At 38.3% G+C, this 60948-nt stretch overlaps 1 protein-coding gene and 1 pseudogene across 1 annotated transcript in view; one reads left to right on the top strand and one right to left on the bottom strand.

Moving 5' to 3' along the window:
- The first annotated feature begins 265 nt into the window (after positions 1–265).
- On the top strand, positions 266–42417 carry LOC140236259 (uncharacterized; annotated as a pseudogene).
- A 16747-nt stretch (positions 42418–59164) lies between these two features.
- The window catches only part of LOC140236258 (uncharacterized), a 4323-nt gene continuing 2539 nt past the window's right edge, over positions 59165–60948 (bottom strand). The window contains exon 3 of the mRNA XM_072316220.1: positions 59165–59176. Within this exon, the coding sequence (XP_072172321.1) occupies positions 59165–59176 (12 nt within the window). The remainder of the gene's footprint in view (positions 59177–60948) is intronic.

Below are 60948 nucleotides of genomic sequence, written 5' to 3'. Positions count from 1 at the left end.
GATTGCAGTGAAGAGAAACAAGAGAAAATGCAAGAATTGAAAACTTTCTCGAAAATCTTTGGAGAAATGATCTCTTTCTTAAAAGAACACTTCGCATCAAAGACTTGTGGAAATCTTCAGAATCAGGATGTTGTTGAGCTACCGGGGGGCAGTATTGAAGAAAGCTCATGAGGCAATTCAAGACATAAGTGAGATTGCACTTAACGGTTTATTGGACAGGAATCTTTCATTCCCTGAAGAACAATTCAGAGATTGTCATGATGCCATGGAAACATGCTGCAGCGTGGGTGTTTTGACAACAGAAAAAGACGTCATTCCAAGGAAGCGTCGGCGCGATGTCAACTTTTTATCCGTGGTTTCATCAACGGTTTCGTTTCCCCACAAGTTGTTCCAAGAATATATCGCAGCGCTGTATATTGAAAATTTATTTGCCAATGATCGTCCCAAGTACTACAAGGTGAAAAGTGAATGTCTTAGTCGACGTCAGGAGTTCCGCTACCTACTCTACTTCACCTCAGCTTTAGAGAATGAACTCGGCCTTGATATCATCCAAGGCTTGATAGACTCTGCGCCCCATGTCGTGATGGATTATACACCTGAAGCTTCCCGAAAGGCGTATGATGATCGTCGATACCGTGACTTCTGCGTTGACGTTGCGTTTGAATGTCATACTGAAGAAGCCGCCAGAGCAGTGGGAAAACGATGGAAAGAGTACGAACTCTCATCACATGAGGCAGAATATGAACATACAAACTCTACGTTTGAACGTCATACCGAGGAGGGCGCTAGAGCAGTGGGAGAACGACGGAAAAAGTACGAACTCTCATCATATTCACCAGAACATACAAATGCAGGAGTCGCTTTCATGATGCGCTTTAACCAAGTGGTGAGTGATTAAGCTATGATATCGATTTGAACAGTGCTGAAAAACTAGTACATAATGACAACGCATGTCTGAGCGTGACTATACATCTTTGTGTGTATGTGGGTGCGCGCGCCCGTGTGTAATTAAATACAAACCCCTCAACTTGATATTTGCTATTATGGGTGTAAGATCTGGGCCCTGTTGCATAAAACCCCTACCGCCGGACTTACCGCTCCTTTCTAGCGGCGAATCTTCAAATTAGCGGTAAATTTTATAATCCTTGATGCTGATTGGCCGTGATGCCTAATTTTGACGGTAGTTACCATTGAAATTCAACGGTAAGTTTTATGCAAGGGGGCCCCTGGAGTCCTAAAGCGCCTAATTGTGGAAAAAATTTAATATAAAGTCCTTGATGTAATCGTAATGGAAAAAAGGTTTTCTCTCACAATGAAGTTGCAACAAAATTCGCTACATAATTAAAATATCGAAAAATTCTAAACCACCATGGGATTGCTGTTGATGACAAACTATGTGAATGTGTTTCACTGGCCTATTCGAAAAGTTTGACTTAGTCAACAATGATTAAGTCATTCCCTCTTCCAGCAAACAAATTTTGTTAATATTCTAAATTCCAGCCTATCTGCCCCTGTGCACTTTCAAGCACTTGCACGCACATTCAGCACCATCACACATCAGAGTTTATTTTCCCCTGCTATCTTCGCAGCAGAATTTGTATTATTACCAATTTACCTACCTATACCTTTTCCTCGGGCCGGCCATCTTCTCAAGAATGGCATACAATGGCGACCCTCTGCATTATCGCTTCTAATAAATATAATATTGCTATTGTAATCCCAGCTGCATAGACATGCATACTGTAATATCATTAATTTCCTTTTATATCGTTGTTTATGCAAGTCAAACGACTGTTTCAAATATGCTTTGTATGTTTCCCATGTTCATGATTATGCAATTTATGTATATATTGATTTGCAGAAAATAAAGTATCTACCAAACAATTAGGAAATAATTTCCACTTTTGTCATACGAAGCAACTATATATGATTTCGCTGGGGTAAAAGTACAACTTTTTCCAAAAATAAGAACGTTCCCTTACAAGTTACAGTTTTAAAACTGCTATTGGTTAAAATCTTTTTAAGTGTGATCATGACTTTACCAAAGACGCTTTATATCGAAGGGATATGCCATACTACCAACGTGATCTGCAGAGTACCAGACCGAGACAATACATTTACGGTTCACAGTATGAGTGTTGATGAAGTCACGTCAGTATCACTCCCCAGCTCTTTGTCACAATAAAACAAGTTGAATTATGTAAACATTCTTTCTTTCATTAGCTCTGATTAATGAAATTAAGACATGACTGATTTTATCAAACTTATATCAGTTGCTCTGAGTTTCCCACCTCCTAAACAACTGCATGTACATTTCCACCATCACCGTGTATTATTACCTTTCACTACCTGTCGATTAATGTTCCTTTCAATTAGCCATCATTGAATATTGACAGCGTGAAATGTGGAAGAACTGTGTCACGTGACTTGGCAGAGGGTATGTGTTTAAGGAGTGTACTCAGCGAAGTATCAATATATAACTCACGATTTCACACGGACTTCTACAACATCCTCGGCGCTGAGGCTTCAAACTGTCAGGTAAGAACTTAGCACCATAGTTCCCCGTATGTTATAATGTATAGACTATTGAAACTGATCGTGTGCGTTTTAAGTATTTCAAAGAGGCAATGCATACATTTCATGGTACTCCCATAACTTCCCCTTATCGTTATTATGCGTAGTAAGTCCAGCTGCCAGGGCGTCGTATGTTGAGTCTTCAATTTCCCCGAGGTCACCTGGACAGCAGTCTTGAACAAGATGCAGCATGCTTTGGTCAGGAAACTTACTTACATACACAATAACAAGAAACAACAAAATAAATAGGCTTCTAACCGGAGGGCCAAACCCCAAAAAGTCGGTTACTTAACGAGTGAGTTGCACTCTCTCTACAAACTAAGTAGACCATGCTTATTTTCAAGTTTTTATTGTAACAAACATTATTTAACTGGTCTACCTCAAAAAATTTGTTGCGAAAGCCTCCAAATCCAAGATGGCGTCCAAGATGGCCGCCATATTTACTGAATTTGTTATTTGAAAGATAGAATTTGATTAAAACATCAGACTTCAACAAATTTGATGTCATATGAAAGAGAATGACATTTTCTACAGGTTGAGACCATTTCTGTGGTTTATTGTGATAAATGGATTGAGATTTTAAGAAAAAAAAACACTCATTTTTTGATATTTTTCTGAAAAGAAAATCATGAAAATGCTTGATTCAGCATAAATCAAAGAAAGACTGAAGGATTATCTTGAAACGTTTCAAGAATTTTGTTTAACATATAATCAATATTCGGAGAAAATTAGGGGTCAGTACCATTTTCAGTCCAGGAGTAACAATGTCTCAAACTTGAAAACTCACTATGTAAAAATGGCCACTTTTAGTTGTGACAAGACCTTGTTGGTCGTAAAAAAGCCTGCGCGCGCCAAGACTACTACGCGCACCACTTGCACTGGCGCTTGTGCAGTGCCAGTGGTGCGTGTAGTAGTCTTGGCAAACGCAGACTTTTTCATTGACAAACAAGGGTTTGTGCCTGCAAACTAACTTTTCATACCAAGTGGTAGCTTAGGTGACGCTGATTGCTATTATTTCAAAGTAGATTGTTCTGAAGCAGATGAGATGAAGCAAAAATATCTTTCAAATAGAGGTAGAAGCTTGAAAAACTAAACTTGCTATAGAAAGTTTAAAACAAAATTTGGATCAATCACTCAAAAAATTCAAAATTGCAGGCCATCAAAGCTGACATAGTGTATTGCGCCAAAGTAAATGTATCATTTCGATTTTGATACAGTTTTGTCTGTTTTGCTGTCTATTTATATGTTTTTTATATGTTCTGAACATTTTAATGGTATCTCAAACCATCTTAGGTTTTTATGGAGACATTTTTCAGAATGCACCATGAATATTTCTCTAAAAAGTAAAAAAAAAAAATGAAATTAAAAATGTTTATGAAAACCATGCAGAAATTAACATCTTTCCCATAATATAATCAATATTTGGAGAAAATTAGGGGTCAGTATTGTATTTTGTTCAGGAGTTATAATGTCTAAAACTTGAAATCCAATTTTACATAATATACATTTGCACGCATCTGTTCCCAAAGACGTCACAGAGGGTCAAATCCAAGATCGTGCTTACTTTTCGAGTTCCACTCTCTCTATAAACAAGACCATACATAATATTACGTATACTAAGTAATGTTCCGTAAGCACACCTCAGTAGATTTGTTGCAAAAACCTCCAAAGTACAGATGCGGTCCAATAGGGCCGCCATTTTTATTGAATTTAACATTTCAAACATAACATTTGATAGAGACATTGGATTGCAACAAATTTGATGTAATTTGAAGGAGAGCAAAACTTCCTAAAAGTTGATACCACTTTAGCTGTGTATTGTGATACATGGGGGGGGGGGGGGTTCTTTGCTTCTCTTTTTTTCGGGGGGGGGGGGGAATACATATTTTTATATTGTTTTGAAAAAAGGAAGGAATGTAAAAATGCATGATATAATATTCATCAAAGAAGAACTGAAGAATTCTTTTGAAACCTGCGACTGAGATTGAGATTTACTGAGATTGAGACATAATTCATGTTTCTGGAATTATAGGCAATATCATACACTGTTGACAAGTTAACATCTAAAACTTGAAAAAAAATTACATTTATGCATTATAAATTTTGCATACAATGTGTTTACATGGTCACATGTAATATTGTTATGGTCTAGTGACTTGCAAGTACCTGCAAACTAACTTTTCATGCCAAGTGGTAGGTGACGCTGGTCGCTATTACTGTAGCATTTCATCATTGTAGATTGTTCTGAGGCAGATAAGATTGAACAGAAAGTATTTTCCAAAAAGAGATAGGAGCTTGGAATTTGCCCCAAATTTTGCCAATGTGTAATATTTAGCTATAAAAATAGTATCCACACAAAACTCAAGATGGCGGTAATTAATCGAGGTTGTCGTTCAAAGATCCAGGTCAAGGCATTATTTACCATTAGTGCGCGTAAAACAAAAACCCAGCTTTACTTAATTCCTCAAACTAGTTCTAAACTGTGAGTTAGGGATAGAACAACTAATGTACAAACTTAAATCAGTATGATTAATGCTAAATATTGTTAGATATACTAAATAGATCTGATAAGAATGTTTTTTTTTTATATACTAAATTGTTAACAGTTATCATGGTTATGGTTTCTTGAAAGAAATGGTGTTATCTCCGTATGTTTTAGGCTTTATTATATATATTTTTTTACATGGTAGAATGTTTTGTGATACAACTAACCTGCAAATATAAATAGAATGTGATATCTCTGCTAATGGTTAACAATACCTTTAGTGCGTTGAGTGAAAGTTAAATGTCAACTTATAATTTGATATATTTTTTTAATCTTCTTATATTGCTGTCTACTACATGTTTCTATACATCCCAACGATATTGTACTAGTGTAAACCATATTGAGGGTCTTTTTTTTTTGGGGGGGGGGGGTGCAGCTCATTCCAGTGTTTGGATAAGGCCCAATCTTTGATCAAAAAAGAAATGCTTCTGTATCAAAGATATGCTTTTTTACTTGTATGTTACTCTGCTGTTGTAGAAACGTGAATGTCCTTGAAAGCCCTTCTGATCCGAACCCCCCCCCCCAAAAAAAAAAAAAAAAAAAAAAAAAATTTAGGCTGATTTCATGTGGGTTATAGTGTCACAATTGATCTGAACTTATGCCATTGGTAGATGTTTTCCCATATTAGATATAAGGATCTCTCTAGAGTGGAAATGTTCATTTTCATTCATTCCATTTTGGAGTGACCTCGGGGATCACTCGAAGAGTTACCAGTGATCCCTATAAAGGCAGGGCTCGACACTAACGGTGGTCCGGTGGCCCAGGGCCACCAAAAACGCACGTCGGGCCACCAAAATATCAGCAATGAATTTGGTGGCCTGATCGGGCCACCGAAAAAGGTCGGATATTTGCCTTTGGACCACCAAAAATAAAAGTTAGTGTGGGGCTCTGCCTAAGGTCACTCTAAAATGAGTGAAAATGAACATTTTCACTCAAAAGTCACTCCATTTTCACCATTTTATGTTATTCACTCCTCACATCAAAAGTGAAAACTTCCACTCGATTTGTTTCTTTTTTCTTTTTCGGAGAGTAGAATATCACTGGTTTTAAAAATGTGTCCATAAAAACCTAAGACGGTTTAAGATAGCGCAACAGACAAAATTTTTATCAAAATCGAAATAATACATTTAATTTGGCTCAATACACTATGTCAACTTTGATGGCTGTCATCTTGATTTTTTTTTTTGAGCGGTTGATCTAAATTCTGTCTTAAACTATCAATAACAAGATTGATGCCAAGTTTCAAGCTACTACCTCTATTTGAATTTTTTTTTTTTTTTTGGCTTCATCTCATCTGCTTCAGAACAATCTACTTTGAAATAATAGCGATCAGTATCACCTGAGCTACCACTTGGTATGAAAAGTTAGTTTGCAGTCACAAACCCTTGTTTGTCAATGAAAAAGTCTGCATTTGCCAAGACTACTACACGCACCACTGGCACTGCTACAAGCGCCAGTGCAAGTGGTTCGTGTAGTAGTCTTGGCGCGCGCAGACTTGTTTATGACCAACAAGGTCTTGGTCACAACTAAAGTGGCCATTTTTACGTAGTGAGATTTCAAGTTTGAGACATTATAACTCCTGAACCGAAAATGGTACTGACCCCTAATTTTCTCCAAATATTGACTATATATCAAACAAAATTCTTGAAACGTTTCAAGATATTTCTTCAGTCTTTCTCTGATTTATGCTGAATCAAGCATTTTCATGATTTTCCTTTTTTCAGAAAATATCAAAAAATGAGTGTTTTTTCCTTAAAATCTCAATCCAGTTATCACAATAACCCAAAAAATGGTATCAACTTGTAGAAAATTGTATTCTCTTTCATATGCCATCACATTTGTTGAAATCTGATGTTTCTATCGAATTCTATCATTTAAATAACAAATTCAGTAAATATGGCGGCCATCTTGGACGCCATCTTGGATTTGGAGGCTTTCGCAACAATTTTTTTTCGAGGTAGACCAGTGGAATGTTGTTTGTTACAATAAAAACTTGAAAATAAGCATGGTCTACTTAGTTTGTAGAGAGAGTGCAACTTGACCTCTGTTTTTAGCTTTTGCCCCCCCCCCCCCCCGGTTATTCGGTCGAGAAATCACTGCTTCATTGTGGATAAAATAATAGCCTAAAAATGAAGGGAAAAAAAGAAAATGGTAAGTAATACATCAAGGAGGTACTAGCTCACGTGTTGCACCTCCTTGGCTACATTTGAAAATGTAATGTCGTATAGAGGTAATGATTATGTACACGTCTTGTGGAGCCGGGAAATGCGCAAATGCCGAGAAATGTGTGACCGTCTTGTCTGGAAATGTGCAAATCTTAAAATTGCTTTAACGGGAAATATGCCGGGTATGGTAAGTCCAGGCTGCCAAGCCACGCTAGGGCTTTTGTCGGGAAATGTGCGAACCACTCCCTTCACTGATTCTGTGTATGTATGGATCGAAGATAAACTCTGTATCAAAACTTCGCATGAGCCATTACCATTTTTTCTTTACAGTTATCTTGTCTAAGCAACCTCTTGTCCATAGCGGCCACCTGTCTACAACGACCATTTTTTTTTTTGGCATTTCCCTTGAGTGGCAGCTAAAGATGGATTTTACTGTACAGTAAAACCTGTGTTCGTGACCACCAGTCTGTAGCGACCACCTGCCATAACAAGCACTCAAAAACAATTCCCTCCAAAAGAAAAAAACATTATAAAGATCCTGTCTATTCTATAGCGGCCACCTGTCTACAACATATATTTTCCGTCTCCGTTGTCGTTATAGACAGGTTTTACTATAGGGCTGCAGTCAAATCTGTCTTAGCGACCATATGTCTATAGCGCCACCTGCCATTTTACGACCATCAAAAATAATTCCCTAATAGAGAAAGGCATGTTAAACAACGTATACAGCGGCCTCCTGTTTATAACGGCCACTTTTTGTTTCCCTTGGAGTGGCAGCTATAGACAGGTTTGACTGTATAGTTAGACCTTTCTTAACACCACCACCTGTCTATAGCGCCCACATGCCGTAAACGACCACTAAAATTAATTCCCTCCATTTTCAAGAAGTAGCTGAAACTGTGGAAATTCCGTCTTTTCCGCCCATCCCTGCATTCGCCATACCAAACTTGACATTCATTAATGTGCTAATCACTAAAGCGTTTTATTATTCCTATCACTCTGGTTCCATATAGAAGATGTTCTTTCTTTTCTTTTTTTTTACAATCTAAAACATTGAGGCCTACGCCCCTCCCCTCCACCGGGCTTGTTGGCCCTAAAAAAAAAAAACCCAAAACCAAACAAAAAACAAAAAACATACAAAAAAAACAAAACAAAGACAAAAACACGAAATGACATTCTATTACACTTGGGATGCTTTACCTGCTACGTTTGGTTAAAATCTGTCGTAAGAATTTACAGAGAAGTTTAATACGTTATAAACAAAAAATTGATTGATCACCCCATGCCCCCACCAGTCCTAATGCTCGGAATTCCTTAATATGACATTAAATTTGACTTTGATAAGAAACTATATTTATCAATTTCTTCATAGCACTAACGAACCTAACTCTTTCTTATTTGGCTATAGAGAAGAAGAATTTTTATAAAACCATTATAGTTTGGACGCCTCTCCCTCCCTTCCAACCCCTAAGAGAGTTGGGATAATTTAAACAAATTGAGATCCTACAATGTATCACCATAATGATGCTTCCAGCCAAGCTTGGTAGAAATCTTTCAAGGATTTTATCAAGAAAATATCAATGGTGATGGTTCTTGGGCAGTTTTCATATAGGGTTTATGTTCCATTTTATACCAAATATCGGTGAAGTAAATGATATGCACATTGTTATTTTCCCGGCAATGCATCGTGCAAATGGGAAATCATTTACTTCACGACGCTTGCTCATTTTCCAGCGTGACGTTTGCACATTTTCCGGTTCCACAAACTTACACTATGGCACTTATGGGTACATTATCACTATGGATGTACAAACCTACAGCTGTTTCCTTTATTTAGTTAAAACTTTGGGCCATGCCTACGAGCATCCATCAGGATCTAAAAAAAAAAAATAAATAACGAAAAATAATACACAGATTACTATCAAAAATGAGCAGATATCAGTATTGATAATATGAATTATTGTACAATATATACATCACAGACACTGGCGCATAATGCATTTTGGCATACGGAACAAACACAAATTCAGATAATAGTGAAGAAAATTACACATACCTATTATGATGAGCTCTATGGGCTACGTAGCAATTCCATAGCGTGTGGTTGGTTTTGCTGAGTGGGTGTTGTTTGTATAAAGAGCGTGTGTGGATAAGGGGTGTCAGTGTTTGGATGTGTGTGTATGGGGGGGGGGGGAGGGGGCAGAGCGTTTAGAATAACAATATCATTGGAATATTCATCGATACTTCTCAATTATTAGTGAATATACAGCACAGATGATAACACAAGCAATATACATTAATGGAATTTATAATACATAAACAACTCATTTTTGCCAATAATTGTTGGGAGGGGAGCGGGCGTCAACCACAAATGTCAAAATCTGATTAACCACACATGTCATAACACGTCGACCACAAAATAATGTCAAAATTTCCCAATTTTCCTGCAAATGTCATAGCGCGTCGCAGGGGAGGATCCAGGAATTCCGTAAAGGGGAGGCGCCTTTACAAAATTTAAGCCTAGCGCACCCCCTCCCCCTCCCACACACACACACACACACACACACACACACGAAGGGGAGATTTTACATTTTTATTAGTGAAATCCAAGAAGATTACAAATATTCTGAAGTGTACAAAATATCACTGGAGGGATGAAGAAGGGTCATTTAAATGTAAGAACAATAAATAATTTGAAAGCTTTTGAAAGAATGTTAGAGTATGTGTTACACTGTGGATTTCATAACTATGTTTGAGCTAATTAGTCTGAACTTACTTGTACGAGAACTTGTTTGTGTCACCCTCTTTCGTAGCGTTTGTATTTAGTGGTAAAATCTATGTTCCTTTTTTTTTGTTCTTAGTATTTTGTTTCTGTATGTTGTAATGCACTTCATTATGTTATGCTTGTTGTTGTTGGAATTTTTTGGTTGTTATTTTGTGATTGATTAGTTAACTGTTGTATGGTTTTGTTGTTGCTGTAACACTATATTCACGGCCTCTCTGAAAAAAAAAAAAAAACAGCATCACCTGGCTGATCGAGGGCATTTTATCCCGTGATTAAATTAAATAAAACAAACAAACAAACAAATGCAGCATTAATGGATATTATGTACGCAAAAAGAAGGCCTCATGTAGTCTGGATTGAGAAATGAGAGAGAAACACACACTTGTCCTTTTTTAAGTAGACAAAGGGATATCCATAATATGTCGCTATTATAATCTAAAGGTTTTTATGTTACCATGTAGAGATTCTCTTAAAAGTATAAGTCTCTATGGCGAAATAAATGACAACATGCCAAGTCGACTTCAAGATGCACATACATGCATTTCACGTGTAGGTCTGTCATGGCAATATAATTATCATTCTACCAAATTAAACATGAACCTCTATCGAAGCTTTCTGGTGAGGAACAGGTAACATAGATATAGACATAGACATAGACATAGATATAGTGCACTGTACAAGGTTGTACAAGAGTGTACAATTGGAGCCACGGATTCTGACACGTAGGTAATTACTGTGAAGCGTTTGGGCACCATTATAAGGAGAAACGACTCCAGGAAAGACAAAACTAAAATATATCTCAGCAGTAGGAGGAGAATGTGAGGTATTAATATGCTCTCTTCCTTGGATACACCTGTTTATCAGTTGGAGAATTTCTGCTATTTTGAAAGGAAACAGATTATTTTTGAATGCTGACAACTTTTGATAGTATCTGCCCACAAACTTAGAACCAGATGGAGTAGTCATAGAAGAGGAAGATAGAAAGTTACTAAGATTATCGTAATTTTGTGCTTCTCCACCAAATTTCAACAGTTTAGATTTGAATGTAAATGACGTGGTGTTCTAGTTCAAACGAAATTGTCAACGTCAATACTACAATGTTTTATATCTATTTTTCGACGAGCATTCAACTTCTCTTTAAAGCACAGCGTCATATCATTTATCCACTTCGGTCTATTCCATTTTATTTTCACGGGGTAATTAACCCCTTCAGCGAAAGAACTGATTAACAATGTGACTCCACATTATAGTACACACAATACATGCAAACTGCACCAGAATATGTAAGAACAAGTTGATTAAAGAGAAATGTTGTTTGTAGAACTCATCAGATATCAACTTCAACCTCTGAGATCCTGGCTCTAATGTATAGAATTATCATATTCAAATTAGAATGATTTCAAAAGCTGGACTGACTTTCAATTTTCTCCTGTAAAATCCATAATAATTCAATTTAATATGGAAACACAAACCTTCGCTTCAAGTCCGTTCGAATTCATTTTGTTCTTCAAATAGGGACACAGCATTTCTTGTAATGTTCAAAATCAAAGGACAGCAACAATTTCTGTACTTTATTTTGCATTTCATTACGTCGAATTCCCCCTTTGTATTGTATGATTCTCTTTTATTTTTTCCGATTTGTCTTTGCTCCTTAACATTATGGATATGTCACCTACGGAATGGTCAGCAGTTATCTTATATGATAGTTCCCTCTTTTTACGCCTCCGCCATGAAGTGTCACCGGAGGCATTGTGTTTTGGGGTTGTCCGTCCGTTCGTCCTTCCGTCCGTAATCAATTTGTGATTTGTGATGCTCACATTTATTTTTACATTTTGAACATCATCCCTTGGTAGCTTTTGGACAGTCCAGTGTCCACACCTACTTACGCTGCTGAAATCAATCCAGCAATATAACGTATAGACCTGTATTTTTCCAAGAGTGTCTCGACTTAGCAGCAATTTTCCTGGTAGTCAAATGCTCCAGCATACCTAGCTCTGTGCTCATTCAAAATATTCATGTAATCTCCTCAAGCTGCCACCACAGCTGTGTATTAATAAATGTGTGTTCATGTAATTATGTTCCATCGATGACGTTTGATGGTAAAGTCCCATTTCAAGGTTCCTGAATTCAGCTTGCAATATTATTTTGTTCAGGAAAATAAAGAGTCACGCATACAGGCAGACATAGGCCTATACACACACACACACACACACACACACACGCACACATACACACAGAATAAGAATTAAGGAAAACCAATGCCAAACTGCTGTATTTGTAAGACTGTTTAAATGCTTGCTTATTCATGAATTTGCAGAAAATTTGGTGAAATTTTGACATTCAGATGATAGAAAAACCCCACAAAAATATACAGGTAAAAGTAGATACGATACACAACGTTATTTAAGTAAAGTAAGTGATTAATGCACAAAGGCAAGACAATCATAAACCATATTGCTTCACCAAAAAGTTGTCCCAAAGTACAGACGTGTGCAGTGTGGAGGACTCAGAAAACCAATGTCAATACCTATGATAATGATTTGTCATAATTTTAGTTGAAACTCATTACGATTAGACGATCGTGCTATGCAAGCAAACTCGTTCTTTATATTGTAACGGCGACCTATATTTGTCGATGATGGGCAGAATATAATTCCAATTCTGTAAATGTCCCAAAGTAAAGTCCCGCTATATGTTGAAGTTCATTGTCGAAGGATGCCGAGGGACACATAGAAATTACAGTTGTCAGGCAGAAGTCACGGTTAAAGAAGTTTATTGTGGAGAATCACTCGAACACATTTACAACGGTGGATTTTGAGGATGTCTCGCCAGGCATGAGGGATGCGATGCGGTGAAAGACTTAGACTAATTAATACGGAAAGCTAACAAGACTGAAGACCGTTTCTGGACTGGTTGACTCTTTATCTCTCTCGTAGGTAGGTTACTCTCTCGCTGTTCAAACACGGGTTTCACTCTTAGCGGACACACTCTCCTCTAGGTTAATTCTCTCGAGATAAGCGCAAAGTCTGTCTTATATACCGCTGTCAAACAAGCTCCTCTTGTTCGAGAGAGATAGAGAGGACCAGTCATGAAAGTCACGAGAAAGACGTTTATCGCGCTGCGGAGAATATAGGAGAAGGGCGTCTTTGAGCGCATAGATGAAGAGCTGAAAGTCATAGGCAAGGAGAGGATACAAGGACAGGAGAAAGTCAAGATAGGAAGCAAGCACAAAGGGCTGAAGGACAGTGAAAGTCAGAGGGACAGGGAGCAAGCTGAAAAAGGCTGAAGGACAGTGAGTGGCAAGGGCGAAGGGTAAGGGCAGGGACTCTGAAAGTCAGGGCAAGGTTGGACTGCGGAGAGCAAGGCAAGAGTTCTGAAAGACAAGGCAAAGTTAAGTGAGAAGGGACAAAGCGAAAGTACTGAAGGTGAAAGCAAAGTCAGAGCGAGGGAGGCACAGAATGACATGTGAAAGTCAGAAGAACAAAGAAGATGGCCAAAGAGAGTACTCCGCTGTATGCAAAGCAATTGGGATTGGGCTTGCTAACTAGTAATTTGCAATAGCGCTAGCGAGACATCCTTTACATAGACTTGTACAATAATCATGAAAACAATGAAAAACAAGTAATGCTATATACATAATATTACATCAAACATCTTAACCAAAATGCGTGACACTATCCTCCCCCTACGGAAAGATATCGCTGTCCCCAGCGATGAAAACAGGGGTGAAGAGAAAATTGAAAGAAAGAACACCAGAAGAGAAGGGAGAGAAAAGAGTAGAAAGGGAAAGCAATCTAGCAGAGAAAACATTTAAAAGTAGGAAAAATATTATACTGAGATCTACAAAGGAATATACAACATAAAGTATGTATATACATGTATAGGCGACGCACACCAAAAAGTAGGATAAAGAAAGAGTTCCTAAAAGTTAACCTCCATAGTAACAAGCGCAATGATGCAAAAGGATAAAAAACAACAGTATAATAATCCAGTAACAGGAAAAGAAAAGATAGAGATACTGAAGGAGAGAGAGGAGAGGACAAGGTGGCAGAAAAGAGATGAGAAAGGGAAAGAGAAACAGAGAGAGACAGAGAGAGATGGCTTGTTTGCCACGAAAGGCTTTACGTTATGTACAAAACTGGCAAGTGCGAGTTTGACAAACGAGGCGAAGATAAGCATGATAACATTGTATACGCACAGTTAATCTCGATCAACAAGGCATGGAAAACAAAATTCGAAGGAAGCGCATAGAGGTTAGAAGATATATACACTGAGAGGGAGAAGCCCTTTTCAAAATGAAAAAAAAAGAAATGGACATGATTGTATCAAAAATAGTTGTTGCAGGCATAACGAAATTAAGATAAGCAGAGATACAGAATACAACCCTACTATAGTAAATGCATAAAGAAAGTGAGTTCAGCTTGCGGAGGGGCACAGAAAAAGCTGAGGTAGGATGTAACAAATTACAAAAGAAAAAAAAAAAACGAGTTTGACAACAGGCATTATAATAATGACATGATAATACGATGATAGTTGATGTTGTTTTCCAGAAGTCAAACCTGCGCTTACATCATGGCAAAGAAAAAAAAATATTAATGTAAGTGCACACTCTGCACCATTTTGCAAAAGTTAAATATCAGCCGGAGAAGAAAGACATAGAATCCGAAATAATAAAAACGTAACGGCTATATACATAATTACATAATTGTGAAGAAAATGATAGGAGACGAAAAGAACAGTGCAATTCCAGGGAGAGAAAGAGAGAGAAAGGGGAGAGGAGGGTAATAAAAGAAACAGAAAACGGGAGAGAACAGTAGAAAACAGACAGAAAGGCATTAACAGGAATGTAATATACTTATGAACAAAAAATAGAAAAACCTAAGACAACATAAATACATGGAGAAAAATGTGGTACGAAGATAAATATGCAAGGAGCTTTCACGGTTCCATAAAACTGACAGTCCGCACGAACAAGTCTTCCGATAGAACATAAGGCACTTAAAGTCCGAAAGAAAAAAAAATAATATTCCCGGGGAAAGTTATTCACCATCATCAGTCAGCAGTTCGGTGAGGAGAGACGACGCCTGTTGAATTTTCCTTTTCTGCCTCCCAAGCAATGAAGCCAGGTGGTTGACTCCCGAGGTGAAGCTAGCTTGAATGTGTTCTGCGTAAGTTCTTGCATCATCTCCTCTTCCCTCAACGAGCTCTGTTAAGGTGGTGATGGCATTCTGCATAGCTTTTACTTCCGATTTCAGTCCGGTTATTTCCGCAGAGAGACGGGCATCCAAGGCTGAGATGGCTTCCAAAATTTTGTCCTCGGTGTCGGAGTCGGGGTCTCTCTTCGACGACGTGGCCTTCCGTTTGGTCGGCTTCCTCCCCATTGGAAGAGGCGCTGGTTTGAACGAATTTCCTGCACTGTGTCCACTCGTTTCTCCCGCGTCTCCGTTGCAGTGTGAAGTCGGGATATGGGGCATTTCCCCGACGTCTGAGATTGGGGAATAATTTTCGTCCAACAGTGGCGTATCCCGTGGCGGGAATTGCACCATGGAAAGTACATCTCCGATTCCGTTGAAAGCGGTAGACATAGTGTTCAATATAGAAGTAATATAAATGCACGTAACAATAATCCAGTCAATCACTAATCACTTGGATAATCCAGGCAGGTAATTCCAAATTAAAGACTGTAGTTGAAAGAGAGAATGTGGAAATAGAGTTGGGAAAGGGAAAACACACAGTAAAATCTCCACAAAATCGGACAGGTCTCTCTTTAGTGAAAATCGAAGCAGGAATGACAAACTAACGACCAGCACAACATCTCACGGGCCGTCTACAGGGGCGGAAACCACAAGTTTATGATGGAGAAGGTTATCTATGCTAATCTAGTACCGAAACCAGTCAGGCGCCATCAGTTTTCTCGAAGAACGGCGAGGGGAGAAGGTGTCCTTCTGGCTAGTCTGGGTACCAGTAGTACGTGTATTAGAGAAAGAAACATGATTACGAACTTTCTTAGAATGTTCCTTCACCCACTGTGGAATGTCGTTGCTTTTGAACGGTTTGAGACGATCATGATGAAGGATTTTAACCTTTCCCTTTTGTTGTGCTTTAATTTCAAACACTAAGTCACTCAGTTTTCTTGTAACCACACATGGTCCGACCCAAAGCGCAGATTTCAGCTTTGGGGAAAGACCTTTCTGCCTAGTGGTGTCTAGGTAATAGACTAAATCCCCTGGATTGTAGGTGTTTACTGATAGTCTGGCGTCATAATCCCTCTTTTGTCTCTGGGTTTGAGAGGCAAGGTGTTCACGAGCTAAGCTGTATGCTTCCTTCATCGTTGACACGAGGTCGGTGGCGTATTCATCATAGTCGTGGTCATTTATGACTGGCTTGTCTACCCCAAGGGCAATCTCAATTGGCGTTCTAACCTCGCGCCCTAGCATGAGAAAGTTTGGTGAAAATCCAGTGGTCTCATGAATGGTGCTCCGATAGGCTGCTGTTAAGAGTGACAGATTTAAGTCCCAATTCTCTTGCTTTTTGTCGACATAAGCAGATATCATATTGACAAGTGTTTGATTAAACCGTTCTATCATGCCATTAGATGACGGGTGGTATGGTGTCGTCCTTGTTTTAGTTATTTCCAGTAGCTGGCACACATGCTGGAAGAGTTGTGACTCAAATGTTTTTCCTTGGTCAGAATGTATTTCCAAAGGTGCACCCCATCTAGCGATAAATTCATTAACCACCACATTCGCGACAGTACGAGCTGTTTGATCAGGAATCCCATAGGCCTCAATCCATTTGGTAAACACATCTCCCACAACCAAAACATAGCGGTTGCCTTGGTTGCTAACAGGAAAGGGTCCCATAATATCGAGAGCGACGCGATCCATAGGAAATCCTGAATTGTATTCACCAAGCGGGGCCTTTGGTTTCGACGTCGGACGCTTACGGGCACCACATGTTACACAGTTGTTGATGTAAAGTTTTACAGACTCTCTCATGTTTAACCAGTAGAATTTCTGCTGGATTCTACTGAAAGTTTTCTTTACTCCGAGATGTCCTGATAGCACAGACTTATGACTTGATTGCAAAATCTGATCACGTAGTGCGAAAGGGACGACGAGTTGTTTGGTATTAGTCAGTTTATTATTAGTCACATGTCGTTTGTACAGGACACCGTCAATCAGTTCAAGCTGAGTCCATAAGAGCCATAAATTCCTGACGATTGGGCTCTTGTCATGAACTAAAGCTCGACTGGGTCTTTCATGAGACTTCGATAGCCATTTATAGATGATGCCGATGTCAGGGTCGTCACGTTGCATTTTCAACAAATCTTCACGGTCAAAGTCAGTACGCAAGATTTCCCGCTGCCCGGAGTCCCCTCCAGCGATGGCACCTGTGTCCGAGGCGCAGGGCAGGTTATCATACGCTCTGAAATTAACTGATGAATGTTTCTTTCTCGACTTTCTCTTCGATGTCGACGCATTTCTCACCACTGAAACTCTAAATGGGGATGGCCGATTCCCTCTCCTCATCGCACAAAATACATCTCTCACATAACGTAATCCTCTAAGCTCTAACAAAACAATATACAACACAATATCCAAAATAATCCTCGGGAGTCGACAAAACATCTTAGCAACGAAACCGACCACGAGTAGCATCATGACGAAGATATTAGAGAAGCGATTTGAATGGCTCGAGTCCTCTGGTTTCAATGACGGTGTCCGGCTGTTATCGTTCCTTGCTGATCTCAAGCTTGTTTGTTGTATTTTCACGGTTTTAACGGGAACGACATCGTCATCCTCGTCGAAGAAATGTGACCAGGCCATATGGCGTTTTACACATGTCGTACATCCACCGCATGGTAATTGTTCGATGATAGTGTCTTTGTCATAACATTCACATGATTCTGGATCACATGGTATTCGAGACATCGCGTCAGCATTTCCATGATTCCTGCCCACACGATGTTCGATGTCGAAGTCGAACTGGCTGAGAATCTCGATCCAACGGGCAAGCTGGTCTGTAGGTTCGCGGAATGACATTATCCATCTGAGGGAAGAATGATCTGTGCGTATAAGAAACTTTCTCCCGAGTAGGTAATGTCGAAAATGGCGAACGAACGAGACAATTGCCAGCAATTCCCGTCGTGTGGTACAATATCGGCGTTGAGTTTTAGTCAATGTCCGGCTAGCAAAAGCGACTGGTCTCTCGACTTCTCGTTGGGTGACGTCATCCCACTGGAGTTGAGATAAGACCGCGCCTATTCCCGAAGAAGATGCGTCGGCGTCGAGAATGAACATGCCGTGGTCATCGGGGTAGGCCATGACGTTGTCGCTTACCAGTACGTCTTTCAATTGTTCAAAAGCTAATTGACAAGCGTCATTCCACTCGAATTTGCTAGACTTTTCGAGTAGCCTGTTCAAAGGAGCTGCTATTGTTGAAAAGCCGCGGATAAACCGGCGATAATAGGAGCACAGCCCCAGGAAAGAACGGACATCGCCTATGGATGACGGTGTTGGCCAGCTTTGCACTTGTTCAACTTTTCCTGGGTCAGGCCTGATGCCGGAAGCGCTGACAACATGTCCAAGGTACGATACTTCAGTTTGAAACAGATGACACTTACTAGGCTTTAACTTAAGCCCTGCTTGTCCAAGACGCGCAAGAACCTCATCAAGACGGCTGATGTGCTCTTCGACAGTAGAGCTCATAACGATGATATCGTCCAAATACAAAATCAAGGTTCGCCATTGAAGACCTTTCATAATGAGTTCCACTGCTCGCTCAAATGTGCTAGGAGCGTTGCATAGTCCAAACGGCATGGTGACATATTCATAGTGTCCAGTTCGTGTACTAAATGCTGTTTTGTGACGGTCTTCCTCCTTGATTTCGATTTGCCAGTAGCCTGACTGCAAGTCTAAGGTTGAAAAGATTTTTGCACCTCCTAGGCAGTCTAGACAGTCTTCTATGCGAGGCAGTGGATAGGCATCCTTCTTTGTGACGTCATTCAATTTTCGATAGTCGACACAGGGCCGGGTCGTGCCGTCGCGCTTTCTGACATACACAAGTGGGCTCGACCACGCGCTCGTTGATTCCCGAATGATGCCCATTTGTAGTTGTGTTTCGATTATTTTCTCCTCCTCATCTATGAATGCTCGAGGTGGGCGACGAGGTCGCTGCTTAATAGGAGCTGCATCTCCAGTGTCAATGTTGTGCTGAACAATGGAGGTTCGTCCGACATCATTAGAAGAAGATGCAAATGTACACGAATGTTTATCCAGCAAAGTCCAAAGCTGATCTTGGATCTGCGGGTCTAGTCCTTCACAGGATTTCTGGTATAATGACCGTAAATCATCTGACCAGCTCTTTTGCGGAACCGCTTTATCAGCCTTAATTGTGCGAACGCTAGGACTTGAATGCTTGACAACATCATTATCACACGTGTCACATACATCACTGATTAACTCCATTGAACCGATTCTCATTCCAGCACGAAGATTAATTTCTTCACTCGACGTGTTAACAACTCGCACAGGTATGTCGATATCACTTCGAGTTAAATCAACGAGACAAGCTGCGACATGAAGATTCTGTAGACTCCAATTATGAGCGATTGGCTCAATAATTGCGCACGGTTGTTGATCAAAATCACAATTGTCTATCTTCCCTGGGACAATGAACTCCGAATTGGGTGGCACCACAATGTCGTATTTCACATAAACAGCACCACAAGTAGAATTACAGTCCTGAAGCTCAATTGGAATCACAAGATTATCAATGTGAAGCCCACGCCTGGCCTCAAGTGTGCAATTAAAATGATGCATAAAATCAAAGCCAAGCAGGCCTTCATCGCTAATATCCGCAATGTATGCATTCCAAACAAAATCTCGAGAACCAACACTCACAGTTGCTTCAATAATTCCATGTACAGTTAGAATTCCTTTATTCGCTGACTGGAGCTGAACTTGGTCCGATAAAGGGATTAATTCTGGGCGAGTTTCCGTAGGCATATGTTCATACAGTTTTGTTGACATAACTGTCACCGCAGCCCCAGAATCGACCAAAAGTTTGCACGAGGCCCCATTCACATCAGCTGTAACGTACACTGCAAGTCCGTTTGATTCATCAATGCGAATTATTCTGGGGCCCGGTTCATTTTTATGGGCCTCGACCTGGTCGATGAGGTCGGCCCTATTTAGTTTCCCGAAGCATTGTTCATTGCTGGTTCTGATCTCTGTTGTTGCGGGGGTGGTTGCGGCATGAATGGTACAGGTTGCTGCCATTGATGGGGTGGCGGAAATTGTTGCTGCTGCTGTTGCGGTGGAAATGGCCGAGGTTGCTGCCACTGAGGAGGTGATGGCGGTTTTTGCGGCACCCAGTTTGGTCGACTGATAAAATACTGGGGCACCGGAGGCTGGCTATTGTGTTGGGGCGCTACGCGACAGTCACGGGCAAGGTGACCAAGCTTTTGACAATTATAGCAACGAGGTGCTGGTCGATCTCGAGATTGCTGCCCCCGCTGCTGTTTCGCAGGTCTGTCTGAATTAGTTTGTGACGGCTGCTGAACTAATCGAGTTAATTGGTCAATTCGATCGTCAATGGACGTGATGTGTCGCCTCAACTCGGCGTATTTCTCATCACTCACCGCGTGGGGATCCGACATCGCCGACACCGAACGAATTTGTCGGGCACCTCGGCCAGATTCCTCGCGAAGATGATGAAATCGCTCTGCAATCTCCCGAGCTGCTTGCAGAGTGGCGGGCTCTTGCATACCTATAGCCATAGCCATAGAGCTATCGCCGAGCCCTCGGAGAAAATGGCGGATCCCGATCATTTCCTTTGTCGCCGCGTCCGCTGTCGGATAGCCAAATGTTGTCAGGCGGCGAATATCGGCTGCGTAGTCAGCAATTGTCTCTCTTTGACCGAGGCGGCGTAGTTCTAATTGCGACACAAATGTGGATGGTGTCTTCCTGGCAGCAAAACGATGCTCCAGCGCCGATACTAATTTATCGAGGTCGGCGATGTCCGCCGGGGGAAGCTGTTGGAAAACAAAATCGGCCGCATCACCTCGGAGACAGGCGAGAAGGCGAACACGTTGCTCTGACTCCTCCCAGCCACAAGTTGCAGCGAGATTTCTGAAGGAAGATATGAAACTCTCCCACGATCTTCCAGTATTTCCATCATATGGCTCTTGAGGTGGCAGTTGAACTTTTACTCCACCGCCAATGTGGGACACATAAACTCCATCACTCAGTTCTCGAGTTTCACTTCCATCATTGTCAGTGATGTCGACGTTGTTTGCCTCTTCGATTTGCTTCCTAGCGTAGCTGAGTGCTGCCTTCAACTCTCTGATCTCTTTTTCCAAATCTGCCTTTCGCTTTCTCGGAGCCATTGCACAGTTTTGCTGTTTTTGTTATTTTCCAAAGCACGTGTTAAAGTCTGGATCCCACTCCTGACACCAGTGTAACGGCGACCTATATTTGTCGATGATGGGCAGAATATAATTCCAATTCTGTAAATGTCCCAAAGTAAAGTCCCGCTATATGTTGAAGTTCATTGTCGAAGGATGCCGAGGGACACATAGAAATTACAGTTGTCAGGCAGAAGTCACGGTTAAAGAAGTTTATTGTGGAGAATCACTCGAACACATTTACAACGGTGGATTTTGAGGATGTCTCGCCAGGCATGAGGGATGCGATGCGGTGAAAGACTTAGACTAATTAATACGGAAAGCTAACAAGACTGAAGACCGTTTCTGGACTGGTTGACTCTTTATCTCTCTCGTAGGTAGGTTACTCTCTCGCTGTTCAAACACGGGTTTCACTCTTAGCGGACACACTCTCCTCTAGGTTAATTCTCTCGAGATAAGCGCAAAGTCTGTCTTATATACCGCTGTCAAACAAGCTCCTCTTGTTCGAGAGAGATAGAGAGGACCAGTCATGAAAGTCACGAGAAAGACGTTTATCGCGCTGCGGAGAATATAGGAGAAGGGCGTCTTTGAGCGCATAGATGAAGAGCTGAAAGTCATAGGCAAGGAGAGGATACAAGGACAGGAGAAAGTCAAGATAGGAAGCAAGCACAAAGGGCTGAAGGACAGTGAAAGTCAGAGGGACAGGGAGCAAGCTGAAAAAGGCTGAAGGACAGTGAGTGGCAAGGGCGAAGGGTAAGGGCAGGGACTCTGAAAGTCAGGGCAAGGTTGGACTGCGGAGAGCAAGGCAAGAGTTCTGAAAGACAAGGCAAAGTTAAGTGAGAAGGGACAAAGCGAAAGTACTGAAGGTGAAAGCAAAGTCAGAGCGAGGGAGGCACAGAATGACATGTGAAAGTCAGAAGAACAAAGAAGATGGCCAAAGAGAGTACTCCGCTGTATGCAAAGCAATTGGGATTGGGCTTGCTAACTAGTAATTTGCAATAGCGCTAGCGAGACATCCTTTACATAGACTTGTACAATAATCATGAAAACAATGAAAAACAAGTAATGCTATATACATAATATTACATCAAACATCTTAACCAAAATGCGTGACAATATTGCTGGGAATCATAATTATTTCTCTTCTTGTATTTTGTTTTCTCATATTTTGATTTTTTTCACAGATTCAAGATTTGACGCTGTATTATGACAAAGATCATGGCGATTTATGGCATCAATCATCAGCGGGAGGTGACTTGGCCCGATGGGTGTGTGCTATGCCATGTCTTTCGACTTTCCTTCTGAAATGCCCCTACTTGCCTGATGGTTTCCTCTCAACAGCCATTACCTCAGCATCATCCTGTCAGGTATGTAATCTGTTAGTAAAAAAATGTGCTTTTGGGATCATAGTACACCTCATTTCAAAAATATTTAACCACAAGTCGGGTATGACTTCCATGATAGTATTATCTTTTTCTCTCGCAGATTGACATTTCATTGCGGTGCTATACTTAAAATTGTGTGTAACCGTAGTCATCCCCAATGTTTAACCTTCAGCTCATTATGAAAGAAAGAACCGGTAAGGACACTTCTGTTACTTTGTTGATTTATTGAAATTGAACAGAATTAAAGGATATCAAGAAAACGGCCTCCTTGTCTTCCGTGGCAGAGATTTCGACAAGACAAGATCTCAATAATTCCGTTTTGGCCTTCTTGGACCCTAATTTTTTTTTTTTTTTTTGTTAAGAAATGATCTCTCGGTGGCATTTATTAGTTTCTAGAATGAGGGATAGCCTGTGATGCTTCTGCTGCACAAAATAAAACAAAGCAAAATAAATGTACTTAATCCTCCTCTCTCTTCCCCATATAGTCATGAGTATTTACTGTAGTGTGCGAATTTTGCATGCTTTACACGAGACTGTTCTTGACCCCAAAAGTGGATGAAGTCTTATTGGTTCAACCCTCAAAGATGTTATTATATGCATATCGATCCTTGTATCACAACACAATGATTATAAAACGCTGACATTATCATTAAGGAAACATAATAGAGAGGAAAATGAAGTTTGAGGAGACCTCAGATGGGGAATGATATATAGCTAACTTGATTTAATGACTCAGTCAAGTGTCACATGACTTGGTCTGGACACTCCTTGTCCTTTAAATTTGCTTTTGAAAACCATAAAAACAGGGTAGGCCTACCTATCATAGTATTCTCGATCCAGCAACAGATCATTAGCTGATCAGAAATGTCCCCATGAGTCCACTTGCCCCATACCATATGGATAACATGACACAATGTCGATATTCCAAAATCTTAAATCACACTTCTTATGTAAAAGTGCATTGAACTATTGAATTTGTGGTCGATTTCTTTGTATATTACATTGTAGTAGTATGAACATCTTCCAGTCACAAACTGCAAGACAGTGGTATCGTGGAAAAGGACGGAGAATAGATTTTGGTATAATAGACATCGTTTGACCTTCTTTCCATGAGTTATTATGTAAACCATCAGGACATTTCCCAGGCTTCTCTATTTACAAATCAATCATTGGTCTTATGCACGTACGAATGTATCCAGTCCTTCAGAAGATTTTTCTTTTTTTGCTCCTTGTTTTTCAACAGATTCGCCATCTGGCGTTTGATTTTCACAGAATCTTTGGTGATTCTAAATCTCAATCTTATGACGATTCTCAATATCAATCATCGCTTGGAGGAGACTTGGTGCGCTGTGTGTGTGCCTTGCCAAATCTTACGAAGTTCAGTCTGTTGTGCCCCTACTTGACCGATGATTTCCTCACAGCAGCAGCCGCTTCAGCATCATCCTGTCAGGTGTGTCATCTTTAATTATTGAACCAATTCCTTATGGTGTGTAACTGTGCCCCTCTTTTGTCAAAATGACTGACAATGTATTATTTCGTCATATTTTGTTTGTTTCCGTTGTAGTACACTATTGCCCGGGATATCTACAATATGCCAGTCCTAGATTCTAATTCATCTTTTGTTGATTGTTTGTGAACAAAGTGTATTCAATCATTCTCGTCATTTCTAACTCGATTTAATAGCGATTATTTTCGTCAAATTTCCTTCAAATTCATCTCATATCTTTCCTGTTGTGATTTCTTTGGTTATTTAATTTTCACCTTTTTCCATATCAGTGAGTTACAACACACACGTGTACTCCACCCACTCATAAAAAACATAGACACACACATATACAAACGCACCCTAATCATAGTACATACGGAGACAAACATAATGAACTCTTACACAAGCGAAAACAGTGACCCATGATTTCCAGGCACATAAGTATACCATATTATGATAAAAGACAATTCACATGTGAAGAGTTTAAGCCCCTTTGATTGATAATGAATTTAGTATATTGAAAGACACTGCGCTTTTCTGCTGTTTTCTATGTATGAACGAAAATAAATGCGAGATTTTGACAGTTTCCAGGAAAAGAAAAAACAGTGCAACTCGTTTATTATCTGAAAAACGCCCGTCTTGAATCTGTTGAATTCGTGATGTACTTGGGTGTAACCATCACTTCTGATTTGAAGTGGACCCAACACATCAACAATACTGTCAATAAAGCCAATAACGTCCTTGTATTTCTAAGACGCAATTTTCTCTTAAAACCCGCTGATGTCAAAGCCACAGCTTACAAAACATTGGTTCGACCAATAATTGAAGAGTGTGCTTCCTCTGTTTGGGATCCATTTCCGAGAATCTAATCCACAAAGTGGAGATGGTCCTTAGAAGAGCTGCCAGATTCACTTTGAAACGCCAGCAAAATACCTCAAGTGTCAGTATAATGCTGCAAAGGCTTGATTGGACCACTCTGGAACAGGCTAACAATTATGCACAAAATACCCAATAAGCTTGCTCATCTTCCGGCACAGGACTATAATATCACAAGGTTACCCAGTTGACAAGAGTTGACACCCAACCACATTCCTATCATAATACCACACTCGAAAACTGAATCGCATCGCAATTCGTTCTTTCCGAAAGCAGTAAGGAGCTGGAATTCCCTGTCATTGAAAATTGCTACAGCGCCATATGTGGGAACATTCCGTAACCGGCTAACGGTTCATCACAGTGGCTAATCTGTCTTTGTTCTCCATAATGTGTGCTAATATCTTTTAAATAAACAGTATTATATTGTAAATAACACAGTCTGCGAGAATCTTCATCTTATTGAAAGATGCAGACTTAACCAAGAGAAGAAGGAGAAGGAGAAGACATGATTCAAGATTGTCTGTAAACTGTTTTCAATGGTTTGATCTTGTGTCTAAGAATTGGAATCTATACACATGTACACAGATGACGATGAAAAAAATATATATAAATCTATTGGACAACATCCATCCAGCCCGCAGGCTGAATTGCAGACATTCTACGTACGTGAGTTGAGAACATTGAAGTATGATATAGAAAAACAAAGATACATAAAAAAGAAAACACACACACACACACACACACACACACACACACACACAAATATCAGGGTTCAATATTGCACAATGAAAGCAAATAACATAAACAATGGCCACGTCATGTACCTCCCCAGGTGTATCTATTCCAAAATATATACTTGATAACAAAATCATACAAAAGATTAAACAAATCAAATAAAACCTACGCCAATAATGAAATCAGATGCTTAACTCATTTTGCTCGTTGTACATAATGCACGTAAAATGACCATGAAAACTGCAGGACTTAGTGTGAAGCTGGGGAGAAGAGAGAGTGTTTGGAGAGAGAGAGAGAGAGAGAGATAAAGGTAGAAAGGGCGAGAGAGAAAGGAAAAGAGGGAGACGGGGAGAGAGGAAGGTAGGGAGAAATATTTGAAAACTGAATTGAGACCTGAAACAAACTTCCGAATTACATATCATTAATTATTATGCTGAGAATAATACTTTACAATAGAACACTAATTCGTTTACACTATAATTCAAATTACAATAAAATTAATAAGAGGAATATGTATTGAACCATTTATCATAAAGTGTCGTTAGAAATTTTATTTATTTTATTTATTTATTAATCAGATTATATTTTATTAAAACTACATCATACTAACATATCGTTGCTGGGGCGACAAGACCTTGTATCTCAATTTTTGGTATAGATGACTTTCTCAGACTATTGGTCAGACAATAAGTCAAGCGACGTCCCGATCAAGTTTCAGCTGCCCCATCCCCAAAATAAAGTCATCATTGCATGCCAAAGGGAAAAAAAAAAATCCCACTCTATGTGGGTGCCTCGGGCACCATGACCCTTTTCCCAAACATTTGACATTGCAAATACAAAAAAAAAAAAAATAATAATAATTGTAATTAATTGTTAATTATCTGATTGTGTTACCGCAATCACGACATACTTTGATTAAAACATAATACATATGGAGAAATGATTGCATTACTGATTGTAACTTTTAGAATGCGTGATAATAATTCTAGAGACTTAAAAAAAAGATATGAGCCTCTTCAACTCACGCGAAATCAAATTCATATCACATTTTAGTCATTTTATAGAATACACGTAATGCCCGTCTAGCAGTCTAGGTTGTAGAACATAGTATGTAACTGGAGAAAAGAGAGAGAGAGAGAGAAAGAGAGAGAGGGAGAGAGAGGGGGAGATAAAAGGAAAGTGAGTGGGTGAGGGGGGGGGTGGGAGAGAGAAAGTTTCAGGAAATTGCAAAAAGAAGATGTAATCAGAATATACAAAACATGTTAAGAACTGAAACAAACAAGATTAGCTTAATTTTAATTCAAGGCATAAAATCATCAGAAATTATCACACTGACTAGTATATGATAACCGAGAGATATGTTACATGATATAACGATATTCAGTCTTCACATTGTGTTATATTGAAAATTTATCACACTGCGGTAATTGTAAAATAAAAATCATATGAAATTCTTTTAGTATTTAACCTTATCAACCTGCAGCTTATCAATCTGAAAACATATTCAAATGTCTCTGAATTATATACTTTTGGTGTGAGTCATAATGTGAACACAGAACAATCATAAATAACCTGTACAATACACGTACCACTTGAAAACTTTAAACAACCAATCTCAAGCTGAGATTACTTGTTAAATAAGGCATTTACACTGCTCCTGTAACGTTCAGTCCTGCACTTGATCTCCCTGAGTTTGTTGCTATATCTTAGGGCTCTGTAGCTGCTCTCTGTCGGCGGGAACCAGTCTGGAGACCTCGCATAGAGTGAGGCAGCGAACCTCAGACACAACTGATCTCTTCCATCACAGAGTAAAGTGATGTTGCACATGATACCGGCCTCCTTCAATGATTCATACCTGTTACCCAAGATTATACGGAGCGCTCTTTTTTTGAACCATTTCGATGGCGTTACTTTGTTTATTAGTTCATAGTATTGTTATGGATGAGTAGAACACCGGTACAAAATACTCGAGGACTGGTCTGATGTCATGGATGTAGCTATTGAAGATGGTTAGTAGGTCTTCAGATGGCGCCCTGTATCGTTTCATAACGCGGAGTACGTAGAGCTTCCTTGCAGCTCGCTTGACAATGTCGTCGACATGCAAGTCCTAACGAAGATTGCTTTGAATAGGAACACTAAAGAGCTTGACCTTGTTTATCATTTTCTTCCAATACATTGTCGTTCAGCTTAAGCTTGAGGGGTGGGAGTTGTGTTTTGGTGAACACGACACGCATCACTTTACATTTCGAAGGGTTGAGTTTCATATCCGCTTCGGCACACCACCTATACTGAGTTCCTTGAATATGTCCGGGACTACCCTCGCAAAGTTGATTTTCCTATTCTCAGCAATGGTCATGTCATCTACGCATTTCCAATGCTCTTCTACGGTGTCTGCTGGAGTGGATCGTTGATCATTGCGAGGAATACATGTATGAAACATGATTCAGGCTTCTACATTTGTCTTGGTTAATGTTGGTTTCTTTATGACGAGCTTGCTTCCTAAAGGCACTAAATCAATTATATAACGCTTTGGAAGCAAGCTCTTCATATGTTCATTTTGCATTCTCGCCATTATCGTAAATTATGATTATAATTATTTGTCACCTTTTTATCAATATTTTGACTCACCTCCTCTGCAGATTCAAGATCTGAACTTGGATTTTGAGATTATTCAGGACGATTCCCACCATCAGTCCTCGATGGGATATGACTTGGCCAGATGGGTGTGTACTATGCCACGTCTTTCGATCTTCAGTCTATCATGTCCCTACATGTCCGATACTTTCCTCTCAACAGCCGTCACCTCTGCATCATCATGCCAGGTATGTAATCTTTTGCTGTGCATACACAAAACGCCTCTCAGAATCGGTCTATATAATGCTGCCTGACAATGATTTTCTGGGGTATTTTGATGTCATGCAGTCAAATGTCATGTATAGAGGATTAAAATGCTGTAACGTATTCCCAACAAGTTGATCTTAAAACCAATTTATCCATCCAAATTGTAATATCAGTTCAATATACTGAGTGGCCTTCATTTATACAAGTTTTTTTTTTTTTTTTTTTTTTTTTTTTTTGTACTAGGTCCCTCTTTTTCATTAACGCAATTATTTTGAATAATTATTAGTTTCATTAAACGCTTTAAATGCATTAAACCATAAAGTTAGCGATACTATCCTTGTGAATTATGTATTTCTTCTGCTCTCTTTGCTAAAATGGTATCCTGGATTACGACAGAGGGGAGATGTTGTTTTCATCAAACCTTAGTAAAAAAAAAAAAAAAAAAAATCACTTGACATCCATGGCTTGGAATGAAAAAGTTTAATAAATGCTCCATTCTTTTCATAAACACTGTTCTCACGTATTTTTGTTCCATCCTACATACTTCCTAAATAAAACCCCCTTTTTATTTTGTTTTTTGATCCTCTCATCACAAAGTGTAGACGTGGTCCTCTGCAGAGGCATTGTGTCTTCGGGCTTACAGTCCACTCTTCTATACTTGAACGACAGGCGGTGCTGACCGTGACTATATTTTTTCTTGATATTTTTATGTAAAATATTTGTTTTGTATGATTTTTTTTTTCCAAGTACGGAAATAAAACAAACAGACAATGGCAGTATTCTTATGATTAAGGCACTGGAACATTGAATTTGTGGTCGATTTTTATTTATTTTTTTTTGTATATCACATTGTAGTAGTATGAACATCTTCCAGTCACAAACTGCAAGACAGTGGTATCGTGGAAAAGGACAGAGAATAGATTTTGGTATAATAGACATCGTTTGACCTTCTTTCCATTACTAAAACATAATAATGTAAACCAACAGGACATTTCCCAGGCTTCTCTATCACTAAGCGAAAACAGTGATCCATGATTTCGAGACACATAAGATAAAAGACTACGTGTGTAGAATTTAAGTCCCTTCGATTGATAGTGAATTTACTATATTGAAAGACACCGTGCTTTTCTGCTGTTTTCCATGTATGAACGAAAATAAATGCCATAAATGTTGACAGTTTCTAGGGGAAAAAAACAAACAGTTCAACTCGTTTGTCATTTGAACAACACCCGTCTTGAATCTGTTGAATTCGTGAAGTACTTGGATGCAACCATCACTTCTGATTTAAAGTGGACCCAACACATCAACAATACTGTCATTAAAGAGAATAACGTCCTTGTATTTCTAAGACGCAACTTTCACCTAAAATCCGATGATGTCAAAGCCACAGCTTACAGAACATTTTTTTTTTAGACCTATTGAAGAGTTTGCTTCCTCTGTTTGGGATCCATTTTTTCAGAGAACATCATTCACAAAGTGGAGATGGTCACTAGAAGAGTAGCGAGATTAACTTTTAATCGCTACCAAAATACCTCAAGTGTCACTATAATACTGCAAAGGCTTGATTGGACCACTCTGGAACAGGCTAACAATCATGCACAAAATATACAATAAGCTTACTCATCTTCCGGCACAGGACTATAATATCACAAGGTTACCCAGTTGACAAGAGTTGACACCCAACCACATTCCTATCATATACCACACTCGAAAACTGAATCGCATTGCCATTCGTTCTTTTCGATAACAGTAAGGAGCTGGAATTCTCTGTCATTGAAAATTGCTGCAGCGCCATCTGTGAGAGCATTCCGTAACCGGCTAACGGTTCATCACAGTGGCTAGCCTGTCTTTGTTCTCCATAATGTGTGCTTGTAAATATCTTTCAATAAACAGTATTATAATGTAAATAACACAGTCTGCAAGAATCTTCATCTTATTAAAAGAGGCAGACTTAACCAAGAGAAGAAGAAGAAGAAGAAGAAGGAGAAGACATGATTAAAGTTTGTAAACTGTTTTCAATGGTTTGATCTTGTGACTGTCTTAGGATTGGAATCTATACACATATGTACATAGATGATGATGAAAACAAATTTCTTCTTATTGGACAACATCCATAGCAGCCAGCAGGCTGAATTGCACACATTTTACGAGAGTGAGTGTGAACATTGAAGTATAATATATAAAAAAAAATGCGCAAAACACACACACACACACACACAAACACACAAAATATCAGGTTTAAATATTGCACAATAAAAACAAAGATCATACAAAAAAGGCCATGTCATGTATCTCAGCATGTGTATCTATTCCAAAATATATACTTGATATCAAAAACATACAAAAGATAAACAAATCAAAGCAAACCTACGCCAATACTGAAGTCGGATGCTTAACACATTTTGCTCGTTGTACATAATGCACGTAAAATGACCGTGAAAGCTGCAGGACCTAGTGTGAAGCTGGTGATAAGAGAGTGGTTGGAGAGAGAGAGAGAGAGAGAGGGAGAGAGAGGGGGAGAAAGGGAGAGAGAGAAGGGAAAAGAGAGAGACGGGGAGAAAGAAAGGTAGGGAGAAATGTTTCAAAACTCAATTGACACCTGAAACAAATTTCCAAATTACATATCGTTAATTATTACGCTGAGAATAATACTTTACAATAGAACACCAATTCGTTAACTTTATAATTCAAATTACAATAACATTAATAAGAGGAATATGTATGTGACCATTTATCATAAAGTGTCGTTAGAAATATGCGAAAAGTTTGTGATTACTGAAGAATAAGCATCCATCCCGCGTTTATTAATCAGATTATATTTTATTAAAAATACATCACACTAACATATCGTCGCTGGGGCGACAAGACCTTGTATCTCAATTTTTGGTATAAATGACTTTCTCAGACTATTGGTCAGACAATTAGTCAAGCGACGTCCCGTTCGAGTTTCAGCTGCCCCATCCCCAAAATAAAGTCGTCATGGCATGCCAAAGGAAAAAAAAATCCCACTCTATGTGGGTGCCTCGGGCACCATGACCCTTTTCCCAAACATTTGACATTGCAAATACAAAAAAATAATTGTACGTTAATTATCTGATCGTTTTACCGCAATCACGACATACTTTGATTAAAACATAATACATATGGAGAAATGATTGCATTACTGATTGTGACTTTTAGAATGCTTGATGATAATTCTAGAGACTTAAAAAAAAAGATTAGAGCTTCGTCAACTCACGCGAAATCAAATTCATATCACATTTTAGTCATTTTATATAATGCACGTAATGCCTGTCTAGGTTGTAGAACATAGTATGTAACTGGAGAAAAGAGAGAGAGAGAGAGGAAGAGATAAAAAGAAAGTGAGTGGGTGACTCAGAGTGAGGGGTGGGGGGTGGGAGAGAGAAAGGTTTAGGAAGTTGCAAAAAGGAGGTGTAATCAGGGCATACAAAAACATATCAAGAACTAAAACAAACAAGCTTCAGCTTAATTTTAATTCAAGACATAAAATCATCAGAAATTATCACACTGAATGGTATATGATAACCGAGAGATATGTTTTAATCCTGATATAACGATATTCAGTCTTCACATTGTGTTATATTGAAAATTTATCACACTGCGGTAATTGTAAAATAAAAATCATATGAAATTCTTTTAGTATTCAACCTTATCAACCTGCAACTTATCAATCTGAAAACATTTCAAATGTCTCTGAATTATAAACCTTTGGTGTGAGTTATAATGTGAACACAGAACAATCATAAATAACCTGTACAATACAAGTACCACTTGAAAACTTTGAACAACCAATCTCAAGATGAATCTACTTGTTAAGTAAGGCATTTACACTGCTCCTGACCTGTAACGTTCAGTCCTACACTTGATCTTCATGGGTTTGTTGCTATGACTTAGGGTTCTGTAGCTGCTCTGTGTCGGCGGAAACCAGTCTGGAAATCTCGCAAAGAGGGAGGCAGCGAACCTCAGACACAACTGAGATCTATCACAGAGGGAAGTGATGTTGCACATGACACAGACCTCCTTACTTATGTTTCATACCTGTTACCCAGGATTATACGGAGCGCTCTTTTTTGAACCATTTCGATGGCGTTACTTTGTTTATTAGTTAACAATATTGTTATGGATGAGTAGAACACCGGTACAAAATAATCGAGGACTGGTATGATGTAGCTAGTGAAGATGGTTAGTAGTTCTTCAGGTGGCGCCCTGTATCGTTTCATGACGCGGAGTACGTAGAGCTTCCTTGCAGCTCGCTTGGCAATCTAGAACATACTGATCCATTATTCCTTAGACTAAAAGTTCTTAAAGTTGACGATATACACAAATTTCAAACAGCAATATTTATGTTCAAATACACGCAAAATCTACTCCCACTCTTCCACAACGCATTTTCCCTTAACAGGGATGTCCATGCTTACCCCACGCGCCATCGTAATGATTTCCATTTCCTAAACTCCTATTAGCTCAAAAATCAATTCGGTATAACGGGCCTGATATTTGGAATTCACTCCCTCTCCACATAAAACAGTGCACATCTCTCTATTCCTTTAAGGCAAATACAAAGAAATATTTCTTGGCACAATATCATACGGTACAGTAATCATTAAACATGTACCTCTTATACTCAACAACAAGGCAATATTTGGTCCACCCTCTTTTCCTTTTCTTTTACTTTGCTGCTTGACCCTTCGCCCATATTATAACATATCCAATCATTTTCTTAGAAGTGCTGACCATCAACACTTTCGCGCTTCATCACCTGCACACGCACTCACAGGCACCACTCCTGTTTACCAAGTAAAATTATTGTATAAAACTGGATTTACACGCACTTTAACATGGCCCATCTGTATAAGTGTTCAAGTACTACAATAAAAAATGGTAATTTAACTCTGGCTGTCCGTCTGTTCAAGCACGGCTTATAACGGCGGCCCTCTGCATCATATGCATATATTATATATTGTACTGTGAATTAAGTCATTATTGGCCATATAAACATTTTGTATGTTATTTAACGTTTCATTTGTCTTTACATACAAAATATGACTTACTATGTAATATGTCAATAATTTTCAGAATTGTATTTGTGTAATTGAACCTGCCTTTGTTATTTTTGTTATTCTGAAAGAAAATATGAAATGCAGAAAATAAAATCTTTTCAAACAAAAAATGTCGTCGACATGCAAATCCTAACGAAGATTGCTTTGAATACGAACACCAAGGAGATTGACCTTGTTTATCATTTTCTTCCAATACATTGTCGTTCAGCTTGAGCTTGAGGGGTGGGAGTGGTGTTTTGGTATTAAACGTGACACGCATCACTTTACATTTCGAAGGGTTAAGTTTCATCTCCGCTTCGGCACAACACTTGCTGAGTTCCTTGAGAATGTCCGGGACTACACTTGCAGAGTTTATTTTCCTATTCTCAGCAATGGTCATGTCATCTACGTATTTCCATCGATCTACTAGAGCTGTCTGCTGGAGTGCATCGTTTATCATTTTGAGGAATACATGTATAAGACATGCTTCAGGCTTTCAACCTTGTCTTGATTAATGTTGGTTTCTTCGATGAAAATCTGTATAGAGAGCTTGCTTACAAAAGGCCTAAATCCATTGAAAAATGATAGATTGATATTTTGGAAGCTAGTTCTTCATTTGTCGAGCTATTCATTCTTGCCATTTTGACATGATCGTATGTTATCGCTTTTTTTATATAATTTGATTCTTAACCCTCTGCAGACTCAAGATCTGTACTTGATCTTTACGAGCATTCAGGACGATTCGCACTATCAATCCTCGATGGGAGATGACTTGGCCAAATGGGTGTGTACTATGCCACGTCTTACGAAGTTCACTCTGTGGTGCCCCTACTTGCCTGATCGTTTCCTCTCAGCAGCCGCCACCTCAGCATCATCCTGTCAGGTAAGTCATATTTTATTGTGCATTATGAAATGTGTCATATGCTGTTGGAAGTGTAGAAGCCTTCAAACATGTAAATTAGGCCAAAAAGAAAATAGTTTGTTTACCCTTGGCGACCGACCGAAAATCGCTAAAATTTCGGGTCGTTTTTTTTTTCTCTCTTCCAAGTTTATTTTTTTCCCCACACATTTCATCTTCAGTAAATTTGTCAACGGTTTTATACCCAAACTAGAGAAGCACTCTGAGAGCGCAGACCTGCGCCAAGCATGAAAATCATTTTCACCACTGATCTTGTTCTTCCATAGAGATATCGGTGATTTCCACCCATACGTGGATAGCATTGTGTGCTGAAAGTTATCTGCTTTCCCAATATAAGGGAGCTTTAAATTTTTGGACGCGCGGACGGTTAAAGTGAAAACTAAGTTTCGGTAAGTGCTTGAGAACCCGTCTAGAACCATTTCTTTTTTCTTGCAATATATCAAAAGAGTCCACTAAGAAACTCACCTGGCTGACGCGGTTTGCCGGAATGATGAGTCGGTTTGGAGTATTTTGAGAAAAATGATAACAGTAGGAAAACCGACTTTTATTCCAGAAGGCTCCAGACTAACTCGGTCTCGGGAAAAATTCGACCCTACTTCAGACAATTCACACGCAGTTCGTGATCGCCACATTCTACTGGCCACTGCATAATACCAAATGAGGCCTAATAACTGAATGGACAGGAAAGTGCGTGCTAACGTAATCCTGTACAATGCAATACAAAAATGACAGCGCGCGGTCCTCAGTTGCTGAGACGCGCGGTCTTTGGAGTTTTTGTTGTTGTTTATCAAGCGCCTTTGATTGTTTTAGAGGTGCTTGATAGGCGCACACTAATTTTGCATGCGCGCAAAAGAGGTTTATTGATGCGAGCGTTGTAGCAACTCGGACCATTACTGTGAGTAGCCAGAACACAAAGCGCTAGTTTATACAGGCCGCTCCCATAGGACAACACTGTACAATCAGAGGGACAACCATTACATCTCATCCCGCCGTCAAAGCGAAGCCGAGTTATCCCCGAGTCCGAGTTTAGCCTGACCCCGTTCGGGTAAGTTCTGAGACTGATCGTTTTTGGTTAATATTTCGTATTTTCGTCGTTACCCATCGAATATCTTGTTATAACATCGTTATCCTGCACATTTCCTAAGTATACGTTCACATTTGGGAGCGAAATTTGACAACTTTTGCAGGCGTACCAGAACTTTGTTTGGGCTTTAAAGGGGAAAAAACATGGTCTGAGCGTGCGCAGTAGAGCGCATCAAGTTGACGCGCTCTACTGCGCACGCTGAGACCATGTTTTTTTTTCCCCTTTGAACGTCCGCGCGTCCAAAAATCTAAAGCTCCCTGTAGAAGCCTTTGTTACGTCATAAACCATCATCTGCACAGCGCCCCTCACCCAAGCAAAAAATAGAGGACGCACTTTAGTGCGCGCAGGCAAACCTCAAATACGCGCAGCCTGAACTCCCAAGTTCATTGACCCTAGCTGCCAAAATATCAAAAATCCTTTATAAATTCCCCAAACTTCTCATATCAATACCAAAAGTTAATCGTTTCGTACTTGTGTCATTCTCAACCTTTCCTGCAAGTTTCATCCCAATCCGTTAACTACTTTTTGAGTTATTTTGCACACGGACAAACTAACTAACTAACGAACGAACAAACACACAACCAACGGTAACGAAAACATCCTCCCTTGGCGGAGGTAATTATGAATTTTAACTAAAGAAAGAATAATAAAAAAAAAATGTACCGAAATGTTTTTTCATCTCATCGACCCCTCGTAATCATGTTCGGGCCGCACGGGCCGCAGGCTACGTTTTATAGCATGCATTGCATGCCATAGCAGCTACCTTTTGGCTCCCGTGCATAGGTAGTGCACTAACTGCGACCAGCAGCCGGGCCCATCATACGCATAGCGTAATGGGGCTGCGGACTGTAGCATTCTCAAGATCATTACAAGGTAATATTGAAGACAAATTATCAACTTAAAATCGAAGAATGTATTCAATTTGACGACTTACCAGTAAAGTTGACGTATTGACAACAAAGTGCGTGCAATTTTGATTCTGTCAATAGTCTCTTTCTGTTAAAATTGATGACTTAATGTGACTCGGTCGAGATGAACCACGGAGAGCTACTCTGAATTGACGACAAGCGCATGCGCACACATCATATGCGCACAAATTTCAAATCCATTGACTGGATAAGACGTCTGTGTGCGCATGCGCTGACTGTCAATTCATTGTAACTCTCCCAGGTTCCTCTCAAGCGAGTCGCATTAAGTCATCAATTTGAACAGGAAGGGACTATTGACAAAACGAAAAGTTACATGAACCTTCTTGTTAATACTTCAACTTAACTAGTAAGTCTTCAAATTGAAGAAACTTTTTTGATTCTAAGTTGATATTTGTCCACGATACTACCTTGTTATGATCCTGAGTGCTACAATCCGCAGCCCCATTACGCTATACGTATGGGACTGCTGGTTGCGGTTAGTAGCGCACTAGCTAGCTAGCTACCGTACCGGCCGTTTCTGAAAGCACACATTTGCGTTTTTCGAAACGGCTTTTCCGAACCCCATAGCCAAAACAGCTTTGCCTGCATTTATCAAATCGTAAAAATTCCGTGAAAGCCGTTTGGAAAACTTGTTTCTGCCCAGAAAAAAGAGTGGATAAACGCACCCAAAGATGAACGTTATAAATGTTTGTCAATGAGTGTTTCTGCCTTGCCTACCGGGCCCTGATGGCAAGACGTAAATTTGAATGAATCCTCTGGAGTTTTGAGTGCATTAAACTTGCGCCACATCATGTACAAGTTGAACTAGAACTTAAAGTATTGTCAGAAGGATGAGTGTATTACGAGATGCCCTGCCAAACCTACAAAATTACATGGGTAAAAAGGGTATTAAAAAAAAAAAGAATTATAATGGAACTCAAAATATTTCCAGAAGATGACCTGCCAAAGTTACAGAATTACATGGGTAAAAATCCAAGGGTAAAAAAAACAAACAAACACAGAAACAAAACAAAACAACAACAACAACAACGACAACAAGACCTACCGACCCTCTTGGGTTTTCACAATTAAGGGCAAACAATTTTTTTTTTTTTTTGCCTTACAATAGTAACTGAGGGAGCAACTTGTTAAAGGGATAGTACAGTATTGGTTGAGATGAGAATTTGGCTTTTAATTTTTTGCAAGATACCAAGAAAACAATTATGATATAGTACAAAGCATACCATCTTAAGAGGAAATCAAAGTTTATTTGATGAAAATCGGGTTTGGAATAAACTGAAACATCGAAAAACAAATTAAAACAAAACGATCGTTACAAAGTGTGGGTCCCACACTTTATTAGAATTGCTCTTTTTGGGGTATCTCAGCCATTTCAAAACCAATTTTTTTATCAAATAAATGTTGAATTCCTCATAAAATTGCATGCTCTTTCATATGTCATATGAGATTTCACATTATCTCACCTAAAAATGTTAAAAACCTGAAATTAGGTCTCAACCAGAACTGTACGATCACTTTAAATTAAATTTAACTCAACTTAATTTTGTGGACAGCCTAACTTGATAATCACTTGAGGCATGCTAATGAAACTTTGCATGATCATAATGTGTATGAGTGGGCGAAGTTTTGCCTGTCAACTTTTGCTCAAGGTTAAAGTTCAAAGGACCGGTCAAGGTTAAAGTCTTAGAATTCAACTTTCCCCAGTATCTATAGAATGCAGTAATGTATTTTCTTAGTATTAAACTTAGTGTTTACATGAAGCCTATTACCAGGGATCATGAGGTTAAAGGCGGAAATTTAAGTGAATATAGTTTCTCCATACAGCTGTACTTCAGAAATGGCTCCAGGTATCCTCATGAAACTTAGGATATTACTTTTGTACATATGCATAATAGACCGATTTGTTTCGTTGAGGGCAGCAGACAAGTTGTGGTTATTAGTACACGGCCCAGCCATTAGGTCTCGCTACGGTGTCCCCGCAGCCCACCCCCCCCCCCCCTCCCCTCTCCGCCCACCCCATTGCAGCAGACACAGCTGAGCAGACAACACTGGACACGCGCGCTGCATTTCGACTTCTGTGCGCGTGCATCGGGGGCGGGGGGGGGGGGGGTGTTGTTAGGGGGCCATGATACACAAACCGCCACTTGGAATCGGTCAATGTAATACTGCCTGCCAATGATTTTCGGGGGAATTTTGATGTCAAGCAGTCAAATGTCAGATATCGAGGATTAAAATGCTGAAACGTATTCCAAGCAAGTTGATCTCTGAACCAATTTATCCATCCAATGAAATTGTAATATCAGTTCAATGTACTGAGTGGCCCTCATACAATTTTTATTTATTTTTTTTTTTACGTAGGTCCCAGTTTTCCATTAACGCAATTATGTTTAATAATTGTTAGTTTTATATAAAGTATGCATTTATTTTTGTAATACATTGACAGTTTTTGAATTTGTGTAAGAACAAACATATGTGTTTTTTTTAATAACATGTCATTTCATTTCATTGAAAAAAAAAGAAACAGAAATGAGACCTAGGTCAAGGACAGTAAACTCTCAAAACATTCATGACAGTCTTATCATGTCCTTTCATTTCATTTCATTTTTTTTTTTTTTTGCCAGTCAATTACCGTCTCAAATTGCCGAGATGTTATCTAGACCTATTCGCAGAACCATGCGATATTGCGGAGGCATACCAGTCGCCACAGCGTCGTTTGTTGTTTTTTGTTTGTGTTTTTATTTCTTGTACAGATCAGCGAACTTTCCTTGAAACCTTTCGGACGGGACACCAGTTTAGTCTCAGAGTCAGGAGCAGCAAACTTGGCTGAATTTCTGTGTCGTCTGCCAAATCTTACACGTGCCGATGTCAACTGGGATGAACTGCCAAAGACATTCTTCACGACAATTTCCTCACAGGCTTCTCGCTGTAAAGTAAGAATCAGTTATTTTAATCTGCTCACTATTTGTTCAATGTGAGGGAGGGGAGGGGAGGGGAGAGAGGGGAGGGGAGTATATCACAACTGTCTTGGAGGTGATAAAGTATTATTACAATTCATTGCAGAAAGTGAAGCCGTTGAAAGGGCAATAATATTTTTCAGATAATATTTTGTCTGTCACAGTGATATCATTAATTACACAAGCAAATTCAAAATAAAAACATCGTAATTACTTAAAGCATCATCATTATAAACCACATTAATTTCTATCATTGCCCATCCGACAATAATTACGTTCAGATGACAAGCCCTAAACTGAGGTTAACTTCGACGTGCGTCCACACTACGAGGTTAAATTCCTGCCCCTTTGAGTGCGTTGATTTTTGTGTCCAGACAGCCGGCATGCCCGGGACTCGTGGTTAGAGCGCTATCCATAAGATTTCTCGTGGCTCTTATTAACATCGAGCTAACCTCGAGGTTACCTAACTACGAGTACGTCTTCACGGTCCCTTACTACAAGCTTATAACATCGAGGTTTCCTATCCTCGAGGTTAAAGTTTTTTTTTTTTTTTTTTTTTTTTTTTTGTCTGAACGTAACTAATGTAGCCGTACTTTGAACCAGGCCTTTTGACAGGAAAACTGTTGAAATGACAAATGATATTTTCTGCAGTGGAGGTGGTTGCGCCATTCCTTATCAACAAGGAAACCCAACCAATATGATACAAGCTATGTTGCTATGAATCCATTTCTTTCAGAAAAATAAGAATCGGTTAATAGTGATAACGATGTGTCCTTTTGATTATCTTCATCATGTTACAGGTGGAGTGCATTACCATCAATGACAAGCCATTAAGATCTTTCCTGAGTGATAATCAAGGAGACATACAGGTATATATTTTGGTATTAACTTTTTTCTTTTTCTCATTCTTTTGTTCTCTCAATTATGATATTATTAATAATCATATATGTGATATTCATGAAGTGTAGTTATTGATGGCCTAGCATTGCCTTAGTGGGACATCTGGATGGAAGCAGAGAAAAAGTCACAAGAAGAACAGCGAAGAGATTTACTATGGGAAATTCTTTCAAGAGTGTGACGTCTTATCTTAATCCAGTTCAATCTTATTCAGCAGTACGTAATGGTGAACAGTGAGGAGAAACAAGAGGGAGGTAGAATGAATCTGCTGCGAAGAATGTAGAATCAAGTTAAAGGACATCAGCAATGTGATTTACACTTTGATCTTATACGATAGGGTCTTTTAGTAGTATCACATATTGATACATAGATATTTAATTCCGAGGTCATGTCGGTAATTTTAGCGACAAAAACAACAACATCAGCAAACAAACTAAACCTAAACAAAACAAACATAAACCAACTAAACTTAAAGAAATGTTTCCAATTCCAACATAATAAGTAATTTGATATGAAGTGAAATAAAAAAAAAGGCACATTAGGGGGTAGAGGTGTGATAAATGTCTCAAAAGTAGACCTAATGCTTGATGATTTGTTTTTAACCACTCATCTCTGCTTTCGGGTAAGACGTAGGCATGGTAGGCTATCGGGAAGCATTGATACCAACGCGCCTTACATGTCGTCGCGCAAACAATTCACCCTTCGCGAGCTTGCGGCGTACGTTGCTGCTTGGACATGGTGAAGATGAAGTTAGTCATCTTATGTCTGACGTGCTGTCAGATTCCTTCAAACGAGGATACTAACTTTAATTTTAGAATTTGTAGGCAGCATACGTCGTCAAGGATCAATTGTTTCGAGGAACAATTATGCAACATCGCATTTTCGGGTAAAATGCAGTACATAAGTGCTCTGGCGATAAACTTGTTCGGATGTTGCCACAATACTTTCTATTGAATGGACACCAATGACAAGGATGAAGGCCCGTTTACTCCGAGCACGGTATGGGCAACGGGCCGGGTCTTTGCAATGGGTGTGCCAAAAAGGAACTATGTCAGGTTCTATTACAATATCACTTCCCTGCCAATAATTTTGTTACAAAATTGATCTTCTACTGTTTATTTCGTTGTTCATGACTATTTAGTCATAGGAATGTTACGATTTTGTTTTCCTTTTTGGGCACCATAGCAAAAAAAAAACCGGCCAGTTGCTCTTACCGTGCTCGGTGTGGACGCGCCATAAGGGTTCACTAACCACGCGCTGTATACATTTATGTAACGGCCCAGACTAAAACCACGTAATGTCACTGACTACAATTTTCTTCAATGAAGCAAAAATATGTCCTTTGGGTTGATCATCATCTTTTTTTTTTTTGTTTTACATTGAAAACTTATCGTTTCTCTACCAAATATTAAAATTGTGTGGCTTATAACGAAACTGAAATAGAGATATTAAAGTTTTACTGGACCATTAGCTATATATAATTTTATAGCTTAGTAGATACTGACACTGTTATTATGTTAAAATGCGGAAATTCGTTTTTAGCCTACTTTTGGAAGATTTCGAACTGGACGGTCTTTTATTTGGATCAGACAAACATCACCCAATCCTCTACTACCTTGGAAAATTGTCTTTCTATTGAATTCTCCTCTCAATTTCCAACAGACACCCTGAGTTATGACAGCAGCTCATAAGACGAGAGGAGCCAAGAAACAGATCAAGGTTCTGGGCAAGAAAACTTATCAACTCCGGACGAATCTGAGACAAACAACTAAGGAAGCATGATAATATTAGTTACTATTAATAACTATTATGTTACTCTTCGAGGAGTTGGTTTCTTGAGAGGACCAGGACAAGAAAGGACACGTGCAAGAGGAAGAAGGGAACAATCAAGATAAAGAAATCAATGCAGGAGAGGGGAACAAACCAAGGCTTAACATCATAAAAAGAGGAGACACAAAGTTCTTTGGAATCATCTTCTTACTTATGGTCTTTCTAATAAGTTCTCCTTTGTCCTATGCGGTATCACTATTAAAAGGCTGCGTCTTTCAGCCAGGACCTGGCAGCAGGGGTGAGGTTGCAGAGGGCAATCCATCCACCTTCCAGGCAATGAAGCGTGCCATCTTCCACCAAGTGGTCTGCCGTGATCTGTCCATGGAACTACTATTAGAGTAGCTCCATGGTCTGTCTTTGGAGAATGATAAACCAAGACCGAATGAGGGGGAGGGGGGGGGGGGGCTATAGAAAATGCGACCATGGCGAAAAGAGGTCCCGAAGAAGAAATACATTGAGCCAAGATTTGAAATTCGAGTACAAAGCGAGGAAGGACATAGTGTCTATCCTATGGGATTGCATGAAAAAAAAAAAAATCTAACAAGGAACCTAAGCACCCCACATCAGGATTCAGTGAGCCGCAGTAAGCTGAAACATTAACAACAGAAATATGAGAGCTCTATACTAATTCAACGGACACGTACGCCTATGTACTGCTGAAAGTTGAAAAACACGCTAAGACTATCAGCTGAGACACTGCTGGGATGACGTCATGATAGCACCTTGTTGAGATGTCATCATGGTTGAATGACAAACCTTGTTGGCCAGTCTTATATAGAAACATCTATTTCATGCGTTTTCTCCACTTGTCTTATTTTTTTTCTCTTCATTATAATTGTGTTTGTACAATTTGCATTTGAGTCGAAAATAATGATTAACGGGCTTCTCATCGCAGGATACAGTTAGCAAGAGTACAAGTATAATATACCGGAAAAAAAAATAACAATACAATTGTACGTACTCTCTGAGTGAGTAGCATGTATAGCGAGCGGTTTATTTGTTTTATTCTTTCAGCTCATACAGGAAAAATGGTATTATGCTCTCTATGCATGTCATTAACTATATATGTATCATGTGTTCAATTTTTAGTGTAGTTCACAGTGAAATAATAATTGTATGAATAGGAATGGATATCGATTTAATTGTGCATGTGAACATCTGTAATGTACTTCTACTGTACGTGTTCTCTCATGAACTATGTAATTGCTCTTACATTGGTTGATGCACAGAATCTTTTGAATTTTATACATTGAATAGTAATAATGAGATGATAATACTCTATGTGGGCACCATGCACTACCAGATTTGTCATGCTGACACACACACACACACACACACACACACACATATACACATACACACATAAATGACAACGTTCTTTACTATTACATTGTGAAGAATAGTAACTAGTTTTGATGACGACCACTATGAATTTACTAAGATTCCCATTGCTTTCCCCGAATACATTACTTACTCAAGTAGATCAACATGTATAATGTATATACTCACTCCGTCATAAAACATATAGATTAACTCTAAGAAATTTCTTTTCCAAAATATGTGATTGCGATGCCTATATTAATCCAAAGTTGTCGGAAAGTTATTATAGAATTATTTCGTATTGACTCTTGATGATTCTTTTTTTTTTTTGTACAATATTGTGACTTCAACTGAAAAGAGAAATTCAAATTACTGTTGAAGAGAGTAATGTTGTGTTAACAAAGGAAAAAAAAAAAAACTTGTAATACTCGCCGGAGACGTTGATAAACGAGGGCAGAACACCATGATAATGTATCATATTGCACATAGGAGCTTCGGTACAATATTATTCTGGCACATAGAACCGGGAAGGTATTTTATTGTCTACGCTCTAAGTCATACCTGACAAAAGTCATCGAATGATACAAGGACAAATATTCGTGTAATAAAAACTAATTCGAATAGATTGGTTTGGGTTGTCACCATTGTCATTGTTGTAGACGCTGTCGTAAAAAAAAAAAAAAAAAATGTGTTAAGATTGGTACGATGAATTTAGTTGCAGGACATATTGACGGTTTCAGGCAGTTTGAAATAGAGCTGCATAATCATGGAAAAATATGATAACACTATTTCAGCTTTAGACCGTCTTTCGATATGTAAGGCTATTGTGTGTTCAAAAGGTGTACATTGTTCTGGTGAGACCTTTTCGCATTTTATTTGACAGTTTTACCTCACAGCTCGTGGATACCGCATTAATACGGTGACTTTGTCGCCTTTTGTATACCTCATGTTGTAATGATTTTTGAACATCTTCTATGCCGTATTAACTTACACTAATTATATAATTGAGTGGACATCCTTTCTGTTTTGAAGGTCACAGGGATGGCTTTCATTTCGATGTGGCTCCGATTTAGCTTCGGGGTTGGGCTCATTTCTTTGAGAGTGGATTAACACTCCTATAGGAGAACAAATTCAATTCGAATCTAATCAATCCGATCAAGTCAACATGATCCTTGTTGATCAGTCTTGTAGGAACATCTCTGTTTCATGCGTTTGCTCCACTTGTTTGCTTTTTCTTCCGTCTTTGTAATGCTTTGTTTCCAAATAGTTTGTATTTGAGTCGAAAATATTGATTTATGAGCTTCAGGATACAGATAGCAAGAGTACAGGTATACTAAAAAAAGTTACATAACGCACACTCTTAGTTTTATTATTTCAGCTTATATTGGAAAAAATGGTATCATGTTTTATGAACATGTTGTCATTAACTACATGTATGCTGTTTTGGATTGTTTGTGTAGTTTATGTAAATGGTGTCAGTGAGTATTATGATTGTATGAATAGGAATGGATATCGTTTTTATTATGTATGAGAGCATCTGTAATATATTTCTCATGTACATATGGGACTCATGTCTCATAGTCTTTTATGACGTATTTCTGTAATTGCTCTTACTTTACTTCATGAACAGAATATTTTGAATTTCATATGTTGAATTATAGTTATGACATGATTATACCTTGTATAGACCACATGGACGACCAGATTTGTTATGCTGTCAAAGGTGAATATCGGCATTCCATGCGGTGTTTTTTAAATCTATTTCTATCAAAATTAAGTTCTGTATTTCTACACGACACAGACATAGACAGACAGATAGACAAACAGACACACACACACACACATGCACACACACACACACACACACACACACACACACACACACACACACAGCGATCTTAACTATTACATTGTGAAGAATAGCAACTTGTTCGGGTGAAGACCTATTATGCACTGCCAGTAGACTTACTACGAAAAACAGTGCTGTCCCCGAATACAGTACGTACGCACGTAACTATGTAAACATGTATCCTGTACTCACCCCATCATAAAACTTTTTTTGTAGATTAACTCTAAGGAATCTCTTTTACGAAATATGTAAGTGCGATGCCAATATTACTCAAAAGTTGTAGGAAAGTTATTGCAGACTTAATTCATTATTGACTCTAGGTCCTTTGTTGTTGATGTCGTTGGTGGTTTTGTACAGTATTGTGACTCCAACTGAAAAGAGATATGTGAATCATTGTTGAAGAGAAGAATTTTGTGTTAAAAATGAAAGACAAAAACAACAACTTGTAATTCTCGCTGGAAACGTTGAAGAACGAGGGCAGAACACAACGATTATACATCACATTGCACGTAGGATCTTTGGAACAACATTCGTTTGGCACACAGGACCGGGAATATATTTCATTGTCTACGCTCTAGTCATACCTGACCAAAGTCCTCCAATGACATCCGGACAAATGTTGGTATAATGATGATAAAAAAATCGAACAAATAATTGTTTTTCTAAAGCGTGGTATGATTAATTTCGTTGTAAGACATATTGACGGTTTCAGGCAGTTTGAAATAGAGCTGAATATGCATGAAAAAATATATATCATTATTGCTGCTTCAGACTGTCCTTCTATATGTAGAGCTACCGTGTGTTTAGAAGGTGAACATTGTTGTGGTGAGACAAATTTGCTTTAAAATGTGACAGTCTTACCTCAGAGCTCTAGTCTTAGATACCACACTAGTACGGTGGCATTGTGCCTTTTGTATATTATAATTCATGTTGTAATGATTTTTGAACATCTTATTTATGCCGCGTTAACATACACGAATGAGCCAGTTGAGTGGACAAAGAAACAACAAAGAAACAAAGAAACAACAAAACAACAACAACAACAACAACAACAACAACAACAATCAAAAACGAAAAGTAAACCGCTGGTCCCGAGGGCTTCATTATAGAGGGAGTTGCCTGAACAGATTTTCATTCGTTTTGCCACTGAAACTTTGTTATAACCAGCTGCAGCTAAATCATGTTGCTTTCTGTGTGGCAGATATACTCAAGCATATTGGAATAACTACACGACAAGTGTACTGTTGCAATATTATTAGTCATTACGAGGAGAGAATCTATCCATTTAAAAGATACCACCTCATGCATTTGTGCCTGCAAGTGAATCTCGTTAGGATTTAGCCATGTACTGTGGAATTTTGCCCTATTTAGGAGCTTTAATAGATACAAATTCTTTTCATTCTAAAACAACGAGGGCTTCATTCATGGCAAAAATGTTTAAATACCAAGGTAAATAATATAATACTTTAAAGAAACTGCAAACAGTATAACTGCCCAATGCTTATGCGAGATCCTTGATGTGTTGAAATAAAAAGCGCTTGGTTATGAAACAAAAAATGAACCAGTGATTTATGATACTTGTGTGGAATGTACGAAATTGATATCTATTTGACAATCAGGGTTTTTTTTTTACTGCATGTTGTGTTAAGTTGATATTTTGATATGTGTGTAGTATATTTACATGTGCACCTCTACATGCATAGTCTTTGAAATCCGAGTAAATATTTCATATAATCAAAATAAAAACAAAATATATCTATGTCAAATTCTAGGTCATGCTGATTTGATTTTCTACTATGTTGCTGAAAATATGAAAAAGTAGTGCAGATATGTATGGTATGTATGTATGTATGATGTGTCTATTGTGTATGTGTTCGTGCGTGTATGCCTTTGTAGACGCTACAATATGACTGATCCTTTTTTTAGGTCTTATATAAACAGTGATTTTTGATACCTAAATACTCTGTATTGTTTACACACACGTTTCTATACACAGCACACAAAAATAAAGATATACTTCAGCATTCTTTATGTAAAGAAACAATGTGTCATGCAACTCCAAGGCTGTCCCATGGAATTAGGAACCATAAGTCATAAACAAAGATATGTGACAGACTTGTGTCACAGTATCATTAAATGATGTTACAAAATACAATCTGAACATTCTCTATGTGTACAAAATACGAAGATGTACTCATAAATTCATCACCGTAAACACATAACCATGAAAAAAAAATGGGGGATGAGTTTTCTTCAATTTGTCTCCCTCTGTTCATCTGTACGGAGAAAGACAAATTGAAGAAAACTCATACCTCATGTATTCACCCCCTTTGTTTCATAGTAATTTATTGATTTCAAAATAGAAATTGGTGGTGCATACATGAATAGGTTTACGAGTAACCTCAACAATCCCCTATTGTATTCTATTCCAAAGCATATTTGTAGTTTAAATTGTACACATTTCCTCTTCTGTTCTCTTCTCCCTCTTGCTATCTTACTCTTTTATCCCTCTCGCCAATTTTCATATCTTCGTCTGCTTCCCTCTTCTTGGCTGTCTACTCCACCCTGCCTGCTTCCCCCACTTTTCTTTGTTTCTTTTCTCTTTCTTCTCTCTGCTATACTTCATCCCTTGCTCTATATCTCAGCTCACTCCTCTTGTTCTTTATCTTTCTATTCTCTGACTTCCTTCATTCAAACATCGTTTATCGCTTTAACACACACACACACACACACACACACACACACACACACATACAATTCATCTTTCTTATCTTAAAAAAAGCACATGCTCATAATAATTACAATGATTACATATTTGTAGGCCGGTTCATGATTTGTATTTATATCAACAAATAAGCCTATGTGTGTGCATATTGTTCACAAATTTATCTTTCATGGAGAAAATGTATAGCGTCGATATGACTCTGTCTTTATTTAACCCTATAAAGCCCAAGCTATTTTGACCCCTTCCAGGCCAAAGGGGGGGGGGGCACTTTGTGTCCCCCTATATAACTTCTTTTTATGATATATGACCGTCATATTTGGCACATGGGTACAGCAACTCATATTCTTATGACCCGACATTTGAAATTTCTCAAGGTCATCCACTGAGGGCGCTATTTACCAAAATTTGAAGAAATACATAGGAAATATGCTGAAATATTTTTTTCTTTTTATTTCTTCATCCCCAGCATATATGTTTCTATTTTACATCAATCATTTTCATATTTACCATAAAGGAAAAGCAAGTTAAACTTCACTATTTGCAAAGGTTGAAATTTCTCACGGTTAACATGTGGAGGCGCTATTCATTACAATATAAAGAAATATATGAAACCTATGACGTATTGCTTGAAATGGTTACATATGAAGGGTTTGTTTGCAAAAACCGATAAGTCTATTTTTGACGATTTTAAAGTACGATCTCTGTCGTAGAGTACAAAATAATACCTTTTAAATGGTATATTGGTCACAACATATAAATGTATATTTTTTGAAGTTATGGTCAAAAGAAGCAAACATTTTCTTATTATTCTCCTTACTTTCCTTGACCTTTAATCGCAAATATCTCCATTTGGCAAATATGGACTTATTGGTTTTTGCAAATAAACTCTTCATATACTGGTATCACATTTCATATTTCAAAAATATTGAGATATTGAGTTTGCAAATTGATAATATGATAAACACAAGATAATACAGGCAAAGCTTGTGTGAAGATAGTACAAAATCAGCTAATCATTTTCTTTCACTTTTTTTCATTATTGTTTTTTCTAAGCTCATAATTTAGTTTAGCAAGCTGCAGAACTGGGGGCATTTCGTGAAGCGACTTTGTCGCAAAAAATCGTTTGTTTCAGCCAATCAGATGCAAGAACTTCTATAGCTTTTAAGAGTTTGCCAGAAGAAATATCTGCCAAACGCTTCATGAAATGCCCTCCATATATTACACTTCGCCGATACAATTGAAGTGCTAGATGGCGCTATCCAGTTCATTGACTAAATCTCCCGTCAAGGAATCGTCCTTTGTAGTGCATTCTGCATGCATAGAGCTCAGTAGGTGTGATTAATGGTTCTTATAATGAGATCAACGGTTCTGCAGGGCAAGATATTGTTTAAGCGTTGACGACCAGTGTCAATCCATGTATAACCAGAGACCGACAGTTCTACAGGAAAAAACAGGACAACACAAACAATAAATAAATAAATAAACAAACAAATAAACAAATAAATAAATAAATAAACAAAACACACACACACACACACACACACACACACACACACAATAAAACAAAACAAAATTGAGTGAGCCGAGACATTTACTTCTTTTTTCTTTGTTCGGGTTTATTTCGTTTGCTACTATACTCAGATGACATGACTTGTGCAGGTCATGATTATGGGTTGAAAAATAAAAGATAAATTATGTTTAAATCGGCTACAAACAACCTGTGTGACATCCTGGTGTGGCATACTTTGTGCAGAATGGGCTATAGCCTTGAATCGTCAACTCAGGTGTCAGCAATTCAACAATATTTCCCAGTGAAATATTGAGAAACGCCATTACTACTGTCATCTATTACAAAGGAAGTACAGGACCTACTTGTATTATGTATGACTTGTCGTCAGAGTACGGTCGTGGCAGTAATTGCTATCAAAGTTTCTTTAAACATGACACTGAGTTAGATGACTGGGTTTTATTTTGACATCCTGACTTTATTTAAAATGATGGAAGTTGATATCTATAAATTGTAACTATACGTTGCATACTCAGAGTTAATTACAGCTTTTCTTGATCATTTTCTTCTTCCTCCTCCTTTTCCTCCTCCTCATCTGTCGATCCCCCCCCCCATGTCGCTTTGCTTGTAAGAAGACGGTTTACTTCCCTCTCCTCTTTTTCAATTCCCGATTGACATCATTGCAATGATGGAAGTATAGTAGTTTTTACGATTTATATAAAATGTTGTTTGCGACTGGGTTAATGTTTGCGTGAACTTTGCTAGATTATTCTTATTTTGTTGATGTTGACATACAGACTGATATATCAGAAGCATATCGTTTGGAGGTGAAACGAAAACCCGCTATTAGTGCTTTAAAATAGTTCTAAAATGTGAGTTGGGGATAGAAACAACCACTGTAAACATTCGAATCTGTATAATCGATGTTAAGCGTTGTTAATTACACAAAATGTAAAGAATAGTTATATTAAAGTGGTTTCCATAATAAACCGTCTACAGTCACGGTTTATTGAGAAATACACTGATATCTTCTTTATTGCGGAATTTATGGCAGGATGTTTCATGATACAAAGTATTCGGGCAATTTAATACCCCCAGAGGGTTACTCCCCGGTCAAATACTGCTTAATAGTAAGGTTAGAGTAAAGTATGGGTTAGGGTTAGGATTTTGGAATAGGGTTAGGGTTAGGTTCAGGATTAGGATTAGGATTAGGGCCAGGGAAATGGTGCGGGGTAATTGCCAATGGGGTAATTGTCCTAGACCTATGATACAAAGACAATACTCATATTATGCATCAAATATGGTATCGTGAACACGTTTGAAATCCAGACTGCTCCCAAAGGTAAACAAGACCTAAAATCATGCTATTATTTTTCCACTTGTTTTTTTTTTTCGGAGCTGTTATACTTTATATCGTCATATATCATAGATATGTGTAAGACATGAGTAAGTGTACTTATTTGTGAATCTAATTCTCAGTGGGCTTCCAGACTTCTTCCCCTTCTTTTTTTTTCCCTTTTGTATTTATGATGCTTCAACTGATCTTCCCATTGATGTTATTATTACAGAGGGGCTCACATTCTACAAGCTCTGTCTTTTTAGTGGGTCTCTCCATTTTTCGCAATTTAACAAAGTTATACATGTACTTCATATCGATCACTTCTGCTTCCTTTTTACTACAATGTATAATTATGATAAGGTTCTCAATTGTTGTACATTTCTTTTTTTGATACATAATGTTGTTCTGTTTACCTTATTCTCTGTTGTCAAAAGAAGTGTGACTTATATGTTTTGTCGAAAAATGAAATAAACTTTGAATTGAATTGAATTGAATTGAATATAAAGTAAGTCATGAGAGTGATATTTGCATCATACCCCTTCATCTGTATCATAATCTGGCATGTGCATTACCCTGGACTGTAGTAAAAACGCCTGGTGCAATACCGACTCTTTTATGTAACAATCTTTAAGCTAGCAACATCAAATATCTCTGTAATAACCCAAATGTAATGAGGGAAGCAAAATTTTAAATGCATTAACTGAAGTCAAGCTGCAGTGAGCCTAATAACTTTTAACGCAAAATATATAATGTTTTAAAGATTTTTTTTTTGTAATGTCAACCTTGCAATGTAAAGTGTAATAGCGCTAACCAGTACATGTAGACCTTTATACAGTTTCTCTTTATTATGCTTATATGGCAACTTTACCTTGAATATGGCAGTTCTTAACCCAAAATGTAATATCGACCCTAAAGTTAGCTGCATGTATAATATCGACACTGCATTTTGGGTTAAAGGTTATTACATTTAGCAAAGATATTACATCAAAGCTTTTCTTTTTTTTTACATTTAGGGGTGATAAAGCTTAACATAATGGAAAAATGTACAAAGCTCTTCATAATTAGGCCCTATGTATTTCACTTTTATTATACATTTCGTTTATATACCTGTCCCTGTTTTCCAACCACAAAATTGGGTCTGTATTGTTCATGAACGCTCTGTTAGTCCAATAATTTTATGTTTTTGTCACGTTGTATTTTCTATGACACAAGATCATCCACTGTTCTTTCGGTTAGGCATCAATATCATCATTAAGAAAGTAAGTCAAATTGAAAATGGAATGAAGTAGTAGCAGGCAGTAGGCCTAAACCCTTTAATAAATCAGTACATGCCGCGCGACCACGTGACCACAGACTGGTGGGACTTCTATAAAGCTCTGTAGAGAGCAAAGGTTATAATGTTCATACTGTTAAGACGTGTGATTGGTTGATTCTGTTCAAACTCTGTGATGAGAACAAAGTCCATTTTATTGTATATCAAGTATATCAAGTATCAAGTATATCATTAAAGTATATCATTGTGTATGAAATAATATGTATGTTACCTTCGCGCTAATGCAAACGCTAGGGTATTCATGTACTTTCGTGTAATATATTATTTCACGCAGTTTCTGCTACGATGCTACATCTTCTACACGCTTTTCTGCATTATAGTTATGGAATACTCAAAGGTATACAGAGAGGGCGTATTGCCTACCTACTGTATCTATAGGCATTACATGTACACTCAGCTGCATACACTGGTTCATGGTGCTTGCTTTGATTTCAGATCGATCAATGCCATCACACTGCTACTGGTCATTACTCTCTTTAAAGGAAACCAAAACCCAAAGAGCACTTTGAATTGAGTGAAGGCAGCAACATCTTAGAACACATCAGTAAAAGTTTCAGGAAAATTGGATAATCGATGCAAAAGTTATGAATTTTTAAAGTTTGGTGTTGCAATGGCTGGATAAGGAGACTACTTCAGTGTATGGCATCATAGTGGACAACAATACCTGTTCATTTGACCACTTTCATCAGTGACAGATCTCATCCATTCAGAGAGACATTCACTATTATGCATGACATTTTGTTCACACAAGTAGGCATCCATGCAACGAGGAAGAGTCGCCCTTCCCTCACAACCACAATTGCACTTTCCATATTAGTTGACAAAAATATTAAGAAGTGTTATAAAGTTGGATCACTTTTTTTTCTGATATGCACAGAATATCTCGAAAGCAACGAACGAAGGCACACACAGTTTTTCTAAATAGTTATTCAAGAAAAACAATGTTCATCAAGCTGATAAAATTGAACATTCAGTTTACATTAACTGCAGCAATTGCATCTTAAATAGTAGTACCACTTTCCACCTAGCAATGCTGAGCTTAGAATATATCATTCATGATTCAATGTCGAACTTACACACAACCCAGAATGATGCATTCAAGAGCCGAAAAGGACACCCTTTAAAGAGATACCACACCTTTTTGTTTCTTTATCAATTTACTGGCCATCTGAATTTATATATGATACACTGGATTACATAAGAGCGTAGTTCTTCAACAAGGTTTCACATTTTTATTTACATAGGACGTAACGCGGTCACCTTGAGTGTGGTAGGATTAATTTCGTTGAAAGACATATTGACGGTATCAGGCAGTTTGAAATAGAACTGCATATGCATAAAAAAAAAGTTATAGCATTATTGCTGCTTCAGACTGTCTTTCGATATGAAGGGCTACCGTGTGTTTAGAAGGTGAACATTGTTGTGCCGAGACAAATTTGCTTTAAAATGTGGCAGTAGTACCTCACAGCTCTTAGATACCGCATTAGTGCTGTGACATTTTGTCCAGTTCATGTTTATTAATGATTTTTGAACATATTATCATTGCCGCGTTAACATACACTAATAATACAGTTGAGTGGACACTCTTTTTGTTTCTTGAAGGTCACATGGATGCCTTCCATTTTGATAGTTTCTGGTCCAGATTCGGGGATGGGCCCACTCCTTTGAGAGTTGATTAACACTCCAATATGAGAGCAAATTCAATTCGAATCTAATCAATCAGATCGAATTATCATGATCTGCTAGAAATTGTTCACCTCAAAAGCCTAAGAAATGTATGAAATACAGTGTATATCTGAACCTGACGCAACATAGAGTGTTGAAGAGGAGGATTCCATCTTCACAAGTAAGATCAAACAGACTTCCAGTGATAACTCGTTGCTTGCCTTTGCCATCCTCTAGCAATAATTTAGCGATCGTTTTCATGGTTTTAATTTTCTGTGAAAAGAATCGCAGTCTTATCATTTTCTGAGCTCTTCCCCGTCATTCATGTACGATACCTGATGTTGCATGCTGTCGTGGATTACTAGTAGTATAGTGGTTTCTAAGTCTCCTCACCTTTCGAGATTCAAACAGTAGATATACACTTGTTTGTGCAGGAAGGGCAGATATTGTGAAAAGTCGATTAGTTTTATGGAATGTTGTATAAGCGATTGCTATGCATGTGTATATTAAAATAACAGCATAACAACAGTACAGTTTCTACTGTTATATTGTTGATTTATTTATTTATTTATTCACCGTAAATTCAGCATAAAAAAGAGTACAATAAAAGTATGACAAGCAATATACAACATATGATCAACAGTAGAATAATACATAGAATGCATCAAATATGGAAAAGAGGAAGAAAACAAGAGAGGGAAATAAGCAACGAATATGTACGGTGGGATAGCCCATTCAGCTCAGTCTACGAAGACATGGCTGTTCTTCCATGGGGTCCTAGTATAAAATTGATATTGACATCAGGAAAAAAAAAGAAACAAACAAACATTCAAACTGAAAAAAATATGTATATCACTGACAAGAGAGAAAAGGACATTGTATGTCGACTAAGCTACAAAGAAAGTAAACATACTATAAAAGGATTACAAAAAATCTGGAACAAATGATATCAATTTACTAGAAAATGAAGCAGGACTACAAACAACTTTTAAGCTTGGAGGGAGATTGTTATATTGCACAGCACCCCTATAATAAAAAGTTCTTTTACAGTATTCTGTCCTGGGTTTTGGTAATGCGAAGTTACCTGTTGACCTAAGTAAATAATTAAAATGACAATATTGGAATTGATCTTTTAAATACGGAGGTGCAAAATCATGTAATGTCTTGAAAACCATGGTGTTTAAATGGCAACAACGACGAGCTGCTAAAGACTTCCAGCCTAGACGTGCATGCAGCTCTCTGACCGACATATGTCTATACGGACTTATTCCTAATATTATTCGACATGCTCTGTTTTGAAGTTTCTGTAATAACCTTGTGTGTTTAGAACTGGTTGAACCATATATGACATCTCCATAATCAAAGATAGGAAGAATAATTGCATTATAAACAACTTTTAGATTGGACAGATTGATTGTATGTCGTAATCGGGATAACAACCGTACCATTTTACTTATTCGAATGCACATCTTATCAATATGGAGGTTCCATTTCAGACATGGATCTAAGATCATGCCAAGATATTTTGTAGAATGTACCTGACAGATAATATTTTCATTTACCAGTAAATGTAGTTTATTGCACATTTTTAACTTCATCTGAGAGCCGAATAACATACAAACAGTTTTATCTTGATTCAGGCTCAACTTCGATTCACACAACCAGCTAAAATGTTCTGTAGTTCAGAATTCAAAACAGACTCAATCATAATGATGTCTGAGTGTGAAAGATAAATAACAGTATCATCAGCGTATAAATGTATTGAACAGGAATGGACTTGTTTGACTATGCTGTCAATATATATGATGAACAAGAGTGGGCCCAAAATTGACCCTTGCGGAACACCGTAATCGATATTGGCTTCCACTGATGTTGATGAACTAAAATGTGTATATATTCTGCGATCAGTTAAATAACTAGAGAACCATGACAAACAACTCTCAGCAACACCTATAGCAGATAACCTTTTTAACAGAATGCAAGGATCAACAGTATCGAACGCTTTGCGTAAGTCTATAAACACTGCACCGGTGTACTGACCGTGGTCTATGGCGGTCAGCCAATCATCAGTTACTTTTAGTAAGATTGTCATCTTTGTTAGCACTGTGATTTTGTGTGTGTGTAATTTTATGGACTTTTTACCCTTCACCTTGTCGAGCGTAATTAACACTAGTGTTCGATCTTGACTAACATTTGAAGTTCATGTATACCTCTGGTGCACTTTAGAAATTTCGGTGTTACATTAAACCCATGGCTGTAAAATCTAACAAATGGTTATGTGGATCAGGTGAAGAAAGTACGTTTTGATCGTGTTGAAAAGTTTTTACTTTACTTGCTACTGGTGTTAGCTTGACACTGTATAGCTGGTGATATTTTTGACACTGCAATGGTGTTTATTCAACAATGGCACTACATTGTATATGGTGTTGGTCTAACCCCTCTGGTGTTGATGGTGAAAGTATAACATCAGCCAAGTGTCAATTAAAACCACTCCAACTTGTGCTACTGTGGTGTCAAATTTGTTCACATTCTTCTTTTTTTTTTTTAATCGAGCACTCTATCGGAAAGTTTTTGTTCGCCATGTTGATGTACAAAATCAACAAAAAGAACAGTAACTAAGTACGTATCTACAACAAAAAATAATGTATATAATGGAGTGACACCCGGTTGTGTTAATTTAAACACCAAATGCGAGCCGAGAATTTAACACAAGCTCGATGTCTTATCTTTAACACCCGACTTTTTGTTGTGTGTGAATTTGGAGTTCATAGCTCTATTGAGAGTACATAACAGTATTATGAGTACAGTGCTTACGAGGAAAAGGTCGCTAACCTTTTGACTTTTATCCTTGGCGGACTTCAACAATAGTGAACATTACTATTATGACCTGGTATGCATTCGGAGGTACTGCTCAAAGGTATGGAAAGTCATCGGGAGTGCAACAAAATTTTTGACGACAACGAAAACGACGATGGAATTATCAGCGTCTCACTTCCGCTACTCAGAGGCGAGACAATGAACTTTTGTGCTACTGCTTTTCAATGTACAAGATAATACGAGTTTAGGTTGGACGATAGCATGCGCTTGTTTCTATTTATGTGTTGCTGGTCACAAGATAACACTTCGGCAAATATGCAAGGGCTCTGATATTTTATGAACAAGTAATGCTATAAATTTAAGTGAATAACTGTTGGCAAGGCTACAGTATAAATCACTCTCGTTCTCACACTGTCATTACACACGTAAATGAATACTAGTACAAGGCTAAGACCTCTACTTATGCTGTATCCTACATGTCTGCTTCCAGTAAGAAACACGATCTTTATCACATACATGTATTAGTTTTAACTCCGTACATAAGGGTTCAGATACTTCCCTTACTTCCTCTGTCCACTCAAGTTCGTTGAATATTGCAATTTCAGAGAAAATGTTTAATGTGTATAACATGTTCTGATAATAAAACACGTTTTCTGATACCCAGCACATTGCTGCCGGAGTTTTGTCGTATTTGTGCTAATTTGCTGTAGTGTACAAATTCCGAATTTATTCTGCAAAAGGTTCCCAGGTCAGTGACCTAACAAAATACAATGAAACTTCGTTGAATAGGTTCTTTCCACCAGAAATAGTACTGTGTTTTTATTTTTTTGTCGTTCAAATCTTTTTATGTCTTGTTATTTTGCTATTTCAAATGTGGCTTGCATCACAAAGCCAGCACAAAGTCGACAAAAATGATTAAAAGAGCAAACTTCAAGCTTTAGAATGATGATGTATAACTCAATTTAAGCGAAGTCTCCTAACCTGTCTATATATTAGAAAGAAAGCACACACTCTGGAAAAGTGTGTACACTAACGAAAGAGGCTCTGAGGCATGTGGTCTATTCAAGCGCTTAATCTTAATACAGGCAGTGTCCTGTACAATGAATCGGACCAAAACAAAACAAAACAAAACAACAACACAAAACAGGACTTGAAACTCGATGGCAACACCAGTGTTGTGATTATCAGATTAAGCCGAAATTCAGCATGCTCTATTTATCTATTCTATCCATGACTGATACCAAAGATCCAAGCAGTAGCACAAATTCCAAGTTATGAGAGTGAAAGTGAAGAGTAGGTTAAGGGTTTAAAAAATGAAAAGGGAATTCTAGGGCGCATCTAATCATACTAATTAAAAAGAAAATGTTCTAGAGAAGAACATAAAAAATGCAAAAAACCACGATTTCCAGATCACTTTAATGAACGCAAACTATTAGGATAATGTAGAAGAAGAATTACTCTTTCAGAAAATATGAAAAACTCAAGACTGACAAGGTTCACCCAGCCATTTCACCTTTTTTGAGTCTTTACACAAAATCCGTGGTTACATTTTTTTGTTGGTTTTGTGATGCACGGTCAAAAATAATCCAACGGGTAGAGGGACTGGAATTGACCTTATTATGACAAAAGAGTTGTTGTTGTTGTTTTTTTATTGTTCTTTGTAACGAGTTTCCAAGGCATGTTCATTCAGTGTAAACTTCATTTTGCATTTACAGCAACTGTGCGTATGTTTGTGTGTGCATGTGTGTGTGTGTGTGTGTGTGTGTGTGTGTGTGCATGTGTGTGTTGTGGGCAAGAATTTTATTATTACGTGGAGGAAAGGGAGGGGGTGCATGATAGGTATCATCGAATGTCAGTAACAAATCTGGTTTAATCTCCAAATAAATTATTTTTTTTTTTGTCCGATCTATGAAGAGATCCTTAGTAAGCTCGCATTACTACGGTTTTCTATGTAAGGTTGTATGTAGCAGGAAGGGAGACATTGAACATTGATTTCATTTTTTCATCTCATTTCATTTATTTCAACAACTTGCACAATTGATTAAAAAAAAAAAGAAGAATGAACAATACAGGACAACATGTCAAACATATGCAATACAGAGTAAGGAGGAAGAAGCAAAGGCCATTGAACTGTCTAGGCTTCTCCCTAGTAAAAAGCAACAATTATTACACAATACAAAAAAGGAACAAAACAAAACGAAATCAAAACAAGACAAAACGAAAACTACTTCATATATTAGCATAAAGGGGATTATTGCAGGAAGGCATTATTGCACGTACATGATTTTACAATGTATTCTTTATATTTTCTCTTAAATGCAGACATAGAGACACACTGCTTAATTTCATTTGGGAGACTGTTCCACATCTTAATGTGCACAACGGACAATGTCCATTGTGCTCTCATAGAAAAACAGAATATGTTACTCAATAACTCATGTTTCGTGTAACTCGAAAGAGATGTCCATGTATCTATGAATAAAAAAAAAAAGACTCGGCATACGTTTACGCAGGAGGGCGCCATCACCTCGTATAGTGTAGTCCACTGCCTGGACTGTTTTGTGTGATCATTTACCGCGCGCACATACCGCTACAGCACGCGTATGCTCCACCGTACGCTCTTGTATTAATTTGCCGCGCACGCACGCATCTCGACCTCCAAAACAGTCCAGTCTGGTTTGCCAAGTCTCCCCGAAATATTTCGGAAAAAATCGGCCCCACCCCCATCCCTCATTCATTTCGAGCATCCTGATTGGTCGATGAGATCGCGTCCAGCAGGCAATTTGTGGGATCGAAAAAAGTCGATCGATCTCTAATCTTGTAGTCTTATTGCAAACAGGTATATTGCATGTAGCAATATAACATACGTTTTTTTACGCCAATATTTGTATTAATCTCTACATATATTGATGGAATTTCAAAACTATTTTTCTTTTTATTAAAAATTGCTCAAATGATATATCTTAGAGATCATAAGAGGAGAATGAAATTAGAACGTACATAAACCGTGCGTAAGATTAAGACTAACTTCTACTCTTGATCTTGATCTTGATCTTGATATCCTTGATGTACAAACGCCTGGTGTGGCTATCCCGTACATGTAGGTCGCAATATATGCTTGAGTCGGAGGCATATCTTATTCAAATTTAATATTTTCAAGAAGGTCTTTAAATTTTTGGATTGTAGAAGCTTCTCTGACATTATCTGGGAGGTTGTTCCACTGGGGGATTGTCCTTGGGTATAGAGACTGCCGGTAGCAGCTCTTATTTGCTCTTATATGGTCGTACACAAATTTCTTGGAGGAGTGTCGTGTGGTTGGTTTTCTCTTGGTTAAATTGGAGCTTTGCAGATGTTTAATATTGCTGGGGATTAATCCTTGGGTCTCTTTATAGATGATGAGAAGGCGAGATTTGATTCTACGTCTCTCGAGGCTTTCCCATTCCAGTTGCTTCATCATATTCGTTACACTAGCTGATCTGTCATAATTGTTGCATGCAAATCTTGCAGCTCTTTTTTGGATCTTTTCGATTGCTTGTTTGTTGTTTTGTTGACTTGGGTCCCAAACTGCGTGACAGTATTCCAAGAGTGGACGTACCAGGGTGATGTAAGCTATGGCTTTGGTTTGTATGTCGCAGCTAAACAGATTCCTTCTCAGCAGACCAAGCTGGCGGTTGGCTTTGTTGATTACTTGGTTGATGTGCATGGTCCAAGACAGATCCGATGCCAATTCAACTCCAAGGTATGGGTAATGATCGACTCTACTTAGTGTGTTGTTTCCCATGGAGTAACTGAACTGAGGGGGTCTTAATTTGTGAGTGACAGTCATAACGAAGCATTTGGAAGTATTGAAGCCCATCTGCCACTTTTGTTCCCAGGCCCGAAGTGTGTCAATATCAGCTTGGAGTGAAGTTTGGTCTG

This window comes from Diadema setosum, chromosome 12 (genome assembly GCF_964275005.1).
Source record: "Diadema setosum chromosome 12, eeDiaSeto1, whole genome shotgun sequence".
NCBI lineage: Eukaryota > Metazoa > Echinodermata > Echinoidea > Diadematoida > Diadematidae > Diadema > Diadema setosum.
Note: the sequence above shows the minus strand (reverse complement) of the source record. Positions and strands in the feature narration are given on the sequence as shown.